This window comes from Neolamprologus multifasciatus, chromosome 18, assembly GCF_963576455.1.
Source record: "Neolamprologus multifasciatus chromosome 18, fNeoMul1.2, whole genome shotgun sequence".
Taxonomy (NCBI): Eukaryota; Metazoa; Chordata; class Actinopteri; order Cichliformes; family Cichlidae; genus Neolamprologus; species Neolamprologus multifasciatus.
The window spans coordinates 3,896,398-3,966,694 of NC_140456.1; the positions used below are offsets into that span (position 1 = coordinate 3,896,398).

The 70,297-nt window shown below is 39.7% G+C and overlaps 8 protein-coding genes across 11 annotated transcripts; 7 read left to right on the top strand and 1 right to left on the bottom strand.

The window, feature by feature from the left end:
* The first annotated feature begins 4,460 nt into the window (after nt 1–4,460).
* On the top strand, nt 4,461–6,562 carry LOC146497051 (tripartite motif-containing protein 16-like). 2 transcript variants are annotated; one of them, XM_085140717.1, is made up of 2 exons: nt 4,461–5,298; nt 6,006–6,146. In XM_085140717.1, exons 1-2 carry the CDS (start codon nt 4,495–4,497, stop codon nt 6,060–6,062), a joined length of 861 nt encoding a protein of 286 aa, XP_084996843.1. In that variant the 5' UTR covers nt 4,461–4,494; the 3' UTR covers nt 6,063–6,146. The 2 variants fall into 2 exon arrangements, with proteins under 2 accessions (XP_084996843.1, XP_084996842.1); XM_085140716.1 differs by having other exon boundaries at nt 4,461–6,562.
* Nucleotides 6,563–12,436: 5,874 nt separating this feature from the next.
* Nucleotides 12,437–15,493, bottom strand: LOC146497052 (E3 ubiquitin-protein ligase TRIM35-like). Its single transcript, XM_085140834.1, has one exon. The coding sequence runs from the start codon at nt 15,338–15,340 to the stop codon at nt 13,916–13,918; it is 1,425 nt and encodes a 474-aa protein (XP_084996960.1). The 5' UTR covers nt 15,341–15,493; the 3' UTR covers nt 12,437–13,915.
* Nucleotides 15,494–19,275: 3,782 nt separating this feature from the next.
* LOC146497053 (uncharacterized) lies at nt 19,276–36,805 on the top strand. Its single transcript, XM_085140354.1, has 5 exons — nt 19,276–19,605; nt 21,498–21,776; nt 22,257–23,083; nt 32,461–32,722; nt 33,409–36,805. The coding sequence occupies exons 2-5, from the start codon at nt 21,530–21,532 to the stop codon at nt 34,320–34,322; spliced, it is 2,250 nt and encodes a 749-aa protein (XP_084996480.1). The 5' UTR covers nt 19,276–19,605; nt 21,498–21,529; the 3' UTR covers nt 34,323–36,805.
* On the top strand, nt 27,429–30,318 carry LOC146497054 (tripartite motif-containing protein 16-like). 2 transcript variants are annotated; one of them, XM_085140894.1, is made up of 2 exons: nt 27,429–28,306; nt 29,017–30,318. In XM_085140894.1, exons 1-2 carry the CDS (start codon nt 27,503–27,505, stop codon nt 29,071–29,073), a joined length of 861 nt encoding a protein of 286 aa, XP_084997020.1. In that variant the 5' UTR covers nt 27,429–27,502; the 3' UTR covers nt 29,074–30,318. The 2 variants fall into 2 exon arrangements, with proteins under 2 accessions (XP_084997020.1, XP_084997019.1); XM_085140893.1 differs by having other exon boundaries at nt 27,447–30,318.
* Nucleotides 36,806–37,379: 574 nt separating the features above from the next.
* Nucleotides 37,380–42,968, top strand: LOC146497055 (E3 ubiquitin/ISG15 ligase TRIM25-like). Of its 2 annotated transcripts, XM_085140759.1 has the most exons (2): nt 37,380–40,683; nt 41,385–42,968. In XM_085140759.1, exons 1-2 carry the CDS (start codon nt 39,880–39,882, stop codon nt 41,439–41,441), a joined length of 861 nt encoding a protein of 286 aa, XP_084996885.1. In that variant the 5' UTR covers nt 37,380–39,879; the 3' UTR covers nt 41,442–42,968. The 2 variants fall into 2 exon arrangements, with proteins under 2 accessions (XP_084996885.1, XP_084996884.1); XM_085140758.1 differs by having other exon boundaries at nt 38,214–42,960.
* Nucleotides 42,969–43,585: 617 nt separating this feature from the next.
* On the top strand, nt 43,586–47,352 carry LOC146497056 (uncharacterized). The gene is made up of 3 exons (XM_085140889.1): nt 43,586–44,170; nt 45,165–45,426; nt 46,123–47,352. Exons 2-3 carry the CDS (start codon nt 45,177–45,179, stop codon nt 47,034–47,036), a joined length of 1,164 nt encoding a protein of 387 aa, XP_084997015.1. The 5' UTR covers nt 43,586–44,170; nt 45,165–45,176; the 3' UTR covers nt 47,037–47,352.
* A 5,136-nt stretch (nt 47,353–52,488) lies between these two features.
* LOC146497057 (tripartite motif-containing protein 16-like) lies at nt 52,489–54,529 on the top strand. The gene has a single exon (XM_085140751.1). The coding sequence runs from the start codon at nt 52,581–52,583 to the stop codon at nt 54,243–54,245; it is 1,665 nt and encodes a 554-aa protein (XP_084996877.1). The 5' UTR covers nt 52,489–52,580; the 3' UTR covers nt 54,246–54,529.
* A 2,727-nt stretch (nt 54,530–57,256) lies between these two features.
* LOC146497058 (uncharacterized) lies at nt 57,257–63,538 on the top strand. Its single transcript, XM_085140888.1, has 3 exons — nt 57,257–58,103; nt 59,099–59,360; nt 59,612–63,538. Exons 2-3 carry the CDS (start codon nt 59,111–59,113, stop codon nt 60,523–60,525), a joined length of 1,164 nt encoding a protein of 387 aa, XP_084997014.1. The 5' UTR covers nt 57,257–58,103; nt 59,099–59,110; the 3' UTR covers nt 60,526–63,538.
* The last annotated feature ends 6,759 nt before the right edge of the window (nt 63,539–70,297 follow it).

Below are 70,297 nucleotides of genomic sequence, written 5' to 3' on the forward strand. Positions count from 1 at the left end.
TTGGTAATAGGGGTGGCAAACACTATCGAAGTCCAAGACCCACAGACAAAACCAACCAACCAATGAGGTTACAACTCCATGAAAGCTGCAGAATCTAAACTCTTGGGACCAAACAGAGAAATGACAAACTGACTCTCTGCCAAAGGACAAACGGAAACTGACTCCATATATACACACACAGCTAACGAGAGGGGAAAGGAAACACTCGGGAAACGAGAACATCTGAAATTAATCAAGAACAACGAGACAAAGGAAGCTTGTCTTGTTGTGTCAAATGCAAGACACAAGAAACAACTGCGTATCAAATTAAAACAGGATGTAACAAATGGGAGAGAGACAAATTCTTAACAAGAAACAAAAGTAGACTGAGGAGGCTATACTAAACTGCACCCCACACATGTAAATACAAACCAGTGCTCAAAATGTAAAGAGAACCCAAGATACAAAAGTAACCAGAACTAAAGACTAAAAGTCCAAATGATAATCTAAAGTACAAAACTCAAAGTAGCATCAACTTTACAAAGCAAAATGTTGCCATGTTTGTATGTCTGAATAAGTTGAACAATTACAGGATATATTAAGATGCATCTAAAATGCATTCCTGCTGGCTGCAGGGTGACTCAGGTGTCAGTGTTTCAAACTTAAACCAAATAAAACTGTATTAAACAGCTTTCACCACTAGATGGTAGAATTAACCAACACGGCCTCAAAGCTGTGGCCACACAATGTGATGAGCTCCATAGTCAGAGGAGCACAAGGTTTGCTTTAGACAGCTTTTCATTACTAATGAGAAAAACTAAATAGTGGAGCAGTGTTGGTTACATGGGCAGCAAAAAGAAACAACATTGAGCGCCCCCAGACATTTGCTCAGTTTAAGCTGCTTTCACTTATAAGTTTTTGCTGAAACTGAAGAAAGCTTTTATCTTTTTAGGTTAGTTAGTTAGAGTCATCTCAAGGCATTTAATAAGTCTGATATCTCTATTAGAGGAACACTCCCCATGATTCAACAGTACCCTATGAGCAAGCACTTGGCAACAGTGGTGAGAAAACAGGAAGAAACCTGCAACATAACCAGGACTGGGAAAGGTGAGGATAAAGAGGGCAAACACCTGGCAGGTTGTTTGGATGTGTCAAGTGTGTCTGGAAAATGCAACTCTTGAATTAGAGACACATGGCAGCCTTCCCAAAAGAGCAGCAATATCAATATTTTAGATTTCACTGAAACCCATCAGGGTTTACAACAACACCTCAATCACCTCTGCCAGGCCCAGACAATTTGGGTGTGGGATTTTATTTTTCACTTATTTATTTTTTAAATATTTACAATCATTATTTAACTCTGCACCGGAAGTCTGTTGAGAGGAGTTACCAGTGGCGGTCCTAGCCTGTTTGGCGCCCTGGGCGAACATCCCCAACACACACACATAAAACTTTATGTGTGTGTGTGTGTGTGTGTAAATATGTGTATAAATATTAAGGATTGTACATAAAACATAACAAACATAAAACTGTTGTCGGAACCATACTGAATTCCGCCAGAGAAACATACACACACACACATGAAGAGAGAGAGTATGCAAACAGCTACCAGACAGCCATCATAATATGTCATACAATGAGAACAGGACAAATCAACAATTAACAATGACTAATTAATATTAAAATCTGTAACATAATGTAATTTTTGTAGTTTAGTCTGTTACTGTTACTATTTTTACCATTTCTTCTTGGAGCAACTGTAATCCACATTATTTCCTTAGGGATTAATAAAGTATTCTGATTCTGATAGTTTCAGGATGACCTGCCATTATCCAATCACACATCTGCTTACCTGTATCTTTTGCTCGTTTCTCCTCCTCTTCTTTTCTCTTTTTTCTAAACTGAGGACCTGATGGCTTTGAACCTTTCTTGTCCATCTTCCATTGGTTTTCATTTTGCACTCCAGTACGAACACCCGTTCCCCAACCTGAGAATCACCACAACATAACCTAACAGACCTACACCTTAGTTAACAGATTCACTTTGTCTAGGGTTTATTTCTGGGATTTCGCATCATGAGTACATAATGGGCTTGGACTGACAACATTATGAATGAAATGTGCTCTATCTGGAAGCAGCCGCCCCCCTGCCTTTTCGACGGGTTGTGTGTGAGACTTTAAATCATCAAACTATAAAATTTAAATTTTAAATTGTTATTGATCCCTTTACCCCTAGTCCTAAAGTGCATATTTATTTTCTTACTGTTCTTATATATATTGTTTGTTTACTTGCACTGCTGTAACTGGAGCCTCGTCGTCTCGTCTCTCTATATACTGGACTGTATGTAGTGGAGATGACAATAAAGTTTTACTTTGACTTCAGCAGCGAGCAGGTGCACTGAGGGCTCTCGCGCTCACAGAATTTCGAAAAAACATCGGTGCAAATTATAAGTCTGTATTATAATGTCTGGTGTTTTCATGTTTGTTGGTTTGTTTTTATTTTGTTTTATTTTGCGAGTTGGTTATTAGATGCTGCTCCAGCCAGAGACTCCCCCGCCGCCCCGTCCTCTCCTTCCTGTGACGCAAGCAGCGGGCGCACCTCGCAAACGGAGGGCGCTCTTACTCCCAGCAAATGGGCGATAGAAAACCGATCGGTGCCTACGACATTCCCAGTATGCGCCGGCATGACGTCGGGGCAGCATGAGTACGAGCTTCTTTTTACTTTTTTATTTTTGCCGATGCCCGTGATGCCACCCCGGGCAACAGCCCGTGTCGCCCGTATCAAAAACCGCTACTGGGAGTGACTATATTTCTTTAACATGCCCCATACATGTGTTTTTATAATATACAAACTCAGCAATGTACACCATTTAGTTAAAAGTGGAAATGCATTATCACTGCTTAAGAGGACGTTGTAGTGGCAAAGTTGAAAAGACAAAGACCAGTCAAAACAAATCAAGGACCTTATTTCTAAACGAGGGGCTAGCATGGACATGGTTTGGTTCAGGGGCGATTCTAGGATCAGAGCTTTGGGGGTGTTGAGCACCCAGAAAGCTGCCAAGATACACTTTACTCGTCACAAAAAGACTTCTTTCCTGTCTCTGTCAGTCCCTGCATCCTCCCTGTCTTCATCGTCTGTTGTCTTTGTCTCCGTTATCAGTCATCATCATTTTACCCTCTCTGTGCAAGTCTGCAAATTTCTTTATTAAATCATAAGATTCTTAAATTCATCAAGTCTCTCTGTGCCTGGGTCCTCGTCACAAAACATGACATCACTGTTTTGTACATTTGAACACAATTTAATCCCACATTTGTGAAAGAAAAGCAAAACACTTTTCTAAAGTATGTAACAAAACCATCAAATCTGATTAGGTTTAAGGTTATTTAAATGCTGCAAAAGAAGAATGGATTGGAATAAAAAAAAAAAAATACATATCCTAACCTTAATTACTGGGGGGAGAATAATGAGTGATGCTCATAGTGAGTAAAAAGTAAACTGAGTGCATTACTGTGAATCTGTGGCTGCGACTAATCATTTTACTGGTAGATTAATTACCTAATAACTTAATTAGTCATGACCAGTGATAGGAATAACGGCGATAAAAGTAACGACGTTACTTTTTTCAGTAACGAGTAATCTAACTGATTACTATTCCTATCGTTACAACACCATTGCCGTTACTAACAACAAAATGCGGTGTGGTCGTGTTACTATTTTTCAACAAACAGACAGTTGAAGCTGTCTTTAGCTTACCGCATCTTATATCAGTTGCACGGAATTAGCCTACATCTGCTGCGCGCGCTCCCGTGGACGGCAATCACTTTCTGGCAGACGATCACTTTTTGGCACAACACCTTGAGCTATGGGGGCAAAACAATCGTATGAGTCCTGCTGTTTGACTGAGGAAGAATAAAGTAGTCGTGGTAAACCAATCACATGGCCACTTCAAAATGACAAAGCAACAAGGTGATATATACCAGTTTTTAAATTGTGCTGATAGGTCACGTGAAACCAGAGTCATGATAAACCGGTACCGGTCCGTGAGTCGTTTGGTACCGGGCCGCGAGTTGAGGCTCAGGTGTGAAATGTATAGTTTTCAAGGTTTTTATCGGTTTTCAGCGTTATTTTGTTATCGTTTACTTGGTTTTTCTTGGTCTTTTCACGTGTGTTATGAATAAATTTTCCTTTTTTCGGTACCGGTACTAGTTTTATTTTGTTGTATTTATCCGCGACACCTTAAAGGCCGTCCATGAAAATATTGTCGGGCATAAACCGGTCCGTGGAGCAAAAAAGGTTGGAGACCGCTGCACTACATAACACCTCAGCTCTGTTCACGTTTCCGTGTTCCCTCCCCTTCAGAGCTGCAGTTTGAAGATGGGTGTAGCCAACATGTGGTGACGTGTAGGAGCTGACAGGTCCCATTCGCTACAGAAACATGTTATTTAGATCAGAGCTCAGAGTAGTTTCATTTATAAGGAAGTGAAAGTAACAAAGCTACTGACACTGAGAGGAGAAATGGCGCAGAAAGGAGTTCAGCTGGACCGAGAAACCTTCTCTTGTTCGATCTGTTTGGATCTACTGAAGGAACCGGTGACTCTTCCCTGTGGACACAGCTACTGCATGAACTGTATTAAAAGCTTCTGGGATGAAGAGGAAAAGAAGAAAATCTACAGCTGCCCTCAGTGCAGACAGACGTTCACACCGAGGCCTGTCCTGGTGAAAAACACCATGTTAGCAGTTTTACTGGAGCAGCTGAAGAAGACTGGACTCCAAGCTGCTCCTGCTGATCACTGCTATGCTGGACCTGAAGATGTGGCCTGTGATGTCTGCACTGGAAGAAAAATGAAAGCCTTCAAGTCCTGCCTTGTTTGTGTGATCTCTTACTGTGAACAACATGTTAGGCTTCATTATGAATGTCCTGCCTTTGAAAAACACAAGCTGGTGGAGCCCTCCAAGAAGCTCCAGGAGAACATCTGCTCTCGTCACGATGAGGTGATGAAGATGTTCTGCCGTACTGATCAGCAGAGTATCTGTTATCTCTGCTCTGTGGATGAACATAAAGGCCACGACACAGTCTCAGCTGCAGCAGAAAGGACTGAGAGGCAGAGAGAGCTGGAGGTGAGTCGACAAAACATCCAGCAGAGAATCCAGGACAGAGAGAAAGATGTGAAGCTGCTTCAACAGGAGGTGGAGGCCATCAATCAGTCTGCTGATCAAACAGTGGAGCACAGTGAGAAGATCTTCACTGAGCTGATCCATCTCATCCAGAAAAGAAGCTCTGATGTGAAGCAGCAGATCAGATCCCAGCAGGAAACTGAAGTGAGTCGAGTCAAAGAGCTTCAGGAGAAGCTGGAGCAGGAGATCACTGAGCTGAAGAGGAAAGATGCTGAGCTGAAGCAGCTCTCACACACAGAGGATCACATCCAGTTTCTACACAACTACCCCTCACTGTCAGCACTCAGTGAGTCTACAGACTCATCCAGCATCAATATCTGTCCTCTGAGCTACTTTGAGGATGTGACAGCAGCTGTGTCAGAGGTCAGAGATAAACTACAGGACATTCTGAGAGAGGAATGGACAAACATCTCACTGACAGTCACTGAAGTGGATGTTTTACTGTCAGATCCACCAGAGCCAAAGACCAGAGCTGAATTCTTAAAATATTCATGTGAAATCACACTGGATCCAAACACAGCGTACAAACACCTGTTATTATCAGAGGGGAACAGAAAAGTAACATATGTGATTCAACAACAGTCTTATTCTGATCATCCAGACAGATTCACTAACAGGTCTCAGGTCCTGAGTAGAGAGAGTCTGACTGGACGTTGTTACTGGGAGGTGGAGTGGAGAGGGGAAGGAGTTTATGTAGCAGTCGCTTACAAGAATATCAGCAGAAAAGGAGGGTATTATGAATGTAACTTTGGACGTAATGACAAATCTTGGTCATTATATTGTGACAACAACAGTTATACATTTTGGTACAACAACATCCAAACTCGTGTCTCAGGTCCTCGTTCCTCCAGAGTAGGAGTGTACCTGGATCACAGAGCAGGTATTTTGTCCTTCTACAGCGTCTCTGAAACCATGACTCTCCTCCACAGAGTCCAGACCACATTCACTCAGCCGCTCTATGCTGGACTTTATCTTAGTGGATGGTTTGTGTTTGGAACAAGTGTTGAATTCTGCAAACTGAAATAAATTTAGATAATTATCAGCTGCAAGAGTGAGGTTGGTATTAATTTTAAATTTTTGAGTCTTTTTGTTTGTCTTTATGTATAACATTATGGCAAAAAATAATCCAGTATAAATCTAGTGCAGCAAGTTTTTTTCACAAATAGCAGTTGGAATTTGTTTATATGTCTGTTGGGAGATTTTGTGTTAATGTCACCACTGTGGAAGATAGAGTCACAAAAATGTGCAGCTTTGTAGCCTGAAGATGAAGATAAACACCAGCTTGGGGGGGGATGGTCCCTTCCACCTTTACAGGAGTGGAACACTGTGTGTTGTGTTTGTAACACCTCTATAACACACCTTTCCTCCACAATGACAGCAGACTGATTAGTCATTAGAATTGGGACTGATGTGATTCAGTCACAATTCTCTGCAGTAACATTTTATTTCTGTTATTTTTAATGTTTGAAATTCTTTAACTAAAAACATTTGCTTTAAGATAAAAAGTGGAGATTTTCATTTGTTTGCTTTTTAATTTCACGATTTATTTTGTGCTCCTTGTCACTAAAAATAATTCATTGCACAGGATTAAAGGCTACTGGAAACCAATGATATGAAGTTTGTGTTCAAATAAATACATTTAAATATGTCAGTCTTCGGAACATTTTAGTGTTTTGACAGTTTTCAATAAAGATTAAACTTCAGAATGGGTTGGTACTTCTGTACTTTTGTACTTTAGCTTCACAGTGTTTTATAGACAGAATCCAGATGAGTAAACACTAACATCTTTGGTTGCAGTGTGTGTAGACTTTACTCTTTTGACTTTTGCCCATTTTATGACTAGATAGACACTGGGTGATATTTTTGTGCAAAGATCATCTATTTCACCATTTGGTTTCAACAGAAAGATGTCTTTTTCTAAATTCATGAATATGGGTTTAGCTTTGCTAAAGTACACAACTAAAGTACAGAGCACTAGTGGATAATTTTGTGGAGTGCTCTGGGAGAAATCATCTACTTCTGAATGTGGATAAGGTCAGAGAGACAGGAATCAACTTCAGAAGGACGAGGACAGCTAAAAGATCTCTGTCTATCCTGATACAGGATGTTGATGTTGATGTGGTGGAGGAGCACCTGCGTGTCTACATCAACCAACATTTAGTTTGTAGAAAAAAAGAGATGAGAAGGCCCCTTTTTCTGAAGAAAGCTGAGATCCTGAGAACTGGTGATCTTCCATCCATGTAGAACTTCTTTAAATTTGGCTACTTTCCTTTAAAAAATATAGTAAAATGCAAGCAAGGTTTATTTTTGAGTTTTATTTATAACAAGGAGGAAATTAAAGGAATAATATGAACCCTTGATCCCTTCTCTGAGGAGGAATCCAGTGATTCTGTTGCACTGTGGTACTTTTCTGCCTTTGTTTGGGTCCTTTTGTCAATGAGAAAAATCACTGCAAAACAATACAAAGCTGTTATGACTTTTATCCTGGGGTGAGACACTTCTAATAGGAGTGGTCTGAAGAGGGTCACTGAATAGCTGATAAGTATATGCTATGGGTTTAATGTACAGGGTGGGCCATTTATATGGATACACTGTAATAACATGGGAATGGTTGGTGATATTAAAGTCCTGTTTGTGGCACATTAGTATATGTGAGGGGGCAAACTCCTCAAGATGGGTGGTGACCATGGTGGCCATTTAGAAGTCGGCCATCTTGGATACAACTTTTGTTTTTCCAATAGGAAGAGGGCCATGTGACACATCAAACTTATTGGTAATGTCACAAGAAAAACAATGGTGTGCTTGGTTTCAATGTAACTTTATTCTTTCATGAGTTATTTACAAGTTTCTGACCACTTATAAAATGTGTTCAATGTGCTGCCCATTGTGTTGGCTTGTCCATGCAACCCTCTTCTCCCACTCTTCACACACTGATAGCAACACCACAGTAGAAATGCCAGCACAGGCATCCAGTATCCGTAGTTTCAGGTGCTGCACATCTCGTATCTTCACACCATAGACAATTGCCTTCAGATGACCCCAAAGATAAAAGTCTGATGAAGAATGGACCCACTATCGTTGTACCCCATATACCACACCAAACCATCACTTTTGTTGTTCCAACAGTCTTGGAGGAGTCTTTCTGAATTTTACTGACACTGGTCAGTTGTATCATTGTGAATGTCCTTAGGAATATTGGGAGGCAGATTGAATAAATTAGATTTTGTTTTTTGTCTTACTGTCTAACTGCAAATAATCTGACACTTGGTATATTCCTCTCTAGTCATTAAAAACATTTAGGGGTGCATATTTTCTACATTTGGTTATCACCTGTCCACCAGATTTTAGAGTTTGTAGTTACATTTGGGGTGACACTGGTCTCATATTGTGTACTGCATATTGTCTTTAAAATGCAGGAAAGTATTGCATGAATTTAAGCGTGACAATAGAATTTAAGGTGCTTCCTTTGATGTGGAAACTAGTTTTTGGGCACTTTAAATACTCATACATGACCCATTTATCTGTTTAGCAAGACAAATAGAGATTGTAATCAATGAGCAGATCATTTGTTAGGTTAAATGTTATTTTAGATGTTGGAACACATTTTTCTTATAAATCAAATGTTGAACATTTTTCTCACTCACTCTCACTCAAATCTGACAAAGAAAATGTTAAACTAACCTGCGAAAACCATGGGTTCAAAGTTCAATGTTAGAGCAGAAGATTCAGCTTTCTTCACTAAAACAGCTTTACATTACACAGAAATTAGTGTTGTTTTACTGTCTGATTGAAGACATTTATTGATGCATCACACCATCACAGGTAAAGTTGCTCCACAGTTTCCAACTCTGATATGTTTTAGGATATTTGTAAACTGAAAACTCTTCTCTCCCATCTTTCCATGGTCCTTGAATGCAGCATCAGTGTTACAGGTTGTGACTCCTGTGAACAAACTGACACAGTGTGATATTACACATATTTAAATCTGTCTTTACTGATGATGTTGAAGCTGCTGAAGGCTCAGTGAAGTTTTGTCTTCCTGCAGGTTAACAAGTGAAATCTGAAAGTGATGCACAACACAAGAGGGCGCCTTCATCCTGCTAACAGGGATGTAGAGGAGGTTAAAGCACCTCAGCTCAGTTTGTACACATGTTTTACATCCTGCCATGTTTTTAGGCTGAATAAAGCCTTTATCATAAAGTGCATTGTGTCATAGATCATGGTAAACTAAGCATCATTAGTTAGTAACTTATTTAGTTTGCAGTTGTATCATTCAACACTGTAGCAAGATTTCCTTCAGCTTCTGTTAAAAACAGAAGAGGACTATTGATGAGAACAAACAGCAGGGACACAGTATCAGCAATCACCGTGGTTTAACATGACCAGTAAACATCTCATAAAATGGTACGAAGGACTTCCTGCATATTGTGGTCTACAGTCTGTTTCCTTGAGTTCTGTAAGTTTCTCAGTTTTCAAGTTCTGTTTAAACATCTTTGAGTTGAGTTTTCATGTGTTATTCTAGAACTCTTGTTATGAATGCTGAGTTTGTATTTCCACTGTTTCCTAGTTTAGTTAATCATGTTTCTGTTTTCAGAATGAGTAAGAAAGAGACAGTTAATGCAAAATTCACAGCCTTAGTCAGATTTGTAGAGACACAAACTGTTCATAAATGTTTGGCAAAACATTTTATAGAGGTCAGAATCATAGTTTTTTGTTGTGTGTCAGAACAATGAGGCGACTGCTGTCTTCAGGTAAAAAACAGGACAGTGATTCACCTGCTGCTGTCAGACCTGCAGGTATCAGGCTATGATGTTCTCCTTTATAATGGACAGAAATAATTTTTTTTGGAGTGGCACAAATAATTTGTGTAGCATCTTATTGAATGCAGAACATCTAATTGTTATGTAAATAGTTTGAAATGTTTTTTTTAAAGGGTTAAAGGTAAATGGCTGCAAATAACTTTGTTGTTTGCAAAACTTTTGCATATGATTTTAAAATTGCCAATCTATATTTGCATTTAAATGTATGATATATGATTCAATAAACATGTTTGTGGTTGTTACAGTAAAAAATATAACTTTCTACTGGGATTTTATGTTTTTTGTCTGATTTTAGATCAATTGTGTTAATACAGTTTGTCAAAGTGAAAACATAACTGTAAATTCAGACACGTGAGGTTGTGCTGAAAAGAATGATACCAAACAAGGCAAAGCAAATAGTTTTTAAAGGTGAAATGTGGAGGGAAAATCAGAAGTAGTCAAAAATGGCCAATTATAACCTGGAGCCCAGAGGGTTACACATTTTTTAAAGTAAGGCAATGGTTACTTTTCAAGTAATTAATTACTTTTAGAAATTTGTAACTCAGTTGCTAACTCAGTTACTTTTTTGAAGAAGTAACTAGTAACAATAATTAATTACTTTTTCAAAGTAACTTGCCCAGCGCTGCTTACAAGCTTCTGCTCAAACAGAAGAAAGCTGTTATCTATTTAAGTAATTTTGTTTGAGTCATCTCAAGACATTTAATAAGTCTAATATCTCTATGAGAGCAAGACCCCCCATGATTCAACAGTCCCCTATGAGCAAGCACTTGGCAACGGTGGTGAGAAAACAGGGACAAACCTTCAACATAACCAGGACTGAGAAAGGTGAGGATAAAGGAAGTAAACACACACAGATTGTTTACATGTGACAAGTGTGTGTGTGTGTGTAAACATGCAGCTCTTGAATTAGAGACACATGGCAGCCTTTCAAAAACAGCACCAATATCAATATTTTAGATTTCACAGTCTCCCTCTACTTTGTTCTGTGATGATGAAAGTCTGCTGAAACCCACTGGGGGTTTACAACAACACCCCTAGTCACCTCTGCCAGGCACAGATAATTTAGGTGTGGGATTTTTTTTTTTTTTAATTTATTTATTTTTTAATATACAAACATTAGCAATCATTACTCTGCAACTGTAGGGAAGTCTGCTGAGAAGAGTGACTATATTCATTTAACATGCCCCATGCATGTGTTTTTATATTATACAAATGCAACAATACTGAATCCTCTTGAATGATTGAATAAATGGATGCATTGTATTAGCATAAAATCATGGTAAAAATACTTCCTAATAGAACCCTGTGGCTGAAGTTAATTTTTAACTAATGTGTTATCACAGTAATACAAAGAAATGTTCCAGCCTCTGAGTAACTTGGTGGTTTCATGCTAATCTACAGGATTTACAGGACAAGCTGTGGAACACTTTCTCCAACAGACTTGTTCAGATTTGCTGTTACCATGGCAGATACAGGAAATCTGTCACAATGTGCAGCAGCACACTGTATAAATTTGACGAAGAGGACCCAAAATGTAGACAGCAAGGCAAGCGGGACAAAACTTGAATTAACAAAAAACGAGCCGTTTAATATGGTGGATAGAGAAATACAAAGTAATACATGAGGCAAACAAAGATGAGAATAAACAATAACCTATACTGGCAATACTAAAACTAAACATGAAAAACATGAAACTTGGCATGGATACAAAGCTACCTGGAACATAGAGCATGGCACATGGAACCGTAGCACAACTGGCCAAGACTGAATGAGAAAACACAGACTAAATATACACAGGAGGATAATGAGGGAAGTGGAACACATGGGGAATACACATACATGAACATAACAACGTCACAAGGGGAGAGTAAAACTAAACACAGAATACAGGCACACAGGACCTCTTCAAAATAAAACAGGAAATATAATGAAACGCAGACATGACAACATGAACTTGACAACAAAAGACATGCAGATATGAAATGCATAAAGGACAAGGGAGACTTAATACAGGGGTTGAAAACACAAGGGGAAACTAAAAAAACAAATGAACTTAGAAAACCCAATGAAGTTAAACATAAACATCAAAAATAAACTAAAACCCAAAACGCTGGGTCAAAAGACCCAGGATCGTGACAAAATCTGCCCTTTCCATTGATGTCTCATATGTTCGGGTGATCTCTTTTAGTTCAAAAGAGGAAGGAAATCACAAAAAAATTCAATAGGAAAATTATTTTTCTTCAGTTCCCAGGAGGATATATCACATATTTCGTTTTTTCCATATTATGTCAACTTCTTGTACACAATCTTATAGCTAGTTCCACTTTTTAAACTCTATTTTAAATGAAAAATAACAAAAATTAAAAAAATCACTTGCAGATTTATCTTTTAAAATGATAAGTACATAAAAAATAAAGAAAATGAATAAATAAATAAACAAAACTGTTAGCTAAGGAGTCCCAGGTAGAGATGCACCGATACCCGATACTGGTATCGGGTATCGGGGCCGATACTGTAAAATGTGTGTGTACTCATACTCGTAAAAGTTAACCGATACCATGAACCGATACCAACTTATTTCATTAATCACAGGGTGTCTTGTCATTTCTGTTGTAGTTTTTAGATTGGTCACTAGGGGGACATCCCGCGCTAAACAGGCACAGGGTTAGGCGAGTGAGACTGACGGCTCCAGATAAAAAAGAGAAACTGGAGGCTGCTGTAGCTAGGCTAAACAAAATGTCAGCAGTGTGGAACAGCCAACTTTAACTCAGGTTTTGGAAAAGCGATGAAAAATGTCAAGAGAAAATCCACGGGCAGTTAAAATAACAGAGGCTCTGACTCATTTTATCGCTCTGGATGACCAGCCAATGCCGGTTGTGGAAAACATAGGATTGCATTGTCCTCTCAGCATACTCGAGCTGCGATATGAAATTCCCAACCGCCCACACATCAGGGAGATAATGGTGCCAAAACTTTCTGAAGAGGTAAAGACAAGCAATGTGTGCGATGTCAGTCCTCGGTTTAACGGCCCAGTGGACTGATGATCCACGGGCAGATGAGGAGTTTATTCGTCAATGCCAAATACTTTTGTTATTTTGTTTGTTTGTTTACAATATGGACACTCTGCAATAATTTAAAAGTTAATTTTATTCCAAACAGAAGTGTTTATTTATTATTCTGAAAGCTCGAGACAGTGCCAATAGTTCAGTGATATTTTGTTAAATTACAATGTGGAGACTCTGCAATAATTTAACAGAAGTGCTTATTTTTCACTTGAAATTTTTTTGTAGTCATTTTTATTAAGATTTTATTTTTTATCGGCAGATAAAACCTGTCTTCCAATTCATTGTATTTGTGTGTGTGTGGTAGAAGTATCGGTTTTTGTACTTTGTATCGGCAAGTACTCAGATCCAAGTATCGGTATCGTATCGGTTTGAAAAAATTGGTATCGTTGCATCCCTAGTCCCAGGCTATTTATTTTCAATGGAAACTGAATTTTTCTAGTTCAGAAAATTTACTTAGACACTTTCTAAAAATAAAATCATACTATGCGTTTGTTGGTCATTTATGGTCTACTAACAATATTTTAGATTGCTATTTACACTGACATCTACACATTTACTAATTTATTCATGAATGAACAAGTATATTTAATAATATACTGTTAAACTCAAAATCTCAGCAGCAAATATTCATTATCTGAACAATAATGTAATTCTATTGTTGCCATCTTGCTTAAAACTGGAACTTAAAAAGCAAAATACCAGCCCAGAATTTCTCAGCAGGTATTAACTACCATTGCAGCTAAACCAAAATCTGCAGTTTTGCAATAAAATGAAACAATTCTGCAACTACATAAAAGCTTCTTTTTTTAAATTATAACTCATAAGAGAGTAAATTTAGTAGCCTGGAAAGATTAACCTTGAGCATGTTTAGCTAGTTTAGAAACCAGACCAAAAACCTGTGTACAAAGGGGTCATGTTCTTTTCCACTGTTACAGTTGATGGTAATATCTTCATTTGTATGTTATTTGTTTCAAAGTAAGGAAACAGCTTCTCAGTGAAAGTCTGTCTGAAGGTGTGTATGTGTGCATTAGTGTCAAGATCAAAGAATGAGAGCTTCCCTCTGTCACAGTCCAGCTGAACTCTGACTCTCTGGAGGTTCTTCACTGAAAGAGTTTTGCGAAGATGTGGTGGAGAGGCTGCAATGTATCTTCCATCCTCGAGATATATTTCCCAGAATCCAGTTGGTACAGGCCCCTTTTTCCAAACAGAAGCCTTTACCACACCTAAGCACCAGTATCCATCTGGTCTGACCTCAACATCCCAGCTGTGAATCCCTGTGTTAAAGCACTCAGAGCCCAGAACAACTGGATGATATTCAAACCTCTCTGGATTGTTAGGAAGGCTCTGTTTGATTCCACGTGTCAAACTGGTCAGATCCTCAGATAATATGAGTTCTGGATGAGCAGAGTTTGGATCCAGAATCACAGGAGTGTAAGAAATGATCTCCTTCATCTTATTCCAGATGTTGTAGGTCAGGTTGCCCACATATTTTGGCACATCTACCAGAGCCCCAGAGCCCAGCTCTGGCTCCTCCAGCTGAAGGCATTGCTTGACTCTTTCTGCTGTAGCCTTGTAGCTGTCTAAGAATGAGACATCTTCAGCATGCAGCCCCTCTTCTGTGTTTCTGATTGTTTCTGAAAGAGCTGCTATTTCTCTGCTCAGAGACTCAGTCTTCTCTTTCATCTTCTTAAACTTCATCTCTTCTTCTTTTCTGAGAGCAGTGATTCTTGCCTCCTCTTCCACTTGTAAAAACTGGTGAAATTTCTTAAACTGCTCCTTTATCTGCTTCTCTGTCTGCTGGGCCTGGACCGTAATGTGTTCTGCTGTTTGATCATATTTTACTTTAACTTGTTCAAAGATCTTTAGTTTGTCTTGTAAGGGCTTTAGGTGTTTCTTAAGCTCCTCTCTATAATCATGTGCAGCTTCTTCAATTGGGTTGAATCTGTGATTTTTGTGTGCTTTTGAATCTCTACAGACAACACACACTGGCTGCTGATGGTCCTGACAGAAAAGTTTGAGTTTCTCAGAGTGAAGAGTACAGAGAACCTCAAATGCCGCAGATGCGTTTTGATCTCTCTCTAGTAGGAAGGCCTCACACAGGTTCTTTAACACCAAGTTACAGGGTGGATCATTCAGCAAAGATATTTTCTTGCAAAGTGGACAGGTATGCGCCGTATTTTCCCTCCACCATGTCTGCAGACAGTCTCGACAGAAGCTGTGGCTACACGATAGGATGACCGGCTCTCTATAGATGTCATGGCAGACAGGACAGGAGAGATCCTTTTCACACGGAGAAGACATTTTTTCTAGGAGAGGCAGGAATAAAAATGGTGAGCCTTCCAGAGAGGAAGTATCTTGAAACTTACTTTCACTTTCAGCTGTGGCTTCTTTAAAACTGTTTAAATATAGAATCAGCAGCTTAAAGTTGAAACGACAGTTCACCAGTATTTTCTGTGATTTAGGGTTCCCAGTATTCTTCTTGTTGTAGTTGTAATTCCTCCCTGTTTTGACGCTGTCCAGAAAGTGAAACTGTCATGTTGCGTGTAATATGACACCAGTGAATGTAAGAAACGTCACAGTTGATATTTGACACCCACAAGACTATAAATGAGGAACATGTGTGGTCCCTCCGCGCTAAACTGTACAATTAGTCCACTAGCGAGTAATTTCTTGAACTGCTGCTCATCAAAATAATTTTATCATACTCATGAAGGTATGGTATTGGGCAGTGTTAGGTAAGTTCTTTAGTAATTAATAACTAATTACTTAGTCAATATTGTATTTAAAATACTATCTAATATCTAATTACTGTGTCTGAAAAGTAACTTAATTACTAAATAAGTAATTTAACTAAATACTTCTTAAAATCCCTATAAACCTTGAGTGGACAAACAATAGAAATTAAACTGTTTAAATAATAAATATTTTTTTTAAAGACGGAGACTCTATAGCAGCGGTAGCATGTCTTCCACAATGTAGCCTGCAACAAGGGCGTAGATTTGGCATGGACGGAAGGGACATGTCCCCACCAATATCCAGCGATTATTGAATTGTCCCCACCAATAATTTGATCTCTTCGAGTAAAGAAAAACAAACCCGATAGAAAGAAAAAAACGATCTGTCAGCGTCTCATTCACCCAGCGGTGCAGAAAGAGTTAAATTACGTTCTCTACTGGAGTCCTACGTCACGTGACAAATATGGCCAATGTGATTGGAGCTCTGTTTAGTTTCAGCAGCGGCAAGCCTGCGCTGCGAGGAGGAGAGGAGGACGGCAGCAACTAGGAAGAACCTGGATATAAGAAAGTATTTTTCAAAGAAACCTGTAAGTCACTTAAAGTCAAGTTTACTCATATGATGTGTCCGTCACAATAACGTTACAGGCTATGCTAGGCCATGAAAACACTCCTGATTTTTCCGGGGAATCCGGAATTTCAGTGCCCCTCCCGAAAATCTCCCGGGGCGACCATTCTCCCCAATTTCTCCCGATTTTCCACCCGGACAACAAAACTGAAAACCATATCCCTGACTGGCCCAGCCAATTCCAGTTTCCAACAATGGCTACTATTACTGCAGCTACTTAGTTTTAATATTACTCTTATTACTCTTTCTGGGTCGCAAAATAAACTTTTAACACATTTTCAGGCGAGAATGTAGCTGTGTAAACGTCAAATAACTTAAACATGTTATTGTTTGGCCTTTTCCAGTGCTTTAGTTGTGTTTTATTTGTTGGTGAGTAAATCGTTTTGGCTGAGATTAAAGTTATTAGATTAAATTAGATTAAATAAAACTTTATTAATCCCTCGGGAGGATTCCTCCGGGTTCTCACACGGCTGAATAAACTGCTGTGTGAAAACAGCAGTTTATTCGACCATTAATATATTTTAGACAGCAAGGAGCAGAAGGCAGGTGACGTAATTCTGAAGGCCAGACCGTCCAATTTCACAGTCGCTCATTTCCGGTCTACCCGGCTTTCGGAGGACCCGGCCCACTTAGACCACAGAGGCCGGGTACTCAGGTGGACGCAGCCACTGAATTTGGACACCCCCGGCCTGTTTCCGGTCGGACAATAATAACGGTGACATTTAACTTATTTTATCCGATAAATAAACACTGTAAAATCACGTTTTTTGTATATATATATGTACATGTATATCCCCCCAGCCCCTTTGAATGTCTCCCTAATTCTGAGGTCTCAAGGTTGGCAAGTAGGTGCTAGGCTTGGTCCACATCAGTCTAAAATTGTATGTAACCATGAATAATGTGATTCCATGTCCACCAGGAGAGACTGGACAGTATAGATGTAAAACAAATATGCCAGCAGTTCATTTCAGCTAAGGAGAGGAGCAGGCATGTGTTTGTTGTGTGGGGCATGTAGTCCATGTCTGTTGCTGTAACAGTAGTTTATGTTTAGAATAAAACATTCCAGCTCACTGATCGATAGAGGGCAGTAGTGCCTAAAATGTTGCATAATGTTGCTGAGAGATCTTTTACTTTGGGGTAATCTTAGATGAGTAGTTTTATGGACTACTCATGGTCATTCAGTGTTCCCTTAGTGCTAATGTGTCAGAGATGTTGGTGTACTATAACTGAAGTAATGTTGTTAAGTCCTTAAAGTCATATTCTTTTATTGTCATGACTGTATTTGAAGCTAATTTTATTTTTGTATGATACCTGATTTATATGGAATATGACTGAAGTAAACTAAGTAAAGTAAAGTATGCCACAACCAAATCTACACCCTTGCATTCTGCCATGTTTTTAGGCTGAATAAAGCCTTTATCATAAAATGCATTGTGTCATAGATCATGGTAAAGTGGATCAAAGCATCATTAGTTAGTCACTTATTTAGTTTGGAGCTGTATCATTCAACACTGTAGCAATAATTCCTTCAGCTTCTGTTAAAAACAGAAGAGGATTGATGAGAACAAACAGCAGGGACACAGTATCAGCAATCACCATGGTTTAACATGACCAGTAAACATCTCATAAAATGGTACGAAGGACTTCCTGCATATCGTGGTCTACAGTCTGTTTCCTTGAGTTCTGTAAGTTTCTCAGTTTTCAAGTTGTGTTTATACATGTTTGAGTTAAGTTTTCATGTGTTATTCTAGAACTCCTGTTATTAATGCTGAGTTTGTATTTCCACTGTTTCATAGTTTAGTTAATCATGTTTCTGTTTTCAGAATGAGTTTTTTTGTTTGTTTGTTTTTAAATAAAGTGTGTAAGAAAGAGACAGTAAATGCAAAAGAATAATTCATAGCCTTATTTAGTCAGATTTGTAGAGACACAAACTGTTCATAAATGTTTGGCAAAACATTTTATAGAGGTCAGAATCATAGTTTTTATTCATTTTATTAATTGGTGTTAAAATAGTGATGATGAGTGGTGTTTCATGCAGAAGGAAAAAATGAGGGTCATGTGGCAAATTAGTTAAAACTATTTTTGTCATCAAAGTGTAATTGTGGCTGTTTTATGCTGTCGATAAAATATGTAGATCTTTTAAGGTAAACATTAAAAAATAATGCCCTTTACAGTGAAAATACTTCAGTAGAAAGAGACGCTAAATGTTGTTTTAAGTGTGTATCAGCAATAGAATGCCCTTAAGATAAATCAAAACAAAAAAAATGTTAAGTAAAACAACCCTTGTCTGTGTTTTTTCTTTTTCTTTTTCAGTTACGTGAGACATATAATGTTTTTGGATAAATTTTACTGCTATGTTTATGTGTCTGTTGTATATTATTGCTGTTGATGTTTTCATTAGTTCATATATTTTGGAGTTTAGAAATATTTTGAATTTTGGAACAGTTATGGAAATGTACGATTTTGTTAACCCATAAAGAATACTTTGATGCATCACTTTATCCTTAATTTTATCAGAAACATTTAAAATTATCTCTAGACATGAGGACAATTATCTGATATTACAATTAAATGTAAGCATAAAGGTTTCAGAGGATTGTAGTTGGTGCAGTATATTTAAAGACAAATATTTGTCTCAGAGAAGTAATAGAGTTAAAGGGATAAATGAAATGCAAATGAATAAAGAAATATTTTAATTCCACTTTTGATACATTTTCCCAAGTGTAACATACAATTTACATGTCGTTGGTGTTAACATTGCTGTTGGCTCCTGAACCCAGCTTAACGACCTTGTACCTGTCCGTGAACGTCTCTCGGCCTCGGATACCGACGAATCGTTTCTGTGGCGGTTGCTAGGCAACAGGAGCAGCGCGACGTAAGCGAGACCGTCCCATTTAAAGCCGCTCGGTTCGGCCTTCGTGGCCTATGGATGCAGCTGCTGAAGTGGGGCGCTGCTTCGTGCTGCTCACAGGCTCTGATGGATGCTAGCTTCATGTGTGATGGACTGTTAGCTGGAAGAGTTTAGTTTGGTGCTACGACTGAGAAACGTTTCAGGGTCTGAAGCAATAGTGGAGAGACTGGCTGACTGCTGCAGAAGAAATCTGCTCTGAGGTTAACAGAACGTCTGATCGTCCAGTATGAGATCAACCTTCAGCAGAGACTGCTGGATATCAGCCGGAAACCCGAGATAAAGTTACGCATAACAGGTAAAACTGCGATGGTCTCAGTGGACTAACACAAGGATACAACTCATGTAGAACCTGATCAGAGCTCAGCTTGTAGGCTAACATACTGAAATCAAGGAGCGGCTAATCACACAAGTGCGTCTCTTTTTTACGGTAAACTTTTAGCATTAAACAAACATTGAGACTGAGAGAAAGTGCCTTTACAGAAGATTTATTTAGAAGATTAAGATAAAGGAGGCAGGGAGGGAAAGCTTCTGTTTTCTGCACTGTGCCACAGTTCGCTGTCTGCTTCGGCTCTCTGTCCCTCACTCCGGGGCTACAGACAGTCCTCTGCCGCCTGTGGTGCTCCTCACGTCCGTCTGCACCCACAGGCTTCCCGAGGTGGAGGCAGGCCGGTGTTGTGCCAAAAACTGATTTCCAGTGTTTCTTTGTATTTTTTCTGTGTAATATCTTTACATATGTTCGTAAATAGACTTCGGTGAACAGGGTTTACAAAGGGGTTACATAAAGAATTAAAAAATTATCTGTTTTTTAAGTATCTTTACAACTTGTACTTACATTATAACCAATCCGGTCCTTTATCCCCACTTAAAATATTTTTACAGAACTATTGTAATATTTGCTGCCATTTCTGCTGTCCTGTTGGGCAACTTACTCTTACAAAATACATTTCTAATATTAATGAGATTTATTTTACTGCATAAATAAAGGTTATATAAAAGTCACTGCCAAAAACTGCTTGCAGCTTCTATCTTGTTACACGAATGTTGTTTGTGGCTCAAAATGACTTTATGTCATCCATAAGGGGTGCATTTGACATATGTTTAACATATTATAGCCCAACAACTTACTTATAGCACTTTAAATATAAGCAATCACTTTTTGGCAAATACCGGCAGGGACTTTGAGAGATGGGCTTTACTTTCAAAAATACCCCTTAATCAGGGTCTAACTCCCTACAAGACCATCGTGACTCCCCCACCATCCTCACCTCATTTTAAAATGTATATTTTTCAACTGAATTATATTTGGGTTCAAGAAAATTATGAAGTTTTTAAAATAACTTTGTAATGTTCTAATAAAAAGTCTTAACTCGAACTAAAACCAGCTCAAATCTCACAGATGTCAGAGGTATTTACAAAGCATGGAAACATAGTTGTTAGTTTTAACAAACTATGGCTGCATGCTCCAAAGAACAGGAGCACAGTAACTGAACACACTCTTAGCACACTTACATCTGATTTTGGGAACAGTTAAAAGATCTGAACCTGATGACCTGATGAGGTTTAACTGGGTCAAAGGTCGAGAGCCAATTGAGAAATGTCCGGTTAAACCAACTAAATCATGAAACCTTTGATTTAAAATGTCATGATCAACAGTGTCAAAGGCAGCAATGAGATCAAGTAGAACTAAGATTGAAACTCAAATCACTGATGACTTTAGTTGGGTTGTTTCTGTGCAATGACTGGCTGTGAAACCTGACTGGTACTTATCCGCTATGGCACTGTGAGATGAAAGGTGTTCAGTCGTTCATAAAAACCTAGCTCTATATATATATATGACTGTTACTTTTCTTGTGATTACAGTACATGTCAGAGAAACGGGGAAAACGCCAGCCTGTAAAGAAGTGTTGATAAGATTCCTAAATGATTTATAAAACAATAAATTACAGTTGAACAGTGACCAAAGATTTTCAGTTTAATCTACAACTATGACAAACATTTACTTGCAGCGTGAAGCTGGCAGCAGCTACCTGAATGATTTGTACTCTGAACTTTCAGAGTATCAGAGCTCGAGAGTAACTTACACTTTCATTGTTCACATTTGTACAGTTTAAATTTCACTCACATATGAGGACATGCTCAGAGTGGACTATATTTGCTCAGATGTGTTTTATTAACCTTTTTCCTCAGTGACCCTTTGTTCCTCAAGATCTCCCCCTAACATGAAGTGTGAGGAAGAGGAGGGCCTGTATGACCAGCCGGTCTCCAACCAGGAGAGGAACTCCAGTCTGGACCAGGAGGGCCCAGATCCTCCACAGATCAAAGAGGAAGAGGAGGAACTCTGCATCAGTGATGACGTAGAAAAGATTGTACTCAAACAGGAGGACGAAGGCCTCATCTGGACTGAAGAAGAGCAGCTCAGACAGATGGATAACATCTGGAAACCTGAAATGAACTTACACAGCAGGGGTATGTAAAACCGTAATGGTCTTACCTAAAAATTAATATATCTTTAATTCATTTATTCATTAAAGATATTTTGTAAACACATCAGAGTTCTTCAAGGCCAGCGTTAAATAAACTCAGCTGATTGTTAGTCGAGGTTTTCTGAGAGCTTCGCTGCTTTTTATCCCCGTATTTTAATCCCACTTTTAAATTTCCGTTCTGTCTGATGTTTGTCTTTCATTTACATAAACATGTTTCCAACAGTAATTGGTGGACAAACTGTGAAAATTGGTGCATAGACGTGTTAGAAGTGAGTGCATGAAATCTTATTTTAACAGTTTCCAGGTCTGGGTAAATGATATGATGATATTTCTGATGATGTTTTGATTAAACTCTGTTGTAAAGTTGGAAATGGACAGCTGTAGACGCCACTGCTGAGTAGTCATTCTTGTTATACTTCTATATTTATCTAAGACAAGTAATTTTGTCCATTTGTCACCTCAGCTTTCCCACAACAGCATGAATGTGAGGAGGAACTGGTTTTTGGGGACCAGGAGAGAAACTTCAGCCTCGACCAGGAGGATCCGGAGCTTCCACAGATAAAAGAGGAACAGGAGGAACCTTGCACCAGTCAGGACGTAGATCAGCTTGTAGTGAAGCAGGAGACTGAAGGCATTATTATCTTCATGGTGGCTCCTACTTATGAGGAAAGTGAGCCAGAGCTGGACAGTGAACGTCTCCTTTCTTACAGCTCTCCTGAACCAGAGAGCAGAGATCAGCAAGACAACTTTCCTGTGTCAGAGAGTCAGCGTAAAACTGACACAAGCAAGAAGTTTGTGAAATGTGAGATTTGTGGAAAAACCTTTGAGTATAGATCCAAACTAACGAGACATATGAGAGTTCACACAGGTGAGAAGCCACATTCCTGCAGCACCTGCGGAAAAAGATTCAGCCTGATGATAAACTTGAAAACTCACATGAGAATCCACACGGGTGAGAAGCCGTATTCTTGTGGCATCTGCGGAAAAGAATTTCGAGACCAATCGACGTTCAAAAAGCACATGACGGTTCACACGGGTGAGAAGCCTTATTCTTGTAGCACCTGCGGGAAAAGCTTCAGTCAGAAACCAACGCTGGAGAGACACCAGAGAAGCCACACAGGCGAGAAGCTGCACTCCTGCGGCACCTGTGGGAGGGAATTCAGTCAGATGATAAACTTGAAAACTCACATGAGAATTCACACAGGTGAGAAGCCTCATTCATGTAGCACCTGTGGGAAAAGCTTCATTCAGAGGATACAGTTACAAAGACACATGAGGATTCACACTAGTTAAAAGTGAGAGAACTGTCAGAGGAAGCAGTCCACTGAGAAGCCAGATCAGATGACCTGCTTCATTAAAAAACTCTGTATTGTTTATTGTATGAAGGGGTGGGAGATATAGGCTCAAAATAATATTTCAAGAAACTTACATTTAAAAAAATAATGTACATTTGATCAGCTCAGCAGGCAGCAGCATTTATGTGTAAGTAAATGAAGGATTTTCCATCTTTCTCTTCCAGTGAGCTGCTGTCACTGATGACAGCTTAGCTAATTCAAAGTGTGAAAATGTGGCCACCTCAAGGTGCTTGATATTGTAAGGTAAAGACCCAACAATGATACAGTGAAAACAGAGAAAACCCAAACAGTCATATGACCCCCTATTAGCAAGCGTTTTGGCGACAGTGGGAAGAAAAAACTCCTTTTTAACAGGAAGAAACCTCCAACAGAACCAGGCTCAGGGAGGGGCCCCCATCTGCAACAAGGAAAGTTTTAAGTCTAATCTTAAAAGCTGAAGGCTCCGCCTCCCATTCTACCTTTAAATACTCTATGAACAACATCATAGTGCAATGTTAGTGACACGGCGTACATGAAATATGAGCACATAAGTATAAGTGGTGTTTTTTCCTGGAAGTTTTCAGAAAAGTGTATTACAAGTGCTTACACTCTATCTTAATATCTAAAACAACCTTGTAAAGCAGCGGTCCCCAACCCCCGGGCCTCGGACCGGTACTGGGCCGCGAGAGTTGAGGCTCAGGTGTGAAATGTATGGTTTTCAGGATTTTTATCGGTTTTTAGCGTTATTTTGTTATCGTTTTATCGTTGTATTTATCCGCGACACCTTAAAGGCCGGTCCGTGAAAATATTGTCGGGCATAAACCGGTCCGTGGCGCAAAAAAGGTTGGAGACCGCTGTTGTAATGCTTAAGGAGCCTGCACAATTCTGTCATATAAGGACAAAAAATTCGACCTGGTTTGTTTCATCTTGGGTCGAGCTTTTTAACCTCCTGCTTTTCCACCGTGTAGCACATCAGTAATTTCCATCCACTGACTGCTCTTGCTGTTATATTAAATGTAACTCACGAGTGCTCCAGTGATGCATGGTTGAATCATTTGTTTACCTTTGGGTCACACATCACTGCTGCTAGTGTCTCCTGCTCACGTGCCTTCACAGCTCAGTTGTACTCAAGTGTGTTTTTGCTTAAAGTGTTGTAACAGGTTTGCTTTTTTCACTTTCAGTGGGAAAAGTTTTCTTGCATATTTTGCGAACATTCAGCTACCAAACTGTGACTGGAGCCCGACATATGGCTCTGGCTGTGAGACGTGACTGGGGTTGACTCATTGTGGTGAATGCAAACACATGATGTTCCTCTAAACACACTTTTTTGTAAACATTTATACCAGTATTATTGCAGATCATATGATATGTCACAGCCCTAATTCTGTTTGTTGCATATTCCATTAAAACCTGTAATGAAGATGAAACACGTATTTACATTCATTTGATGTGATATTTGTATCGTGTTGAGCTGTGGAGGTGACAAAAAAGATGTTTTATTTTTTTGTTTAGTGGAGAGGTTTTACTACACGGAGTCAAAGCTGGAAAGAAACACACATGAGACCAAACATTTTGTGATTTAATCTTGATTTTCATGAAGACTGAATGTCAGCATGTGCTCATCCTGTTGAGTCGTATGTTGGTGTTGGTTATGTGTCTTAAAAGTGAAATAAAGATTTCTTTAAAACTTCTTGTGGCTAATTTTTTTAAGGCACAATCTCTACAACATGAACGTCTGTGAAGCACATTTTGCACAGTGGGCAGGGAGACTCGCCCATCACTGTGGTGGTGGGGTGGATGAGATTTGCCTGCGGTCACTTAAGGCTGGTTGTCCTGCTCAAACATTGTATGGAAGTTGAGGTCAGTGCCTTCAGACCGGCCAACTGTGGTGGTAATCATGGTCCCCTGTTTTATGAAGGGAGTGTAGAGGGTATGTTTGCACTTCAGGCCTCCCTATGAAGGTCTATATCTGTAGTCACTTTCACTGTTTTCTTATTGCTGTTTCAAATTGTTGTTTCTGTTTGCAGACTTTTTATTGAATGATTGTGGTTTATATTAGATATTTTATAGGTAATTTAAACTGTTTCCTCTCTGTTTTATATTTGTAGCACTTTGGTCAACATTGTTGGATGTAAAGTGCGTTATAAATAAAGATGCTATGCTATATGTGCATTTGTTGTTATTAATAATATTTGCTTCACTCTCCATTTGATGTGTTTTTGGTATGTTTTACTTTTTATTGTTCTATGATTATGTTTATGTTTGGTTTATAATTATATTTAAGTTCTGGGTTTTTTATGAATAAAAGTGACTTAACTTGTCAGAGATGTGGGACTTTGGGCATTTCCCCTTCTGTCTTATTCTCAGTGTCTTGTCTCCATGTTTATTTACCTCTGTGTTGCTATCTTTGTGTCTCTGTCTCTTCAGTGGGATTTAAGACTTCCAACAAATAATTTCAAAGGGTCAATTAAATTTTAATTAAACCATTTTACTCAACACTGCACTCTAATTATAGCATTTTCTTTACTCAATCATAAAAAGATTAATCTTAAAAGATGTTTTAGATACATTTTCTATTACTTTTTTCTTTCTTTCTTTCTTTCCTATCCCATCCCTATCAACAAAGGTTGATCAAATGGCCCAATATGGCAAGGCCGTGATGGTCCATTTGGTAAATTAAGTCAGTTGGGCATCTTTTTTGGCCTTCAGACAATAATTCTAATGGCTAAAAAACAGAACGGGACAACAACAAGGAAAGAAAGAAAAGGGGAAGAGGCACAGTGAGAAAGGGCACTTAAAAAAATCTCCCAGGTCACCTGTTGAGAGAAGAAAATAAGAGAAAACAAGCAAAAAACAGAGCAACATAATAACACAACACCATCGCAATAATCTAGCTAAGTGTAAATAACAGTAAATACTAAATACTGAATGTGATTGTGCAGCACGCAAGATTGACATCGCACAATGTGGTTTGAGGTAGCAGCCAAGAAAGGTGTAGCTTGTGTGTGTGAACACCTGTGTGGATGAGTGCTCTTCTATTCAAAAGGTTTCTCCATGTAATGGTCTGCTAGAAGGTGTGGGGAGCCATAGCCCCGTCCCCCAGGGCATGAAGCAGGCATGGAGGAGATCCAGGCCCCAGACATCCAGAGGCCCCCAGAGTGCGAGCGCCAAAAGAGGACCACCGGAGGGGCAACCGTGCCACCTTCCCAGGAAGAGCTGAGGAGAGCCCCAGATGAGGGGTCACCCAACAGCCACAGAGCAGAAGCCAGCGGGCTCTGCCGGCAGCCAGAGTGAATTGAGCCCCCGCAAGTGGCCCGACCGAGCCACAGGCACCAGGCCCCACCAAGCAACCACCTGAGCGCCCAGCCCTGGACACCAAGAACGCACCGATGTCTGAGGGCATCAGCCACCAGCAGGGAGTGTTGTGAGGGGAAATAAGCCTCCATACCTTGGAGGGCCTGAGATGTTCCAAGGGGGTGGAGTCTAAGACCCCGACCTGACATATAGACACAGACGAATAGGCACACACAGACCCAAACATGCATTCCCACCCTCATGCGCACATATACAAATACTCGGCGCTCATCCAATCTGGATACAGACACAAATGGACACTGTACATGTACTGTACAGCACGGCCCCTCCCGAGAACCCTCAATGTCTACATGCATTTAAAACTGAGAGGTGGGCACCGGCACCAGAGGTGAGGTTGAATACAAAGACCGTCCTCTGGACACCGTATAACATGCCCGATCCCAAGGCCCTATATGTATGTGTTATGAGAGTGTGAGTAATGTGGATGTCTAGGTTGTGGAATAAAACCAGTCTGCTGATAAAACAGTGAGAAGATCTTCACTGAGCTGATCCATCTCATCTCATAAAATTGAGGCACAGGTGACCAGGAGGGGACAGAGGGGGGACGACCTTTTATTGCTTTTTTCTACAACAATTTCTTAGTTCAGCTGCAGTATTTGATATCCTGTAATGACTAAAATGATAATTTTAAAAAATTTACATAAAATATTGTCTTTTAAATGTTAAGTTTATTTAACAACTTTAAAGGCTGAGGAGTGCTATTTTTAAATGAAAAACAAGCTCTGTTTCAAAAGGGTTAAACATACAGGGGCTCACATGTTCCAGGATTGAATTAGTGTCTGAAAACCCTCCTTCTTCCTGCTCTCTAACTCAGCACCTCCTCTCTGTCCACGTGTTCCCTTGTTCCCTCCCCTTCTGATCTGCAGTTTGAAGATGGGTGCAACCAACATGTGGTGACGTATAAGAGCTGACAGATCCCCATGTTGTTTAGATCAGAGACCAGAGCAGTTTCAGTTCTGAGGAAGTGAAACTCACACAGTCACTGACACTGAGAGGTGAAATGGCGCAGAAAAGTGTTCAGCTGGACCGAGAAACTTTCTCTTGTTCGATCTGTTTGGATCTACTGAAGGATCCGGTGGCTATTCCCTGTGGACACAGCTACTGTATGAACTGTATTAATGGATTTTGGGATGAAGAGGAAAAGAAGAAAATCTACAGCTGCCCTCAGTGCAGACAGACTTTCACAGCGAGGCCTGTCCTGGTGAAAAACACCATGTTAGCAGTTTTAGTGGAGCAGCTGAAGAAGACTGGACTCCAAGCTGCTCCTGCTGATCACTGCTATGCTGGACCTGAAGATGTGGCCTGTGATGTCTGCACTGGAAGAAAAATCAAAGCAATGAAGTCCTGTTTGATGTGTTTGGTTTCTTACTGTGAGAAACACCTTCAGCCTCATTATGATGTGGCTGCATTAATGAAACACAAGCTGGTGGAGCCCTCCAAGAAGCTCCAGGAGAACATCTGCTCTCGTCATGATGAGGTGATGAAGATGTTCTGTCGTACTGATCAGCAGAGTATCTGTTATCTCTGCTCTGTGGATGAACATAAAGGCCACGACACAGTTTCAGCTGCAGCAGAAAGGACTGAGAGGCAGAGAGAGCTGGAGGTGAGTCGACAAAACATCCAGCAGAGAATCCAGGACAGAGAGAAAGATGTGAAGCTGCTTCAACAGGAGGTGGAGGCCATCAATCAGTCTGCTGATCAAACAGTGGAGCACAGTGAGAAGATCTTCACTGAGCTGATCCATCTCATCCAGAAAAGAAGCTCTGATGTGAAGCAGCAGATCAGATCCCAGCAGGAAACTGAAGTGAGTCGAGTCAAAGAGCTTCAGGAGAAGCTGGAGCAGGAGATCACTGAGCTGAAGAGGAAAGATGCTGAGCTGAAGCAGCTCTCACACACAGAGGATCACATCCAGTTTCTACACAACTACCCCTCACTGTCAGCACTCAGTGAGTCTACAGACTCATCCAGCATCAATATCCGTCCTCTGAGCTACTTTGAGGATGTGACAGCAGCTGTGTCAGAGCTCAGAGATAAACTACAGGACATTCTGAGAGAGGAATGGACAAACATCTCACTGACAGTCACTGAAGTGGATGTTTTACGGTCAGATCCACCAGAGCCAAAGACCAGAGCTGGATTCTTAAAATATTCATGTGAAATCACACTGGATCCAAACACAGCCTACACATATCTGTTATTATCAGAGGGGAACAGAAAAGCAACAAACATGTATCAACAACAGTCTTATTCTAGTCTTATTCATCCAGACAGATTCACTGGATGGCAGCAGGTCCTGAGTAGAGAGAGTCTGACTGGACGTTGTTACTGGGAGGTGGAGTGGAGAGGGGGAGTTTTTGTAGCAGTCGCATACAAGAATATCAGCAGAAAAGGACGGGGTAATAAATGTGTGTTTGGACATAATGACAAATCTTGGTCATTATATTGTAACAACAACAGTTATACATTTTGGTACAACAACATCCAAACTCGTGTCTCAGGTCCTCGTTCCTCCAGAGTAGGAGTGTACCTGGATCACAGAGCAGGTATTTTGTCCTTCTACAGCGTCTCTGAAACCATGACTCTCCTCCACAGAGTCCAGACCACATTCACTCAGCCGCTCTATGCTGGACTGGGGGTTTATGTTTATGGAGCCACTGCTGAGTTGATTAAAGTGAAATAGACTGAAGTCTTTCATATTGTTGTAAGTTTAAATCTGTATTTTAGTTCCCTTTTAGTTTCTCTCCATCATTATTGTGGTATTTATGTGCTGCACATAAATCAGATGTCAGACAAACATTATGGGCAGAACCTCGACATCTTCAAGATGTTGTCTTGATGTTTTTACATTTTATAGGTGGAGCTCTTTCCTGTGTCTGTTCAGCCATGGAGACTATCAATGCTTATGAATATTTTTATTTTAAAAAATTTCTCCACATGAAAACATAAACTTCTCTATCTTCTAAATGTTTACTGAATATTTTTTTAGGTATTTGTATGTTGTTGTTTCTCTTCACTGATCTTAACAGAGAAGTCTACAGACCTTCCTTTATCACACAGATTTTATTCTCATTACTTTGTACATTTATAAAAAAAACAATTAATTACAGAGCAATAAGAAATTTTAAGAAAGTGCACTATATCATAATTTATAATAAAGTGTATTAAAGCATCGTTAGTTAGTCACTTATTTAGTTTGGAGCTGTATCATCTGACACTGTGGAAACATTTCCTCCAGCTTCAGCACAGAATGTTAAAAACAGAACAGAACTATTAATGAGAACAAACAGTAGGAACACAGTATCAGCAAACATCATGGCTTAAAATGGAGAGTAAAAATAAAAAATAAATAAAATAAATTAGTAAAAAGGATTTCCTGTTGACGTGTTATTGGTCCTTACTTGTCTGCAGCACCTCCAGGATGTTTCTTATATGTTTCTGGTTATTTTTGCACCAATTTTAGTTTCTGTCAGTAGGAAGTTCAAGTTCAACTCAGTGTGTTTGTTTGTTTTTTTCAAACTGATACCTGACCTTGAACACCTTTAAAAAAAAAAACATCTGTCAATAAAGCGATGATATAAAATGCTTATATTAGTACTGAAAAACCCTGCATACCCACTTTACAAATATAAATAATTATATAAATCCACAGCTGAACTGGAGGAGCAGCTGATCTAGTTCACTCATGTGTTTCTGGACTAAGAGTTGGAGCAAATACCTTATGATTCAGTGATGTTTGTTTTTGTTAAATATTTTGTAGATCCAAGAGTGAGTTTGACTCATGATGATGATGTTCAATTAAACAAAGTTGGTCACAAATTCTTCAAAGCTGTTTATTAAGAATATATTCACTTGGACTCATCAGAGAGGCTTGTGATCCAAGGGAGCCATCAACTGGACAATTACTGACATGACAACAAAAAAGCTAAGTACAGAGGGGGGAACAGAGGTGAAAATACTTGCTTTAAAGGATTGTAATGTTTCCTTTTAAAATAAGTCTCTAAGGTCAGACAAAGGGACAGAAACTCATAGCATTCGACCAGCCCAATGACAAAACTATAAGTTGTTTTTTAACATCTACTTTTTCATCTATTTCGTACGGAGCCCCGCAGGGGACATGGAAGAAAAAAAATTAAGACGGACTTCTGCGAGATCTCGCAAAACTAACTCGGGATCTCGCAAAACAAACTCGGGAAAAGTTGAATTCTCGCAAAAGTTTAATTCCAACAATGGCGGCAGATACTTAGTTGTAATATTACTCTTTCTGGGTCACAAAATACACTTTTAAGATATTTTGAGGCGTGAATGTAGTTGTGTAAACGCCTGCTCGGTTTACAAGACATCAAAAGTGCTCCGACGTTTTCGGAGATCTGACACCCACCATCTCGAAGCTAACGGGAGGTCGAGACCTACTACAGCCGGGAGGAACACCGCTGTCCCGGCACATCGTGCCTCAACCTCCCGGTCGGCTTCGAGCTGGCGGCCTCCGAAGAATGCGGCTAAAACTTTTGCGAGATCCCGATTTTGTTTTGCGAGATCTCGCAAAAGTCCGTCTTAATTTTTTTTCTCCCATGTCCCCTGCGGGGCTCCGTAATTTCGCAGTCACAGTCAAAGTATAAACATTGGCACGCTTTGTCTTGTGATTCTGCTGCTAAAAAATTACCATGTGCAAAGTACCGGACTTTAAGGCTTTGACTTGATGCCAATGGCCTGAGGAGGACAGTATTACCCTTGGACATGTGTAGTCTGCCGTCTATTCAATAGAAGAACAAGAAGCGCGGAAATGGCACAACTCGTATCGCACAACTGTCTTCAGTTTCTGGGAGAGTTTAACAACGAGAGACTGGTGATGCAGAAGAAATCTCCGTGGTTAAAAACATTAAAAACAGTCGTCCAGGATGATGAGATCAGCCATTGGCTCAGACTGCTGTATATCAGCCGGAGACCCGAGATTAAGTCACGCAGCAGGTATGTAAAACTGTGATGTTCTCAATGAACTAACACAGGAATGATCTGAGCTCAGTCTGTAAGCTAACAGGCTAAAATCAGAGAGCAGCTAATCAAACAAGTGCGTCCTTTTTTTTAAAAGGTCAACTTTTAACAATAGACATTCATGAGACACATCAAAATCAAACAGGGAGGGAAAGCTTCGGTTTTCTGCACTGTGCCACAGTTCGCTGTCTGCTTCGGTTCACGATGCCTCACTCCGGGGCTACAGACAGTTCTCTGCCGCCTGTGGTGCTCCTCACCTCCGTCTGCACCCACAGACTTCCCGAGGTGGAGGCAGGCCGGCAGGGACTTTGAGAGATGGGCTTTACTTTCAAAAATACCCCTTAATCAGGGTCTAACTCACTAAAAGATGGCCATATGTCTCTCTCCAACTTAATCTCTTTCTTTTAAGTAATTATTTTTCATTGAAATGAAATTAATTGTTCAATAAAATTATTACATTTATAATTTAATTAAAGTTAAATTAATCAAAGTGATTTTGACTTTGCTAGTTAACAGGAAGAGAAACAAACAGGATAAAATGAAATTTGGACCCAGCAGAAAAAGTCAATCACAGACAAACAGAAACATTCCTCTTTGGCTAAAATAAAATGCAGATTATTGCTCATCTGCAGTTTTAATCATGGTGAATAATTTATGATTCAGCCAAGGAAGATTCTTCTGTGTGGAGGTTTTTCCCCTGTCAAAAGGCATTGACCTTTACCTTCATCTAAACATGGAATTTAAGTCATGTAGTTGCCGTTGTTTGTTTTTAAAGAGGTCATAATATCTTTGTGATAGTAGAAATTTATCTTCAAAGTAAAAGTTATAAAGTGAATTAATAAGACTTTCCAAAAAAGAGGGAGTCACATGGTGCTTCTGAAACATTTGTACAAACCTCTCTCACAGCCCTGCTGATTGAGGCTGCACCTTTACCTGTCTAATCTTTTTCTTTTTACTTTGTTCCTCAAGTCCCACATCAACATGAAGTGTAAGGAGGAGGAAGATCTGGCTGGCCAGCAGGTCTGCAACCAGGAGAGGAACTTCAATCTGGACCAGGAGGACACAGAGCCTCCACAGATCAAAGAGGAACAGGAGGAACTCTGCATCAGTCAAGAGGGAGAACAGCTTGTAGTGAAACACGAGGATGAAGGCATCGTCGTCTGGACCGGGGAAGAGCGGCTCAGACAGCTGCATAACATCTGGAAACCTGAGAAAGATTTACAGAGCACCGGTAAAACTGTAATCGCTTTTCTGAAGTGTTAACATTAATATTAAACCTACAGTTTGTATCAGTCAGATCTATTTAATGTGTATTTGTGAAAACATGACAGGGAGTTTTAAATGGACTGGTTCTTATAAAGCGCTTTTCTACTCAATCTTGAGCACTCAAAGCGCTTTACAAAACTTGTGCATTCACCCATTTGCACAAGCACATTTTTCTTAGCCAACATTCAGACACATTCCACAAATCAAAGAGCAACTTGAGACAACTTGGAGTTAGTATCTTGCCCAAGGATATTTGAAATGCAGACTAGGTGAAGCCGGGAATCAAACCGATCAGTAGATGATCTGCTCTACCGCCTGAGCCACAGCCACCCCTAATAGTGAAGATTATTTTGAAAAATATCAAGATGTTGATCAGTTTCTAGATCAACTCCAAAATAGATCATCAGTCAGTCAGAAATAAGTGAGTTCTTTTTTGTTTTAAAGGGTTTTTTTTACTCTTAATGTTGCTGAAAAATGTCAGAACTCAAGTTCTCATTTGCATCAGAGTGCACAAATATCTTCATTTTTACACACTTTTAATTTCACCTGCAAATGTGAGCAACATGCCCTCATTACAGACTTTAACTAAAACTTTATTTTGTCTTCTCAGAAGTGTTTTTCTATAATTAGCTTTTTTTATTGTTCGTTTAGACCTCCACCAGCAAACTACCTGTAAGGAGGAGGAGTTTGTCGCCAATCAGCAGGAGAGGAACTCAAGTCTGGACCAGGAGGACCCAGATCCTCCACAGATTAAAGAGGAACAGGAGGAACTGCTGGAGGAGATTGTACTGAAGCAGGAGATCAATAGTTTTATGGTGACTTCTAGTTTTGAGGAAAGTGACCTCAGTGAATCAGAACCAAACGATGACCAGCTCCTTGCTCTTCACTTTCCTGAACCAGAGCTTGAGGAACAGGAAGAAAACCAGCATGTGGACTCGGGATCAACTAGAAATGCGGAGCTGAAGAAAAGGAGACGTCACAAAAGCAGAACAGATAAGTCTCGGAGTGAAACTGATACAAGTAAAAAATCTGTAAGCTGTGACACTTGTGGAAAAACTTTTCAGTGTAAATCCAACCTGACGAGACACATGAGAGTTCACACAAGTGAGAAGCCACATTCTTGTAGCACCTGTGGGAAAAGATTCATTTGGAAATCAGGATTGGAAACTCACGTAAGGATCCACACAGGCGAGAAGCCGTATTTTTGCATCACCTGTGGGAAAAGATTTAATAAGAAATCCGGATTTGAAAGTCACGTGAGAATCCACACAGGTGAGAAACCGTATTTCTGTAGCACCTGTGGGAAAAGATTTGGTAAGAAATCAGGACTAGAAACTCATTTGAGAATCCACACCGGTGAGAAACCGTATTCTTGCAACGTCTATAGGAAAGAGTTTAGAGACTTGTCGACTATGAAAAGTCACAGAAGGATCCACACAGGGGAGAAACCATATATTTGTAGCTCCTGTGGGGAAAGATTCAGTTGGAAATCAGGACTGAATTTTCATCTAAGGATCCACCCGAGTGACAAACCAAATCACTGCAGCACCCGAGGTAGAAAATGACCTCATGCTCCAAGTCATGGTACATTTTCTGTCCACAGCAGTGAAGAGCACTCTATGTTGTTTATTCCAGCCCTGACTTTATGTTTCTCTAAGTTTGATATTTTTTTATTGGTCTTTAAAGGTGACACAAATATTTATTGAACAAAGATGCTCTTTTAATATTTACCACAGAAACTTGTATTTCTTCTTCAGTGTTGAAGAAAACAAACATGAAAATGAGTTTTTCATCACTTGTTTCTTATAACAACCATGATGTGATTCCTTTTTATCAGCCAATAAATAAGTTTTAATACACAGGAATAAAGATTTTAAAAAAGTTCAAGACAAGTATACAATTCTTATTTAAATATTTTTTCTTTGTGGGGATAGGTTAATTGGATAATTCAAATTGCCACTAGGTGTGAATGTGCGAGTGAATGTGAGTGCTTATGGTTGTCTGCCCCTGTGTGTTGGCCCTGCGACAGACTGGTGACCTGTCCAGAGTGTACCCCGCCTCTCGCCCTCTGACAGCTGGGATAAGCTCCAGCACCCCCCGCGACCCTGAAAAGGATAAGGTGGGAAGCGAATGGATGGATTTTTTCGTTGTGATTTATGTTAATGAAGGTTATACTTCAGTATGGCTTTGACCTGGTTGTCCTGGTTCTTCTTAGCAACATGTTGCAAGATTTGATCAAAAAAAAATTTGTGACTAATTTTGTCTATTGTGTAATCCCTGCTAAATAAAAGCAGTTAAATGTGCTACATTGGCTCATGATAAGTGTTTATATCATTTTGCCTAAATGCAAGTAAACTCATTGTTTTCCAACTCTGTGTGTGCAGTTTGCTTCATAAGTACAGTAACAGAACTGAAACTACATGGAGCCTATTTTGATTACATCATTACAGATGTAGATATTATTCATAGTTCATATTTCACAGTGTGCTGCAATCTTCTCCACAGACCTGCATTGCTCTCTGTTCAGACCCGTCATCTTCAAGATGTCCACTAGATGTCGTCAGAGTTCCCCCACTTTCCTCATCTATTGTGTTGCCATTACCTGAGCCTGCTTAAAACCTACAGTCCTTTACATATGGGTTCATTCAGGGTCTTGTTCCAGAAGGCAGGTTTAACTTTACCTCTGAGTAAGTAACTGGAGTAACAGACTCACTGATTCCTCCCCTCCTGCTGGACATGAACCAGCTGACTGACACTTGTTTTCATTTTCTCATTCATAAAGTTGCTCTCAGTTCAATTCATTTATATTTATATAGTGCCAAAAAAACAACAGTTGCCTCAAGGTGCTTTATATTGTAAGGTTAAGAATGTAAAAACCTCCATAATTGAACAAGCTGAAAAGAGCAAATGCTTGGCACCAGTGGCAGAAACAGGCTTTCTGTCGTAATCACTGGTCAGTCATTTGTTGTGTTGCAATCGGTTACACTGAGGGAAAAAATTTCACAACTGGATCTCGGAGATAATGTGAATATTTGTGAAAATATGTGAAGATGAGGCTGAAATAACTCTGAGACTCTAAAACATGATGAAATGCTTACATATTGAAATGTGTGTAGTAGCATGACCTACAGCTTGTTTAAGAACATAAGGTGTAACGCTGCATAAAGGAGGTGACCTTTGCTTCCTGACTCAGACTTGATAAACATGGCCCAAATCATTCACGTTGGTGCCAAATAATGTTTTGTTAAAGTTTAACAAGCTTTCCCAGCCTGAAACTGCCAGACAAACAAATCACCAACTGATTCAAAGGAGATGCTGGTTTAGCTCCCTGGGTAAAGTGGGTGACCCAGATGCTAAAGCCCAGCTACGACTCCTGCCTGAGGACTTTTAGTCTTGGTTTGCATCCAACTTTTCTGCCACAATAGTTCAATTCAATTTTCTTCATAAAACACCAAATTACAACAAGTTACCTCAAGGCAGTTTATATTGGAGGCACTTTATTGGAAGGTAAAGATCCAACAATAATACAGAGAAACAACAGCTAGAAGCAATGGAAGATTGAAAATAATGGTTGTCATTACTTTTCATTCAGTCTTATATTAAGATACAGAAACACCATTCTCTATTGTTCCCTGATTGCACCGTATTTGAATTACTGTGCAGAGGTGTGGGGCAATACTTACAAATGTTCGCTATCATCAATCTTTATATTACAAAAAAGGGCCATAAGGATAATCCATAAAACTGGTTACAGAGATCATACAAATCCACTATTCTTAAAATCAAAAATTCTCAAATTCACAGATCTGGTTCATTTTCTCACTGCACAAATTATATATAAAGCAATAAATAACCTGCTTCCTGACAATATTCTAAAAATGTTTTCTAAAAGGGAACGGGGATACAATTTGAGGGGGGAATTAAATTTAAAACATCCTCGTATCCGTACAACATTAAAAAGTTTTTGCATCTCTGTGTGTGGAGTGAAGCTGTGGAACAGACTAAGTAAAGATATAAAGCAATGTCCGAGCATGGCACAGTTTAAAAAGCGGTTTAAGGAGATGGTTTTTACAGGGTACAGGGAAGAGGTAGAGATTTGATAGGATGTTCTTGTCTAATATTTTCATGTGTGTGCGGGTGCACGGGTATGTTGGTATGGGTATACATATATATTTGTAGGTTGTGTATCCTTTGAGGTGTTAATGGGGTTATTGAAAATGTGTATATGTGCGTATGTATGGATTGATAGAAACATATATCTTCATATATATTAAAAATAAAAAATAAAATAAAATAAATAAATAATAAAAAAAAGAATAATAATTTTTAAAAAAATACACATGACATATAATGTGATTGCAAGGAGGTATTTCGGTAGTCTATAAATTACTAGATAGTGGAAAAGGGGTGGGATTAAATAAGCTCATGCTTCTTCCTGCTCCTTTTTGAACATAAAAGATATTTGTAGTTGTGGTTGCTCGTTTTCTTTTTGTTTTGCTTTGTTTATTTGTCTCTTTTAATTCTATGTTGTTGTACTTTTTTAACATGTTCAAAATAAAGATTCAATCAATCAATCAATCAACCATCTGTTGTGTGTAAAAATGAACAGTAGGGGTAGGTTGATTTTCACCAGATTAAAGTCATGGATTCAAAATTATGGTTTGGTGCTGTTGAGTACCTGGATAGAAAATGCACATGTGGAATGGTAGAAAGTGTTCAGCATGCTTTGATGATCTGCTTCAACTATGCTGGGGTGAGCATCACAGACTGCTCCTTAAATTTAATACCCAAATTGCATCAATGGGGAACTATAAAGTCTACATTTGGATTTCTGATTATTATTTCTGGCTGATTTTCATTAGATCGACCTGAGTAGGGCAGCGACAGATGTGTGCGGTCCAGAAGAAGAAGAAGAAGAAGGAGGAGGAAAGCAGAAATGATGACATTCTAGATCTCGCTTTTCACCTTTGATGTACTCTTAGCTGGAAGACTTTGGTTTGGTGATGTGTTAGAGATAATTTAGTGGTTGAAGCTACTGTGGACTGACCAGATCTGCCATCAGCTCAGAGTGCTGGATATCACCGGTGTGTGAAACTGTGATGGTCTCAGTGAAATAACACTGACTCATGCAGGACTCTGATCAAAACTCAGCTTGTGGGCTAACAGACTAAAATCAAAAAATGCTTCTCTTTTTCTCTTTTGTTAAAAACTTTGAACATCCAGTGAGACACAGAGTAAAGTGACTTTCCGAGATTGTTTCTTCTTCTACAGATTCAGATAAATGATGTCATTTTGAGCCAGAAAGAACATTTCCATCATAAAGTAGAAGACTTTTATATTCTTTATTTATTTATCTGGTAAAAAGTCTCATTGACTTTAAAATGTCTTTTTCAAAAGAGATCTGGCCAAGACCAGAAGCTCCAGTTTTTTCTGCTTCTGTTTGCAGCAGAGCAAAAAGGACAGAGGGACGAGAGAAGACATGACACAAAGACATGAACGGGACCAAATACTAACCAAGACAACCTAAACAACAAATACTGAATAAATTCAAGAGCGTAAGCCCTTGAATTCTGATTTAATAAAGTAAATCAGAATACTTTATTAATCCTTCGGGATTAATAAAGTATTCTGATTCTGATAACTAGGAAACATAAGATGCAAAACAAGAGATTGGTAGATCACCACCATCCTGACCCCCACATACCGAGTCGGTCAACAGGTATGGCTCTCTGCAAAACACATTCCACTAAAGACTGAGTCAAGTAGTTAGCCCCACGTTTTATCTGTCCCTTTTCCATCCAAGCAGTATTGAACCCTGTAACTTTACAAGTAGCGCTTCCCCGTTCCATGAGAGTTCACTGTTTTTCTTGTATCCCAGGTGAGGCCAGTCTGGACCAGCCCTTTGGGACTCTGTTCAGACAAACCAAGCCTTGTCATGTGGGAGTCTGGAGAGAGGAGCGTTGTGAGTGCTACCCGGTCACAGCCCAACAGAACAAAACATTGCTGCACTCATTATCAGTGGATGGGAGCAGTTCTCATGATGTTTAAAGCTGCCATCTATGAAGACAGACAGCAGGCTGAAAGCTCAAGTTACTGTAGAAAGCAGGAAAAGATCAGGTTTAGTGCTGCAGAACTGCTGCAGTCTGAGCACAGATGTTAGGAGTATAGCAGGGTGCGCTAGAGCCTCTCAGGTGACTCCATCCATGAGCCCTGATGACACAGTTTAGGTATGTGGAGTTCTGTTTATGTTCCCCTAATGCCCATAAACTTTGGTCTAGCCAGAGTGTTTATACTGGGGATGAAATTGGTTTTATATTGTGACCTCTATACTTTCTAAATAAGGCAAAGTGCTGTGACAGTAAACTTTCTTGACTCTAAATTTCAATGTGCACCCTCATTCTAAGCTGAATACAGTTGAGCTGAGACAACTTTTAATTTATTAAGGTTTAAATGTCAAAAGCAACTTGGACAGCAAAACAGAAGAGGGCAAAAAGGACCAGGGTAGCATCCAGTCTGCCTAACATAAAAGGAAAAGGTTATGAATGTCAGTAAGTGTTGGCTAATTTTCTAGTTTACCCAAAATAAATTTGGAAATTTCCTCCATTCCTTATTCTGTCTTTTACTCTTCTTGACCAAAAGTTTAAAATGTAGAGAAAAAGATTCCCATCTTGTTGGTCTATCAGTCTCTGATAAGCTGTCAGTAATTTGTGTTCATCTGGACTATTTGAATGAGAAAGAAAAGCAATTAGTGCAGCAAATTTACGTGAGAAAGTCAGGTGATTTTTTTTTAAAACACAACTCTGACAAGTATTTTAACTCAGAAATGATCTCTGCTGTAAAAAGGGTTGAACACATACTCTTCCTAGAATAAATTACAGCCTGATAACCCTCCCTCTTCTTCCTGCTCTCTCACTTAGCACCTCCTCTCTCTCCACCTATTTCCTTGTTTCCTCCCGATTCCTCGACAATCTACACGTGTGTTTGAATGTAACCAATGAGGTGACGTGGAAAAGCTGACACTCCCCATTCACTGCAGAAATTCATGTTGTTGTTGTCAGAGCTCAGACCAGTTTCAGTTATAAGGAAGTGAAACTCACACAGTCACTGATACTGAGAGGAGAAATGGCGCAGAAAGGAGTTCAGCTGGACCGAGAAACTTTCTCTTGTTCGATCTGTTTGGATCTACTGAAGGATCCGGTGACTCTTCCCTGTGGACACAGCTACTGCATGAACTGTATTAAAAGCTTCTGGGATGAAGAGGAAGAGAAGAAAATCTACAGCTGCCCTCAGTGCCGGAGGACTTTCACAGCGAGGCCTGTCCTGGAGAAAAACACCATGTTAGCAGTTTTAGTGGAGCAGCTGAAGAAGACTGGACTCCAAGCTGCTCCTGCTGATCACTGCTATGCTGGACCTGAAGATGTGGCCTGTGATGTCTGCACTGGAAGAAAAATGAAAGCCTTCAAGTCCTGTCTGTCGTGTTTGGTCTCTTACTGTGAGAAACACCTTCAGCCTCATTTTATATCCTCCGCATTTGAAACCCACAAGCTGGTGGAGCCCTCCAAGAAGCTCCAGGAGAACATCTGCTCTCGTCATGATGAGGTGATGAAGATGTTCTGCCGTACTGATCAGCAGAGTATCTGTTATCTCTGCTCTGTGGATGAACATAAAGGCCACAACACAGTCTCAGCTGCAGCAGAAAGGACTGAGAGGCAGAGAGAGCTGGAGGTGAGTCGACAAAACATCCAGCAGAGAATCCAGGACAGAGAGAAAGATGTGAAGCTGCTTCAACAGGAGGTGGAGGCCATCAATCAGTCTGCTGATCAAACAGTGGAGCACAGTGAGAAGATCTTCACTGAGCTGATCCATCTCATCCAGAAAAGAAGCTCTGATGTGAAGCAGCAGATCAGATCCCAGCAGGAAACTGAAGTGAGTCGAGTCAAAGAGCTTCAGGAGAAGCTGGAGCAGGAGATCACTGAGCTGAAGAGGAAAGATGCTGAGCTGAAGCAGCTCTCACACACAGAGGATCACATCCAGTTTCTACACAACTACCCCTCACTGTCAGCACTCAGTGAGTCTACAGACTCATCCAGCATCAATATCCGTCCTCTGAGCTACTTTGAGGATGTGACAGCAGCTGTGTCAGAGGTCAGAGATAAACTACAGGACATTCTGAGAGAGGAACGGACAAACATCTCACTGACAGTCACTGAAGTGGATGTTTTACTGTCACAACCAGAGCCAAAGACCAGAGCTGGATTCTTAAAATATTCATGTGAAATCACACTGGATCCAAACACAGCAAACAAAGAGCTGTTATTATCAGAGGGGAACAGAAAAGCAATAGAAGTGGAACAACAACAGTCTTATTCTGATCATCCAGACAGATTCACTTATTGGTCTCAGGTCCTGAGCAGAGAGAGTCTGACTAGGCGTTGTTACTGGGAGGTGGAGTGGAGAGGGGAAGTTCGAGTAGCAGTCGCTTACAAGAATATCATCAGAGCGGGGAGTGGAAATGAATGTGTGTTTGGATATAATGACAAATCTTGGTCATTATATTGTGACAACTACAGTTGTACATTTTCGTACAACAACATCCAAACTCGTGTCTCAGGTCCTCGTTCCTCCAGAGTAGGAGTGTACCTGGATCACAGAGCAGGTATTTTGTCCTTCTACAGCGTCTCTGAAACCATGACTCTCCTCCACAGAGTCCAGACCACATTCACTCAGCCGCTCTATGCTGGACTTTGGGTTGGAGAGACTGCTGAGTTGATTAAAGTGAAATAGACTGAAGTCTTTCATATTGTTGTAAGTTTAAATCTGTATTTTAGTTCCCTTTTAGTTTCTCTCCATCATTATTGTGGTATTTATGTGCTGCACATAAATCAGATGTCAGTCAAACATTATGGGCAGAACCTCGACATCTTCAAGATGTTGTCTTGATGTTTTTACGTTTTATAGGTGGAGCTCTTTCCTGTGTCTGTTCAGCCATGGAGACTATCAATGCTTATGAATATTTTTATTTAAAAAAATTTCTCCACATGAAAACATAAACTTCTCTATCTTCTAAATGTTTACTGAATATTTTTTTAGGTATTTGTATGTTGTTGTTTCTCTTCACTGATCTTAACAGAGAAGTCTACAGACCTTCCTTTATCACACAGATTTTATTCTCATTACTTTGTACATTTATAAAGAAAACAATTAATTACAGAGCAATAAGAAATTTTAAGAAAGTGCACTATATCATAATTTATAGTAAAGTGTATTAAAGCATCGTTAGTTAGTCACTTATTTAGTTTGGAGCTGTATCATCTGACACTGTGGAAACATTTCCTCCAGCTTCAGCACAGAATGTTAAAAACAGAACAGAACTATTAATGAGAACAAACAGTAGGAACACAGTATCAGCAAACATCATGGCTTAAAATGGAGAGTAAAAATCAAAAAATAAATAAAATAAATTAGTAAAAAGGATTTCCTGTTGGCGTGTTATTGGTCCTTACTTGTCTGCAGCACCTCCAGGATGTTTCTTATATGTTTCTGGTTATTTTTGCACCAATTTTAGTTTCTGTCAGTAGGAAGTTCAAGTTCAACTCAGTGTGTTTGTTTGTTTTTTTCAAACTGATACCTGACCTTGAACACCTTTAAAAAAAAATACATCTGTCAATAAAGTGATGATATAAAATGCTTATATTAGTACTGAAAAACCCTGCATACCCACTTTACAAATATAAATAATTATATAAATCCACAGCTGAACTGGAGGAGCAGCTGATCTAGTTCACTCATGTGTTTCTGGACTAAGAGTTGGAGCAAATACCTTATGATTCAGTGATGTTTGTTTTTGTTAAATATTTTGTAGATCCAAGAGTGAGTTTGACTCATGATGATGATGTTCAATTAAACAAAGTTGGTCACAAATTCTTCAAAGCTGTTTATTAAGAATATATTCACTTGGACTCATCAGAGAGGCTTGTGATCCAAGGGAGCCATCAACTGGACAATTACTGACATGACAACAAAAAAGCTAAGTACAGAGGGGGGAACAGAGGTGAAAATTACGGAGCCCCGCAGGGGACATGGGAGAAAAAAAATTAAGACGGACTTTTGCGAGATCTCGCAAAACAAACTCGGGATCTCGCAAAAGTTTTAGCCGCATTCTTCGGAGGCCACCAGCTTGAAGCCGACCGGGAGGCAGTGTTGCCAACTTAGCGACTTTGTCGCTATATTTAGCGAGTTTTCAGATCCCCTAGAAAAAAAGTTTTTTTAGAAAAAAAGTCGCTAAAAAAAGAAGTGAAAGCGCATATCACTTTTACTCTCAACAAGCAGCGGGTGCTTTAAAACTACTTATAAACACACACACACAAAGTAACTCCACCAGAGTGCCTATTTCGGGTCACTTTTGCGGGTCCAAGCCCGGGTAAAGGAGCAGGGTTGGAATTGTGACATTAAAAAAACAATAATTGCTAAAATAAATTTAATTTGTAGTTCTAAATAAATTCTAAATGCATTTGGGACGTTTTTTACTCACTTTATGTCTCTTCCACGACATTATTTCTCTCTCCAACAACATAGATTGCAATTACATTAACATGACCAATTATGCAAATTAGGTGATGACGTCATTAGGGACTTCTAGCGACTTTTAGGACAACCAATAGCGATTTTCCTTACTGAGGAGTTGGCAACACTGCCGGGAGGTCGAGGCACGATGTGCCGGTGTTGTGCCACCGGGAAAGCGGTGTTCCTCCTGGCTGTAGTAGGTCTCGACCTCCCGTTAGCTTCGAGCTAGTGTGTCAGATCTCCGAAAACGTCGGAGATCTTTTGCAAATATGTGACGTCTTGTAAACCGAGCAGGTATCTGACGTTTACACAACTACATTCACGCCTCAAAATATTTTAAAAGTGTATTTTGTGACCCAGAAAGAGTAATATTACAACCAAGTAGCTGCCGCCATTGTTGGAATTCAACTTTTGCGAGATCTCGCAAAAGTCCGTCTTAATTTTTTTTTCTCCATGTCCCCTGCGGGGCTCCGTAATTTCGCAGTCACAGTCAAAGTATAAACATCGGCACGCTTTGTCTTGTGATTCTGCTGCTAAAAAATTACCATGTGCAAAGTACCGGACTTTACGGCTTTGACTTGATGCCAATGGCCTGAGGAGGACAGTATTACCCTTGGACATGTGTAGTCTGCCGTCTATTCAATAGAAGAACAAGAAGCGCGGAAATGGCACAACTCGTATCGCACAACTGTCTTCAGTTTCTGGGAGAGTTTAACAATGAGAGACTGATGATGCAGAAGAAATCTCCGTGGTTAAAAACATTAAAAACAGTCGTCCAGGATGATGAGATCAGCCATTGGCTCAGACTGCTGTATATCAGCCGGAGACCCGAGATTAAGTCACGCAGCAGGTATGTAAAACTGTGATGTTCTCAGTGAACTAACACAGGAATGATCTGAGCTCAGTCTGTAAGCTAACAGGCTAAAATCAGAGAGCAGCTAATCAAACAAGTGCGTCCCTTTTTTTAAAGGTCAACTTTTAACAATAGACATTCATGAGACACATCAAAATCAAACAGGGAGGGAAAGCTTCGGTTTTCTGCACTGTGCCACAGTTCGCTGTCTGCTTCGGTTCACGATGCCTCACTCCGGGGCTACAGACAGTTCTCTGCCGCCTGTGGTGCTCCTCACCTCCGTCTGCACCCACAGACTTCCCGAGGTGGAGGCAGGCCGGCAGGGACTTTGAGAGATGGGCTTTACTTTCAAAAATACCCCTTAATCAGGGTCTAACTCACTAAAAGATGGCCATATGTCTCTCTCCAACTTAATCTCTTTCTTTTAAGTAATTGTTTTTAATTGAATTGAAATTAATCGTTCAATAAAATTATTACATTTATAATTTAATTAAAGTTAAATTAATCACAGTGATTTTGACTTTGCTAGTTAACAGGAAGAGAAACAAACAGGATAAAATGAAATTTGGACCCAACAGAAAAAGTCAATCACAGACAAACAGAAACATTCCTCTTTGGCTAAAATAAAATGCAGATTATTGCTCATCTGTAGTTTTAATCATGGTGAATAATTTATGATTCAGCCAAGTAAGATTCTTCTGTGTGGAGGTTTTTCCCCTGTCAAAAGGCATTGACCTTTACCTTCATCTAAACATGGAATTTAAGTCATGTAGTTGCCGTTGTTTGTTTTTAAAGAGGTCATAATATCTTTGTGATAGTAGAAATTTATCTTCAAAGTAAAAGTTATAAAGTGAATTAATAAGACTTTCCAAAAAAGAGAGTGAGTCACATGGTGCTTCTGAAACATTTGTACAAACCTCTCTCACAGCCCTGCTGATTGAGGCTGCACCTTTACCTGTCTAATCTTCTTCTTTTTACTTTGTTCCTCAAGTCCCACATCAACATGAAGTGTAAGGAGGAGGAAGATCTGGCTGGCCAGCAGGTCTGCAACCAGGAGAGGAACTTCAATCTGGACCAGGAGGACACAGAGCCTCCACAGATCAAAGAGGAACAGGAGGAACTCTGCATCAGTCAAGAGGGAGAACAGCTTGTAGTGAAACACGAGGATGAAGGCATCGTCGTCTGGACCGGGGAAGAGCGGCTCAGACAGCTGCATAACATCTGGAAACCTGAGAAAGATTTACAGAGCACCGGTAAAACTGTAATCGCTTTTCTGAAGTGTTAACATTAATATTAAACCTACAGTTTGTATCAGTCAGATCTATTTAATTTGTATTTGTGAAAACATGACAGGGAGTTTTAAATGGACTGGTTCTTATAAAGCGCTTTTCTACTCAATCTTGAGCACTCAAAGCGCTTTACAAAACTTGTGCATTCACCCATTCGCACAAGAACATTTTTCTTAGTGCTTTTCTACCAACATTCAGACACATTCCACAAATCAAAGAGCAACTTGAGGCAACTTGGAGTTGGTATCTTGCCCAAGGATATTTGAAATGCAGACTAGGTGAAGCCGGGAATCAAACCGATCAGTAGATGATCTGCTCTACCGCCTGAGCCACAGCCACCCCTAATAGTGAAGATTATTTTGAAAAATATCAAGATGTAGATCAGTTTCTAGATCAACTCCAAAATAGATCATCAGTCAGTCAGAAATAAGTGAGTTCTTTTTTGTTTTAAAGGTTTTTTTTTACTCTTAATGTTGCTGAAAAATGTCAGAACTCAAGTTCTCATTTGCATCAGAGTGCACAAATATCTTCATTTTTACACACTTTTAATTTCACCTGCAAATGTGAGCAACATGCCCTCATTACAGACTTTAACTAAAACGTTATTTTATCTTCTCAGAAGTGTTTTTCTATAATTAGCTTTTTTTATTGTTCGTTTAGACCTCCACCAGCAAACTACCTGTAAGGAGGAGGAGTTTGTCGCCAATCAGCAGGAGAGGAACTCAAGTCTGGACCAGGAGGACCCAGATCCTCCACAGATTAAAGAGGAACATGAGAAACTGCTGGAGGAGATTGTACTGAAGCAGGAGATCAATAGTTTTATGGTGACTTCTAGTTTTGAGGAAAGTGACCTCAGTGAATCAGAACCAAACGATGACCAGCTCCTTGCTCTTCACTTTCCTGAACCAGAGCTTGAGGAACAGGAAGAAAACCAGCATGTGGACTCGGGATCAACTAGAAATGCGGAGCTGAAGAAAAGGAGACGTCACAAAAGCAGAACAGATAAGTCTCGGAGTGAAACTGATACAAGTAAAAAATCTGTAAGCTGTGACACTTGTGGAAAAACTTTTCAGTGTAAATCCAACCTGACGAGACACATGAGAGTTCACACAAGTGAGAAACCACATTCTTGTAGCACCTGTGGGAAAAGATTCATTTGGAAATCAGGATTGGAAACTCACGTAAGGATCCACACAGGCGAGAAGCCATATTTTTGCATCACCTGTGGGAAAAGATTTAATAAGAAATCCGGATTTGAAAGTCACGTGAGAATCCACACCGGTGAGAAACCGTATTTCTGTAGCACCTGCGGGAAAAGATTTGGTAAGAAATCAGGACTAGAAACTCATTTGAGAATCCACACCGGTGAGAAACCGTATTCTTGCAACGTCTGTAGGAAAGATTTTAGAGACTTGTCGACTATGAAAAGTCACAGAAGGATCCACACAGGTGAGAAACCATATATTTGTAGCTCCTGTGGGGAAAGAGTCAGTTGGAAATCAGGACTGAATTTTCATCTAAGGATCCACCTGAGTGACAAACCAAATCACTGCAGCACCCGAGGTAGAAAATGACCTCATGCTCCAAGTCATGGTACATTTTCTGTCCACAGCAGTGAAGAGCACTCTATGTTGTTTATTCCAGCCCTGACTTTATGTTTCTCTAAGTTTGATATTTTTTTATTGGTCTTTAAAGGTGACACAAATATTTATTGAACAAAGATGCTCTTTTAATATTTACCACAGAAACTTGTATTTCTTCTTCAGTGTAGAAGAAAACAAACATGAAAATGAGTTTTTCATCACTTGTTCCTTGATGTGATTCCTCTTTATCAGCCAATAAATAAGTTTTAATACACAGAAATAAAGTTTTTTATATAAAAAAAAAAGTATAGCATTTTTATTTAAATATGTTTTCTTTGTTATTTTTAAGGAAGGTACTTCAGTATGGCTTTGTCCTGGTTTAGATTCTTGTCCTGTTTCTTCACAGCCTGGGTAATGTGTTACGAGATTTGATTAAAATTTCTTTTGACTAATTTTGTCTATATCCCTGCAATATAAAAGCAGTCATGATTGCCATATTGGCTCATGATAAGTATTTATGTCATAAATGCAAGTAAACTCATTGTTTGCTAACTGTGTGTGTGCAGTTTGCTTCATAAGTACAGAACTTAAACTTAAACTTATCCATCACAGATGTAGATACGAAAATTGGATCAACAGGGAACCATAAATTCTACATTTGGATTTCTGATTATTATTTCTGCCTGATTTTCATTATATTGACCTGAGTAGGGCAGCAACGGATGTGAAGAAGAAGAAGAAAAAAAGAAGAGAGCAGAAATGAAATTCTAGGTCAGGGGTCGGCAACCTGCGGCTCTTTAGTCCTTATACTGTGGCTCCACGTGGTTTGGGAAAATAAATTAGAAGTATTTCGCTGAAGTGTATTTTATTTATGTTAGTTATTTTTTTTTAACTTGTAGTTCTAAATTGGAAGATTATTGTGAAATTGAAGTATTAAAATAAAATTATATTTTATTATTTTTTCATCGCTCAAAATAAGCGTCACACTCGTAGAAGCCGGTGTACCCGCCGAAACGCCGTGCATTTATCGAGACTTTCAACCCCAGGTAGGCCAATTATGGATCTTCGGATCCACATTATGTCAGCAGCTCCACCGTGAACTATGTTAAAAACAAACACCGCTCACGCCTCGCAGATGACAGCTTACAGTCCTGCGTAAAGATGAAAGCCCCGATTTGCAGACGCTGTGCGCAGAGGTTCAGGAGCAGAAGTCTTATTGTAAACATATCACGGCAGACCCGACGATGTTTGCATGAACACGCTTTTCAGCATCTCTTTATTGACCACTTTTCACACACGGTTGCTGTACGCATACAGCCGGCTGTAGCTTTTCAGCTCACAGCCCGACAACACAACAGCAGAGAGAGCACAGACGTTAAGGCGGCGAGGCGTGATTGCGGGTGCCGCTCAGGTGCGTCCGCCTCCCCTGCAGCGGTGCTGCAGACCACGCCCCGCCACACACATTAACCTGGTAAAATATATATTTAGGCAGAATTTTTCATCTTTTAGCAGCATAGTGCTTTTTTTCCAATTAATTTTTTTAAAAGTCAAGTCAAGGCTCCAAAAGCCCAACGGAGATATAAGGGTGGCGGCTCACAACAGTTTTTGTTTGCTGGATCATTTTAGTTCAGCTTTCCTTTTGTTATATTTCTTTAAGAGTTCAAAATGTGTTAATTACATAAATAAAATGTAATTTTCTCTGTAGCACTTCATGGATTTCATAAGCAACACACCTTAGTTGTTCACACAAAGCATAAAGGTAAAAAACAATATATACAGTGTTATCTTCATTGTAGATGTCAAAAAGTATTTGCGGCTCCCAGAGTTTTCTTTTGCGTGGAAACCGGCTCCAAATGTCTCTTTGGGTCTTAAAGGTTGCAGACCCCTGTTCTAGGGTCACTTTTAAACTGTAATGAACTCTTAGCTGGAAGACTTTGGTTTGGTGATGTGTTAGAGAGATAATTCAGTGGTTGAAGCAACAGTGGACTGACTGCTGTGGAAGAAATCCTCCCAGAGAAGATGTGATCGACCTCTTTGAGGAGATCAGCCATCAGCTCAGAGTGCTGGATATCAATGCAAACCCAAGATAAAGTCATACAGAACAGGTGTGTAAACCAGTGTTGGTCTCAGTGAAATAACACAGGAATACGACTCATGATCACATCAGATCAGAGCTCAGCTAGTGGGCTAACAGAATAAAATCAAGGAGTGCTTCTCATTTTCTTTCTGTTTAATTCTGATTATTCTTAGTTTTTGTTCAGTTAGTTCAAACTAAACTCCCATTGGATACCAGGTGTTCATTTAAAAAAGCTGCAGGTTCAAATGTAATAGCAACATTTTTAAAAATGTGTCTCTAAGCATCATCATTGCTTTTATTCAAATCAGCCATAACTCATATTTAATTTGATGTCGATTTTCCCTCATTTGCATATTGTCTGACCTGCTGTCTGCTATTGCATTTTTTTTATCCTTGCACTCACAAAAGATGCAGTGAAGCAGCCGAATGTCAAGATTTTAATGTCATTTAATTCAAATTTATTGTAGTACTTTGATTAAACCGAATCAAAAATCTTGTGATTATTTCCAACTCCACATTTTTATTCCTGGACTCTAACTCCAAAATAAAAATAGCTTTGCATGATTAACATAAAAAAATCACATTAAAATAATTTCCTTATTTATTTTGATCTGCAACCCATTACTACATCTTCTGTATCGAACAAACCATTTCAGCTCCTCTTGCTTTCAGTCCACTTTTAAGCTAACTATCTTCTGATTGACTGCTCCTTAAAAACAGAAGGTTTAATTAGCACCTGGGGAGGGTTTCTATTTTTCATAATTACTGCTTATTCCACAGGTTCTTCCCCCTGTCCTTCTGTATTCTCTGTGACAATTTTGTGTCCCTGTGTCCTGTGGTTAATTACTTTATTTTGACAGTCCTTCGTCAGTATCAGGTGGACACTATTCAGCTGTTCCCCAGGTGTGTCCTCCCTCTTGCGTTTATATTGTCTGTTTCACCCATTATTTCTTGTCATGTCATCGTCTTATTACTGATTTGACAAATTAATTTCTGCTATATATCACATCACAACTGTGCAACCAACATGAGAGTGGAGGGTTACAAATTTGCTGGTTGGCTAGTAAGTAAAGTTGAATTATATAGCACTTTTTAAGACTATAACCTGTCACAATGTGCTTTACAAAGAATAATCAAGTTGCAGAACTTAGCTGGATTTTTTTGTAGTCATGGCCAAATGAAGCTTTCTGAAGTTAGTATTGAAAACTGTTCATAACTCGAAGCTTTTCAACACAGTCCTCTTTAACGGCATCTGGTGGCCAAAAACTTGAATCTACAACGTAGGATTAACTGCTTCATTATGTTTGATGTCATGTGACAGTTCTGTCTGATATCGGGCTGATATGCCATGGTGTTTTTCCTTTTGCTTGTGACTTCTTGATGTTTTATATTAATTAAAATAAAAAAAATACTTCATATGTAACAATGTGCAACACAATCTTATAATAGGTTGGGAGTAATGCTTGTGCTGTGAGCTCCCTGCTGCCACCTGATTATATAATTAACCAGTGGACAGGTACGTTTATATAATATACTATAACCTCTATAAATATAAGTTTATGTATATCATGTTTCTTTTGTACATTTTAAGCCTGGGAGCAGAAATGCTGATGATCTGGTTTTTATTTAATAATATGGAGAGCGTCCTTTCTTCCTGGCTCCATGTCTCTAATTATGTCACACAGTGATTCGCTCTCTATTGCACAAAATCACCAAAACACAGCACAAATCCCACCAATGATTCAATGCCTTATAAACCAACGAGTCAGGAATTCAAGCAACATGCTGAATGAAGCTCCGAATGTCATTGATCACACGACTCTGTTCAGGGAAACCAAGCCTCGGCTCAGTGTTTCTGAAGCAGTGTGTTGATTTTTTGACACATATGCTGGAGCTTCAGCCATCACTACTTTTTTTTTTACGTTCTTTCTTAAATAAATAAAAAGGTTAAACAAAGATTTAGATCACTTATTAAATTAGGTTACTCGTGTTCAAACGATAGACAATCCCTCTACTGTCTGATTACACTTTATTTACAACAAAGAAAAGTAGAAAATAAAACATTAAGCTGTTGTCAGGAAGTTGAAAGTCAAACATTGGAAAACTTTGATTAGAAATCACCTGCATGGTAAGTATGTATGGAGGCTCAGAGACATACTGAGCCTCCATACATACTAACCACTAAGTGCAATAATTACTGACTGTAGAGAGGAAGCTGGGAGCAGCAGTGAGTGCACCTGTAGGAAGTTTCAAAGGAGGTGACCAATCAGTAATGTGGGAGTCTGGAGAGAGGAGCGTTGTGAGGGGTAGTGGGTCACAGCCCAACAGAACAAAACATTGCTGCACTCATTATCGGTGGATGGGAGCAGTTCTCATGATGTTTAAAGCTGCCATCTATGAAGACAGACAGCAGGCTGAAAGCTCAAGTTACTGTAGAAAGCAGGAAAAGATCAGGTTTAGTGCTGCAGAACTGCTGCAGTCTGAGCACAGATGTTAGGAGTATAGCAGGGTGCGCTAGAGCCTCTCAGGTGACTCCATCCATGAGCCCTGATGACACAGTTTAGGTATGTGGAGTTCTGTTTATGTTCCCCTAATGCCCATAAACTTTGGTCTAGCCAGAGTGTTTATACTGGGGATGATATTGGTTTTATATTGTGTTGTCTATACTTTCTAAATAAGTCAAAGTGCTGTGACAGTAAACTTTCTTGACTCTAAATCTCAATGTGCACCCTCATTCTAAGCTGAATACAGTTGAGCTGAGACAACTTTTAATTTATTAAGGTTTAAATGTCAAAAGCAACTTGGACAGCAAAACAGAAGAGGGCAAAAAGGACCAGGGTAGCATCCAGTCTTCCTAACATAAAAGGAAAAGGTTATGAATGTCAGTAAGTGTTGGCTAATTTTCTAGTTTACCCAAAATAAATTTGGAAATTTCCTCCATTCCTTATTCTGTCTTTTACTCTTCTTGACCAAAAGTTTAAAATGTAGAGAAAAAGATTTCCATCTTGTTGGTCTATCAGTCTCTGATAAGCTGTCAGTAATTTGTGTTCATCTGGACTATTTGAATGAGAAAGAAAAGCAATTAGTGCAGCAAATTTACGTGAGAAAGTCAGGTGATTTTTTTTTAAACACAACTCTGACAAGTATTTTAACTCAGAAATTATCTCTGCTGTAAAAAGGGTTGAACACATACTCTTCCTAGAATAAATTACAGCCTGATAACCCTCCCTCTTCTTCCTGCTCTCTCACTTAGCACCTCCTCTCTCTCCACCTATTTCCTTGTTTCCTCCCGATTCCTCGACAATCTACACGTGTGTTTGAATGTAACCAATGAGGTGACATGGAAAAGCTGACACTCCCCATTCACTGCAGAAATTCATGTTGTTATTGTCAGAGCTCAGACCAGTTTCAGTTATAAGGAAGTGAAACTCACACAGTCACTGACACTGAGAGGAGAAATGGCGCAGAAAGGAGTTCAGCTGGACCGAGAAACCTTCTCTTGTTCAATCTGTTTGGATCTACTGAAGGATCCGGTGACTATTCCCTGTGGACACAGCTACTGTATGAACTGTATTAATGGCTTTTGGGATGAAGAGGACGAGAAGAAAATCTACAGCTGCCCTCAGTGCCGGAGGACTTTCACAGCGAGGCTTGTCTTGGAGAAAAACACCATGTTGGTAGATTTAGTGGAGCAGCTGAAGAAGACTGGACTCCAAGCTGCTCCTGCTGATCACTGCTATGCTGGACCTGAAGATGTGGCCTGTGATTTCTGCACTGGAGGAAAAATGAAAGCCTTCAAGTCCTGTTTAGTCTGTCTGGCATCTTACTGTGAGAAACACCTTCAGACTCATTATGATTCACCTACATTCAAGAAACACAAGCTGGTGGAGCCCTCCAAGAAGCTCCAGGAGAACATCTGCTCTCGTCATGATGAGGTGATGAAGATGTTCTGCCGTACTGATCAGCAGAGTATCTGTTATCTCTGCTCTGTGGATGAACATAAAGGCCACGACACAGTCTCAGCTGCAGCAGAAAGGACTGAGAGGCAGAGAGAGCTGGAGGTGAGTCGACAAAACATCCAGCAGAGAATCCAGGACAGAGAGAAAGATGTGAAGCTGCTTCAACAGGAGGTGGAGGCCATCAATCAGTCTGCTGATCAAACAGTGGAGCACAGTGAGAAGATCTTCACTGAGCTGATCCATCTCATCCAGAAAAGAAGCTCTGATGTGAAGCAGCAGATCAGATCCCAGCAGGAAACTGAAGTGAGTCGAGTCAAAGAGCTTCAGGAGAAGCTGGAGCAGGAGATCACTGAGCTGAAGAGGAAAGATGCTGAGCTGAAGCAGCTCTCACACACAGAGGATCACATCCAGTTTCTACACAACTACCCCTCACTGTCAGCACTCAGTGAGTCTACAGACTCATCCAGCATCAATATCCGTCCTCTGAGCTACTTTGAGGATGTGACAGCAGCTGTGTCAGAGGTCAGAGATAAACTACAGGACATTCTGAGAGAGGAATGGACAAACATCTCACTGACAGTCACTGAAGTGGATGTTTTACTGTCAGATCCACCAGAGCCAAAGACCAGAGCTGGATTCTTAAAATATTCATGTGAAATCACACTGGATCCAAACACAGCAAACAAAAAGCTGTTATTATCAGAGAGGAACAGAAAAGCAACATATGTGGATCAACAACAGTCTTATTCTGATCATCCAGACAGATTCACTGGATGGTGTCAGGTCCTGAGTAGAGAGAGTCTGACTGGACGTTGTTACTGGGAGGTGGAGTGGAGAGGGAGAGTTTATGTCGCAGTCGCATACAAGAATATCAGCAGAGCAGGGAGTGTGAATGAATGTGTATTTGGATATAATGACAAATCTTGGTCAGTATATTGTGACAACAACAGTTACACATTTTGGTACAACAACATCCAAACTCGTGTCTCAGGTCCTCGTTCCTCCAGAGTAGGAGTGTACCTGGATCACAGAGCAGGTATTTTGTCCTTCTACAGCGTCTCTGAAACCATGACTCTCCTCCACAGAGTCCAGACCACATTCACTCAGCCGCTCTATGCTGGAGTTTTGGTTTTACACATGGCTGAGTTGATTAAAGTGAAATAGACTGAAGTCTTTCATATTGTTGTAAGTTTAAATCTGTATTTTAGTTCCCTTTTAGTTTCTCTCCATCATTATTGTGGTATTTATGTGCTGCACATAAATCAGATGTCAGTCAAACATTATGGGCAGAACCTCGACATCTTCAAGATGTTGTCTTGATGTTTTTACGTTTTATAGGTGGAGCTCTTTCCTGTGTCTGTTCAGCCATGGAGACTATCAATGCTTATGAATATTTTTATTTTAAAAAATTTCTCCACATGAAAACATAAACTTCTCTATCTTCTAAATGTTTACCGAATATTTTTTTTAGGTATTTGTATGTTGTTGTTTCTCTTCACTGATCTTAACAGAGAAGTCTACAGACCTTCCTTTATCACACAGATTTTATTCTCATTACTTTGTACATTTATAAAGAAAACAATTAATTACAGAGCAATAAGAAATTGTAAGAAAGTGCACTATATCATAATTTATAGTAAAGTGTATTAAAGCATCGTTAGTTAGTCACTTATTTAGTTTGGAGCTGTATCATCTGACACTGTGGAAACATTTCCTCCAGCTTCAGCACAGAATGTTAAAAACAGAACAGAACTATTAATGAGAACAAACAGTAGGAACACAGTATCAGCAAACATCATGGCTTAAAATGGAGAGTAAAAATAAAAAAATAAATAAAATAAATTAGTAAAAAGGATTTCCTGTTGACGTGTTATTGGTCCTTACTTGTCTGCAGCACCTCCAGGATGTTTCTTATACAAACCGGATTCCAAAAAAGTTGGGACACCAAACAAATTGTGAATAAAAACTGAATGCAATGATGTGGAGATGGCAAATGTTAATATTTTATTCAGAATAGAAGGTAGATGACAGATCAAAAGTTCAATCCGAGAAAATGTATCCTTTGAAAGGAAAAATATGTTGATTCAAAATTTCACGGTGTCAACAAATCCCAAAAAAGTTGGGACAAGTAGCAATAAGAGGCTGGAAAAAGTAAATTTGAGCATAACGAAGAGCTGGAAGACCAATTAACACTAATTAGGTTAATTGGCAACATGATTGGGTATAAAAAGAGCTTCTCAGAGTGGCAGTGTCTCTCAAAAGCCAAGATGGGTAGAGGATCACCAATTCCCACAATGTTGCGCAGAAAGATAGTGGAGCAATATCAGAAAGGTGTTACCCAGCGAAAGATTGCAAAGACTTTGCAGTTATCATCATCAACTGTGCATAACATCATCCGAAGATTCAGAGAATCTGGAACAATCTCTTTGCGTAAGGGTCAAGGGCGTAAACCCATACTGGATGCCCGTGATCTCCGGGCCCTTAAACGACACTGCACCACAAACAGGAAGGCTACTGTAAAGGAAATCACAGAATGGGCTCAGGAATACTTCCAGAAACCATTGTCAGTGAACACAATCCACCGTGCCATCCGCCGTTGCCAGCTGAAACTCTACAGTGCAAAGAAGAAGCCATTTCTAAGCAAGATCCACAAGCTCAGGCGTTTTCACTGGGCCAGGGATCATTTAAAATGGAGTGTGGCAAAATGAAAGACTGTTCTGTGGTCAGACGAGTCACGATTTGAAGTTCTTTTTGGAAATGTGGGACGCCATGTCATCCGGACCAAAGAGGACAAGGACAACCCAAGTTGTTATCAACGCTCAGTTCAGAAGCCTGCATCTCTGATGGTATGGGGTTGCATGAGTGCGTGTGGCATGGGCAGCTTGCATGTCTGGAAAGGCACCATCAATGCAGAAAAATACATTCAGGTTCTAGAACAACATATGCTCCCATCCAGACGTCATCTCTTCCAGGGAAGCCTGCATTTTTCAACAAGATAATGCCAGACCACATTCTGCATCAATCACAACATCTTGGCTGCGTAGGAGAAGGATCCGGGTACTGAAATGGCCAGTCTGCAGTCCAGATCTTTCACCTATAGAGAACATTTGGCGCATCATAAAGAGGAAGGTGCGACAAAGGAGGCCCAAGACGATTGAACAGTTAGAGGCCTGTATTAGACAAGAATGGGAGAGCATTCCTATTTCTAAACTTGAGAAACTGGTCTCCTCCGTCCCCAGACGTCTGTTGAGTGTTGTAAGAAGAAGGGGAGATGCCACACAGTGGTGAAAATGGCCTCGTCCCAACTTTTTTGGGATTTGTTGACACCATGACATTTTGAATCACCATATTTTTCCCTTAAAATGATAACTTTTCTCAGTTTAAACTTTTGTTCCATGATTTATATTCTATTCTGAATAAAATATTGACATTTGCCATCTCCACATCATTGCATTCAGTTTTTATTCACAATTTGTTTAGTGTCCCAGCTTTTTTGGAATCCGGTTTGTATGTTTCTGGTTATTTTTGCACCAATTTTAGTTTCTGTCAGTAGGAAGTTCAAGTTCAACTCAGTGTGTTTGTTTGTTTTTTTCAAACTGATACCTGACCTTGAACACCTTTAAAAAAAAAAATCTGTCAATAAAGCGATGATATAAAATGCTTATATTAGTACTGAAAAACCCTGCATACCCACTTCACAAATATAAATAATTATATAAATCCACAGCTGAACTGGAGGAGCAGCTGATCTAGTTCACTCATGTGTTTCTGGACTAAGAGTTGGAGCAAATACCTTATGATTCAGTGATGTTTGTTTTTGTTAAATATTTTGTAGATCCAAGAGTGAGTTTGACTCATGATGATGATGTTCAATTAAACAAAGTTGGTCACAAATTCTTCAAAGCTGTTTATTAAGAATATTTTCACTTGGACTCATCAGAGAGGCTTGTGATCCAAGGGAGCCATCAACTGGACAATTACTGACATGACAACAAAAAAGCTAAGTACAGAGGGGGGAACAGAGGTGAAAATACTTGCTTTAAAGGATTGTAATGTTTCCTTTTAAAATAAGTCTCTAAGGTCAGACAAAGGGACAGAAACTCAAAGCATTCGACCAGCCCAATGACAAAACTATAAGTTGTTTTTTAACATCTACTTTTTCATCTATTTCGTACGGAGCCTCGCAGGGGACATGGGAGAAAAAAAATTAAGACGGACTTTTGCGAGATCTCGCAAAACTAACTCGGGAAAAGTTGAATTCTCGCAAAAGTTGAATTCCAACAATGGCGGCAGCTACTTAGTTGTAATATTACTCTTTCTGGGTCACAAAATACACTTTTAAGATATTTTGAGGCGTGAATGTAGTTGTGTAAACGCCTGCTCGGTTTACAAGACATCAAAAGTGCTCCGACGTTTTCGGAGATCTGACACCCACCATCTCGAAGCTAACGGGAGGTCGAGACCTACTACAGCCGGGAGGAACACCGCTGTCCCGGCACATCGTGCCTCAACCTCCCGGTCGGCTTCGAGCTGGCGGCCTCCGAAGAATGCGGCTAAAACTTTTGCGAGATCCCGAGTTTGTTTTGCGAGATCTCGCAAAAGTCCGTCTTAATTTTTTTTCTCCCATGTCCCCTGCGGGGCTCCGTAATTTCGCAGTCACAGTCAAAGTATAAACATTGGCACGCTTTGTCTTGTGATTCTGCTGCTAAAAAATTACCATGTGCAAAGTACCGGACTTTAAGGCTTTGACTTGATGCCAATGGCCTGAGGAGGACAGTATTACCCTTGGACATGTGTAGTCTGCCGTCTATTCAATAGAAGAACAAGAAGCGCGGAAATGGCACAACTCGTATCGCACAACTGTCTTCAGTTTCTGGGAGAGTTTAACAATGAGAGACTGATGATGCAGAAGAAATCTCCGTGGTTAAAAACATTAAAAACAGTCGTCCAGGATGATGAGATCAGCCATTGGCTCAGACTGCTGTATATCAGCCGGAGACCCGAGATTAAGTCACGCAGCAGGTATGTAAAACTGTGATGTTCTCGATGAACTAACACAGGAATGATCTGAGCTCAGTCTGTAAGCTAACAGGCTAAAATCAGAGAGCAGCTAATCAAACAAGTGCGTCCCTTTTTTTAAAGGTAAACTTTCAACAATAGACATTCATGAGACACATCAAAATCAAACAGGGAGAGAAAGCTTCGGTTTTCTGCACTGTGCCACAGTTCGCTGTCTGCTTCGGTTCACGATGCCTCACTCCGGGGCTACAGACAGTTCTCTGCCGCCTGTGGTGCTCCTCACCTCCGTCTGCACCCACAGACTTCCCGAGGTGGAGGCAGGCCGGCAGGGACTTTGAGAGATGGGCTTTACTTTCAAAAATACCCCTTAATCAGGGTCTAACTCACTAAAAGATGGCCATATGTCTCACTCCAACTTAATCTCTTTTAAGTAATTGTTTTTAATTGAAATTAAATTAATTGTTCAATAAAAGTATTACATTTATAATTTAATTAAAGTTAAATTAATCAAGGTGATTTTGACTTTGCTAGTTAACAGGAAGAGAAACAAACTTACACAGAATAAAATGAAATTTGGACCCAGCAGAAAAAGTCAATCACAGACAAACAGAAACATTCCTCTTTGCCTAAAATAAAATGCAGATTATTGCTCATCTGCAGTTTTAATCATGGTGAATAATTTATGATTCAGCCAAGTAAGATTCTTCTGTGTGGAGGTTTTCCCCTGTCAAAAGGCATTGACCTTTACCTTCATCTAAACATGGAATTTAAGTCATGTAGTTGCCGTTGTTTGTTTTTAAAGAGGTCATAATATCTTTGTGATAGTAGAAATTTATCTTCAAAGTAAAAGTTATAAAGTGAATTAATAAGACTTTCCAAAAAAGAGAGTGAGTCACATGGTGCTTCTGAAACATTTGTACAAACCTCTCTCACAGCCCTGCTGATTGAGGCTGCACCTTTACCTGTCTAATCTTTTTCTTTTTACTTTGTTCCTCAAGTCCCACATCAACATGAAGTGTAAGGAGGAGGAAGATCTGGCTGGCCAGCAGGTCTGCAACCAGGAGAGGAACTTCAATCTGGACCAGGAGGACACAGAGCCTCCACAGATCAAAGAGGAACAGGAGGAACTCTGCATCAGTCAAGAGGGAGAACAGCTTGTAGTGAAACACGAGGATGAAGGCATCGTCGTCTGGACCGGGGAAGAGCGGCTCAGACAGCTGCATAACATCTGGAAACCTGAGAAAGATTTACAGAGCACCGGTAAAACTGTAATCGCTTTTCTGAAGTGTTAACATTAATATTAAGGGTTTTTTTACTCTTAATGTTGCTGAAAAATGTCAGAACTCAAGTTCTCATTTGCATCAGAGTGCACAAATAACTTCATTTTTACACACTTTTAATTTCACCTGCAAATGTGAGCAACATGCCCTCATTACAGACTTTAACTAAAACTTTATTTTATCTTCTCAGAAGTGTTTTTCTATAATTAGCTTTTTTTATTGTTCGTTTAGACCTCCACCAGCAAACTACCTGTAAGGAGGAGGAGTTTGTCGCCAATCAGCAGGAGAGGAACTCAAGTCTGGACCAGGAGGACCCAGATCCTCCACAGATTAAAGAGGAACAGGAGGAACTGCTGGAGGAGATTGTACTGAAGCAGGAGATCAATAGTTTTATGGTGACTTCTAGTTTTGAGGAAAGTGACCTCAGTGAATCAGAACCAAACGATGACCAGCTCCTTGCTCTTCACTTTCCTGAACCAGAGCTTGAGGAACAGGAAGAAAACCAGCATGTGGACTCGGGATCAACTATAAATGCGGAGCTGAAGAAAAGGAGACGTCACAAAAACAGAACAGATAAGTCTCGGAGTGAAACTGATACAAGTAAAAAATCTGTAAGCTGTGACACTTGTGGAAAAACTTTTCAGTGTAAATCCAACCTGACGAGACACATGAGAGTTCACACAAGTGAGAAGCCACATTCTTGTAGCACCTGTGGGAAAAGATTCATTTGGAAATCAGGATTGGAAACTCACGTAAGGATCCACACAGGCGAGAAGCCATATTTTTGCATCACCTGTGGGAAAAGATTCAATAAGAAATCCGGATTTGAAAGTCACGTGAGAATCCACACAGGTGAGAAACCGTATTTCTGTAGCACTTGCGGGAAAAGATTTGGTAAGAAATCAGGACTAGAAACTCATTTGAGAATCCACACCGGTGAGAAACCGTATTCTTGCAACGTCTGTAGGAAAGAGTTTAGAGACTTGTCGACTATGAAAAGTCACAGAAGGATCCACACAGGGGAGAAACCATATATTTGTAGCTCCTGTGGGGAAAGATTCAGTTGGAAATCAGGACTGAATTTTCATCTAAGGATCCACCCGAGTGACAAACCAAATCACTGCAGCACCCGAGGTAGAAAATGACCTCATGCTCCAAGTCATGGTACATTTTCTGTCCACAGCAGTGAAGAGCACTCTATGTTGTTTATTCCAGCCCTGACTTTATGTTTCTCTAAGTTTGATATTTTTTTATTGGTCTTTAAAGGTGACACAAATATTTATTGAACAAAGATGCTCTTTTAATATTTACCACAGAAACTTGTATTTCTTCTTCAGTGTAGAAGAAAACAAACATGAAAATGAGTTTTTCATCACTTGTTTCTTGTAACAACCATGATGTGATTCCTTTTTATCAGCCAATAAATAAGTTTTAATACACAGGAATAAAGATTTTAAAAAAGTTCAAGACAAGTATACAATTTTTATTTAAATATTTTTTCTTTGTCGCGATAGGTTAATTGGGTAATTCAAATTGCCACTAGGTGTGAATGTGCGAGTGAATGTGAGTGCTTATGGTTGTCTGTCCCTGTGTGTTGGCCCTGCGACAGACTGGTGACCTGTCCAGAGTGTACCCCGCCTCTCGCCCTCTGACAGCTGGGATAAGCTCCAGCACCCCCTGCGACCCTGAAAAGGATAAGCAGAAGCGAATGGATGGATGGATATTTTCTTTGTGATTTATGTTAATGAAGGTTATACTTCAGTATGGCTTTGACCTGGTTGTCCTGGTTCTTCTTAGCAACATGTTGCAAGATTTGATTAAAAAATGTTGTGACTAATTTTGTCTATTGTGTAATCCCTGCTAAATAAAAGCAGTTAAATGTGCTACATTGGCTCGTGATAAGTGTTTATATCATTTTGCCTAAATGCAAGTAAACTCATTGTTTGCCAACTCTGTGTGTGCAGTTTGCTTCATAAGTACAGTAACAGAACTTAAACTACATGGAGCCTATTTTGATTACATCATTACAGATGTAGATATTATTCATAGTTCATATTTCACAGTGTGCTGCAATCTTCTCCACAGACCTGCATTGCTCTCTGTTCAGACCCGTCATCTTCAAGATGTCCACTAGATGTCGTCAGAGTTCCCCCACTTTCCTCATCTGTTGTGTTGCCATTACCTGAGCCTGCTTAAAACCTACAGTCCTTTACATATGGGTTCATTCAGGGTCTTGTTCCAGAAGGCAGGTTTAACTTTACCTCTGAGTAAGTAACTGGAGTAACAGACTCACTGATTCCTCCCCACCTGCTGGACATGAACCAGCTGACTGACACTTGTTTTCATTTTTCTCATTCATAAAGTTGCTCTCAGTTCAATTCATTTATATTTATATAGTGCCAAAAAAACAACAGTTGCCTCAAGGTGCTTTATATTGTAAGGTAAAACCTCCACAATTGAACAAGCTGGAAAGAGCAAATGCTTGGCACCAGTGGCAGAAACAGGCTTTCTGTCGTAATCACTGGTCAGTCATTTGTTGTGTTGCAATCGGTTACACTGAGGGAAAAAAATTCACAACTGGATCTCGGAGATAATGTGAATATTTGTGAAAATATGTGAAGATGAGGCTGAAATAACTCTGAGACTCTAAAACATGATGAAATGCTTACATATTGAAATGTGTGTAGTAGCATGACCTACAGCTTGTTTAAGAACATAAGGTGTAACGCTGCATAAAGGAGGTGACCTTTGCTTCCTGACTCAGACTTGATAAACATGGCCCAAATCATTCACGTTGGTGCCAAATAATGTTTTGTTAAAGTTTAACAAGCTTTCCCAGCCTGAAACTGCCAGACAAACAAATCACCAACTGATTCAAAGCTGGTTTAGCTCCCTGGGTAAAGTGGGTGACCCAGATGCTAAAGCCCAGCTATGACTCCTGCCTGAGGACTTTTAGTCTTGGTTTGCATCCAACTTTTCTGCCACAATAGTTCAATTCAATTTTCTTCATAAAACACCAAATTACAACAAGTTACCTCAAGGCAGTTTATATTGGAGCCACTTTATTGGAAGGTAAAGATCCAACAATAATACAGAGAAACAACAGCTAGAAGCAATGGAAGATTGAAAATAATGGTTGTCATTACTTTTCATTCAGTCTTATATTAAGATACAGAAACACCATCTGTTGTGTGTAAAAATGAACAGTAGGGGTAGGGTGATTTTCACCAGATTAAAGTCATGGATTCAAAATTATGGTTTGGTGCTGTTGAGTACCTGGATAGAAAATGCACATGTGGAATGGTAGAAAGTGTTCAGCATGCTTTGATGATCTGCTTCAACTATGCTGGGGTGAGCATTACAGACTGCTCCTTAAATTTAATACCCAAATTGGATCAATGGGGAACTATAAAGTCTACATTTGGATTTCTGATTATTATTTCTGGCTGATTTTCATTAGATCAACCTGAGTAGGGCAGCGACAGATGTGTGCGGTCCAGAAGAAGAAGAAGAAGAAGAAGGAGGAAAGCAGAAATGATGACATTCTAGATCTCGCTTTTCACCTTTGATGTACTCTTAGCTGGAAGACTTTGGTTTGGTGATGTGTTAGAGATAATTTAGTGGTTGAAGCTACTGTGGACTGACCAGATCTGCCATCAGCTCAGAGTGCTGGATATCACCGGTGTGTGAAACTGTGATGGTCTCAGTGAAATAACACTGACTCATGCAGGACTCTGATCAAAACTCAGCTTGTGGGCTAACAGACTAAAATCAAAGAATGCTTCTCTTTTTCTCTTTTGTTAAAAACTTTGAACATCCAGTGAGACACAGAGTAAAGTGACTTTCCGAGATTGTTTCTTCTTCTACAGATTCAGATAAATGATGTCATTTTGAGCCAGAAAGAACATTTCCATCATAAAGTAGAAGACTTTTATATTCTTTATTTATTTATCTGGTAAAAAGCCTCATTGACTTTAAAATGTCTTTTTCAAAAGAGATCTGGCCAAGACCAGAAGCTCCAGTTTTTTCTGCTTCTGTTTGCAGCAGAGCAAAAAGGACAGAGAGCAAGGGACGAGAGAAGACATGAGACAAAGACGTGAACGGGACCAAATACTAACCAAGACAACCTAAACAACAAATACTGAATAAATTCAAGAGCGTAAGCCCTTGAATTCTGATTTTATAAAGTAAATCAGAAAACTTTATTAATCCTTCGGGATTAATAAAGTATTCTGATTCTGATAACTAGGAAACATAAGATGCAAAACAAGAGATTGGTAGATCACCACCATCCTGACCCCCACATACCGAGTCGGTCAACAGGTATGGCTCTCTGCAAAACACATTCCACTAAAGACTGAGTCAAGTAGTTAGCCCCACATCTTATCTGTCCCTTTTCCATCCAAGCAGTATTGAACCCTGTAACTTTACAACTAGCGCTTCCCCGTTCCATGAGAGTTCACTGTTTTTCTTGTATCCCAGGTGAGGCCAGTCTGGACCAGCCCTTTGGGACTCTGTTCAGACAAACCAAGCCTTGTCATGTGGGAGTCTGTTGAGAGGAGCTTTGTGAGTGCTACCCGGTCACAACCCAACAGAACAAAACATTGCTGCACTCATTATCGGTGGATGGGAGCAGTTCTCATGATGTTTAAAGCTGCCATCTATGAAGACAGACAGCAGGCTGAAAGCTCAAGTTACTGTAGAAAGCAGGAAAAGATCAGGTTTAGTGCTGCAGAACTGCTGCAGTCTGAGCACAGATGTTAGGAGTATAGCAGGGTGCGCTAGAGCCTCTCAGGTGACTCCATCCATGAGCCCTGATGACACAGTTTAGGTATGTGGAGTTCTGTTTATGTTCCCCTAATGCCCATAAACTTTGGTCTAGTCAGAGTGTTTATACTGGGGATGAAATTGGTTTTATATTGTGACCTCTATACTTTCTAAACAAGGCTGCATGAATTTAACTGTGACAATAAAGTTTTTTGTATATAAATCTCAATGTGCATCCTCACTCTAAGCTGAATACAGTTGAGCTGAGACAAGTTTTACTTCAGTAAGGTTTAAATGTCAAAAGCAAATTGGACAGCAAAACAGCAGAGGGTAAAAGGACCAGGGTAGCATCCAGTCTGCCTAACATAAAAGGAAGATTTTTACAAATGTCAATAAGTGTTGGTTAATTTTCTAGTATACCCAAAATAAATTTGGAAATTTCTTCCATTCCTTGTTCTGTCTTTTACTTTTCTGGACCAAAAGTTTAAAATGTAGAGAAAAAGATTTCCAGCTATTTGATCTATTGATCTCTGACAAGCTGTCTGCCATTTCTGTTCATCTGAACAATTTGAATGAGAAAGAAAAGAAACATCAGGAGGTCAGACTCAATAATATTTTAAAAAGAACTCTGACAAGTGTGTAAAAAGGGTTAAACACATACTCTTTCTGGTATTAAGTACAACCTGATAACCCTTCCTCTTTGTCCTCTTATCTAACTTAGCACCTCCTCTCTTTCCACCTGTTTCCAGATCTACAGGTGTAACCAGATTTGAGTTATAAGGAAGTGAAACTTATACAGTCACTGACATCGAGAGGTGAAATGGCGCAGAAAAGTGTTCAGCTGGACCGAGAAACTTTCTCTTGTTCGATCTGTTTGGATCTACTGAAGGATCCGGTGGCTATTCCCTGTGGTTAGCCTTGTCTTGTAGAATTAACTGGAGTCACCAGCAACAGCAGAGTGCAGTCATATCTCAAGTCTAATAACAGAAGACAGGAAAAGATCAGTAAAGAAACAACTTCCCCAAACCAAAGCACGAATAAAACGATAAGTAAAACAGGCTGATCCAAAGTATGATTAAAGTTCAGCCTGATTAATATAAATGTCACTGACAGTTGCTAATATATTGGAAAACCGAAATACTTACCACTGAGTTGATGTCTTTCTGTCCAACAACAGGAGTGCTGATCCCGATCCTCAAAGACAGTAAGAAGCAAGCAGAGGGAGAAAAAGCAGAACAGTTTTCAGAAACTGATTTTATCCTTAATGGCTGTGCAATTATTGTAACATAGAGATTGCTTATGTTGTTAAATAAAGGCTAGATTTGACATTAATAGATGCCACAGATGTTCAAAAGCTGCCACAAAGCATGAAAAAAAAAATGGACGTCTCCGAAAACGTCAGAGCATTTTTGCAAATATGTGATGTCTTGATAAATCGAGCAGATATTTGAACTTTACACAGCTACATTCTCGCCTGAAAATATCTTAAAAGTTTATTTTGTGACCCAGAAAAAGTAATACGTTTTTTAGGCCGCGCTCCTCTGCCATTGCTTGCGTTTACAAGTATGCACAGGCTCTAATGACCACCCTCCTCCTTTTCCCCAGACTACCCTTTCTGGGTCACAAAATAACCTTTTAAGATATTTTCAGGCGAGAATGTAGCTGTGTAATGCTCAAATATCTACTTAATTTATAAAAATATCACATATTTGCAAAAGTGCTTCCACGTTTTCGGAGAGCTCTGTTATCCACCAGCGCAATAGCTGACCGGGAGGTCAAGGCTTGATAGAGTCCAGGAGCACAGCTAACTCCTGGCTTATTGTTTTCAACCCCCCTGCACTCTTTTGCTACTCAGGTTAAACATTATATATATAATTAGTTAGTTAGTTATGGCTATGGATTGAAAATACCCCCCACACCCCACCCTACCCCTAACGGCTACACCTCCCGAAGAATTTTGTCTGGGCTCTTATCTCACTTTTTTATTTCAAACAATCAACAGAAAATTTCACAGACATAGTTTTATGTAAGGTTTTTAAGGCTGTGGTGTTAATTTTTAAGTAACATGAGCCCAGCGGCAGCAGCAACGCTAGGCTAACACTAACTAGCTAGCAAGATTATAATCCTGGTGCTAAACTAAGAGAAGCCACAAAATCAGTTTGAATAAGAGTAAACATTTACTCACCAAGTCAGTGTATCAGCTAAAGATCCACAGCAATGACAATAATATGTTGAGCTGATGCTTCTCCAGGTTTGCTCAACATATTCCATAACAAATGCTGGCACCGTGAACATGCGGACTGATCCGAGACGGAGGAGGACGGTAGTGAGGTGGCATTTTCAAAACACATCTTTCATCCTTCCGCCCTGTGAAGCAAAACTTCCAGCTTAGTTAGTTTTTCTAAGTTAAGACAAGTGAAATAAATTGAGTTTGTCAGCATTTTTGCATAAAAAGTACTGGTAAGTTATTTAAATGTAGTTCTAAAAAGAAATAGTTAAAAATTGAGTTGAGCCTATTTAATATTTTAAATGAAACACAATATTCCATTGTACAGTGTAGGTTTCCATGTGTAATTAGTGTGTAAGAATATTGCAGAAGAAGCTTAATGTGTACTTTGTAAAAACGATGAGAAATGAAGCTGGCTGAAGAATAAAAGATAAATGGCCTTTTTTTCAATCAATCGCTCGGCCGGCCGCTTGGCGTATGACATGTGGCGGAAGTCTCTGGTACAGAGGGCCGCCAGTTCGAATCCCTCACGAACTCATTTGCCACGGCCCCTCGCTTGGGGGACGGGGAGGCGCATACGCGCGTTTCCTTTAGCTTTCACCTAGTAATCATACAGCTCGCCTTCATTTCTTTAACTACTGTGTAGCTTAACCTATACCAACTCATCATAATCACACATTTATATTCATCTCAATCTGCAGTGTAACTGTGTTGCTCTTCAATCCCTACCTCAACAATGTTGTACACTTAAAAGTATAGGAAAAGACAACACTTAACCTAAAATATTGAAGTGGAGCACTTAAGGAAATATTCATCTTGGCATTCCACCACTCGTTTATTTTTAACATTTATTGTGGTTCATTTGTTTTTCATTATTCTACCTTTTGTCAAGGCAAAACTCAAGGGCTACAGACAGGACAGACTTAAAAGAAGACTTTCAACTGAAACACATTTGCGTAATGTTGCAGAGGTGGACATACAGATGAAGAAAAGAATTCTGCATATGATGGAGTCATCTGAGAGGCCAGCTTCTGAACATCACAGTAAATTATAAGTCACTCTTGAGAGACAAGTTCAGTTGCAGATGGATTTTTACTGCTAAGACAAGTCATGCATCCACCACCACAACCTTTCAACCTGCCACCACACCATGGTCTATGCATGTGCACCACCACCACACGCTGTACCTGGCTCATTTGAGTACACTGTACAGCCTTGTTAGTTCCCAGAACTCGAAAAAAATTGAGGAAACTCGTTGCCTCAAAAAAACTAAGTAAAGCTTACTTAAGATGACTGTTAGGACAACTTACACATTGCAAGTCTGCAGTATTAAGAATAACTTGATATTTCTGACTGTACAATTTTAATTCTTTACCTACTGACAAACATTTCAAGTTCAACTAAATGAAAAAACTATTTGTGGTAACCTGAATATGATTAAAAATAATTAACAACACTTTTTGTAATGATGTTAAAATCAGCCCAACTTTTATTTTCAAACACAACAAAGTATAACAGCCAACATACTGGACACTGTTCTGCTGAACAACAAACAATTATATTGCCATCACTGTTATAATCTTACAATGAAACAAAGTCTCAGATGTAATTATTCTGAAAATAAGTTTAGGCCTACCACAAGTTTGTTTTGTACTTACATTACTTATATAATCAAAATAAAATATTTATTGTTCTGTCACAAGTGCAGTGTCTGATTTAAACAACACATTGTTTTTCATTCCAACACAGGAGCTGGAATGTTGTAATGTTTTAAGGATGGCTTGTTTCCAGTCCAGGCATTACTGCCCGAATGACTGTCATGGATCGAGGTGATCCAAATGTAAGTGCAGAAGAAGGTCTTTAACTTCCCTTAAGTACAGTGGCAGTGGATGTGGGTTGGAGATGCAATGAGCTTGAACCTGCAGGCGACCATCTTCACTGACCACACCATCTGTGACGGAGGACTCATCTCTCCTGGTGTCCTGCGAGCAAACAATCATATTTTTTGGAACATGAACTTAATTGCTTTCTTAAAACATTTTTTTCTGCATTTGGTATAAAACAGACTCCAATTTACACAATCTCAGGCTCCCTCCCCACCAGAGAGGTGACATTCAATGTCCCAATTGTCAGTCTGGATAGCCCTGACCCCCACCCGACACACAATAATGCCATGAAAGCATCATTTTAAAAAGGGCTATGCAAACATGGCCAATAACTTTCATTCTAATGATGTGCAAAATGATTTGGGAACAAAACAAATTTTGCTGTTAGAAAACTTGCAGACTTCACTATATACAGTGTAGACCCTCTAAACTAAGTTTGGGGGATGTGATCTTTCTTTTCTTAATTTTTTTTCTCCCATGTCCCCTGCGGGGCTCCGTAATTTTGCAGTCACAGTCAAAGTATAAACATTGGCACGCTTTGTCTTGTGATTCTGCTGCTAAAAAATTACCATGTGCAAAGTACCGGACTTTAAGGCTTTGACTTGATGCCAATGGCCTGAGGAGGACAGTATTACCTTTGGACATGTGTAGTCTGCCGTCTATTCAATAGAAGAACAAGAAGCGCGGAAATGGCACTGTCACTGCCCGATCCGTACCGGAAACCCGATCGGTACCCCGCATGCGCGAAAGGTGTCTACTTCCGGTCGTAGCGTTTTACGATAGTTATGGGTCAGAGTATCTGTTAAGAATAATGAGTAAATCTTAAAATGTTTGCAATAATGAAGCATTTCAGTACAATGTAGACAAAAACGAAAAATAAAAAGATAGTTACGGATCGGGACTCCCCGATCCTTACTGCGCATGTGCAAAGTCGGACCGTACAAATCGGGTCTACCCGATCCGTACCGCGCATGTGCAGATGTTTTCTTCTTCTTCTGTTCGTTTAATGGCAGTTTACTCCCCATTGTACGAGGATACTGCCACCTGCTGACCGAGCGAATGAACCCTATTATGAACTGAATTGGCGTCATTACAAACGTGTGTTAAATTTGATTTAGTGATAGTCGAGTGTGTTTATGCTTGTCTGTGTGGAGAGGATTGACTGGAATAGTGATGATGATGTCGGCTATCACTGTCAATTGTCAGTAAACACTTAATCTGGCTGCTGAATCTTCACGCGACACATTGCTAAGTCAATATTATTAAGTCTGTAATTAGGCGCTATTCTTCTTATTTTACGACGCTGTTGTTCAATCGGGGAACGCTCTCTGTTGAGGAGAAAAGCATGAATTTGTTTGTATAGGGCTTTGGAGTTGACGTCACACCGCAATGCATTATGGGAGCGCAGTGCCATTTTCGGGGTCTACGAATCCAAAGCCCTATTCACTTTGCTGGAACGACGACGACAAGAATCATGCTTAAAAGCAGCTCAAAGAAAACGGACGGTATAGAGACCGATTGCGTCCAGAGGTGAAGCAGCGTTACTTGAAAAAAATAGAGTGCATCGCAAATCTGGACCCGTACGAAATACGGCAGTGGAGTAAAGACCCAGACGACCTACTGCCACTGTCCTACCCCGATGTCTTCGCCTATCTTGTTTGTGGAGTAAGCGCCTACACAGCGAACCAGTTCCGAAATTACAAGTCACTGGAGGCGCACATCCAATTTACCAACGGCTGGGTGCAAGATTTGGGTATTTTCAAGCCGCCAAACTCTGAGTACGTCGTCATTCATACCAAGGTAAGTCAGCTGAAGCGCATCAAGTGTAATAGCCATTTTCCACCCCCCACCATAATTAATGTTATACATTTATCATCGAACTGCTAAAATATCGTTATCATATTATGTGCCCATAATTGTAAAGTAGATGCAAATTAACACTGATAATCGGGCAAATTATTAACGCCAATTCGTGTCCTCCCTGTCTCATTTCATTTATTGTCAACCTTGTCCTTGTATGTTACAGGTACTGCACTC

Excerpts from the sequence above, each read along its gene's own strand:
- LOC146497054 (XM_085140893.1), top strand. The coding sequence starts at position 27,503 with ATGGCGCAGAAAAGTGTTCAGCTGGACCGAGAAACTTTCTCTTGTTCG.
- LOC146497053 (XM_085140354.1), top strand. The coding sequence starts at position 21,530 with ATGAAGTGTGAGGAAGAGGAGGGCCTGTATGACCAGCCGGTCTCCAAC. Across the intron at positions 21,777-22,256 it reads AATGAACTTACACAGCAGGG|CTTTCCCACAACAGCATGAA; the intron begins GTATGTAAAACC and ends TTGTCACCTCAG. Across the intron at positions 32,723-33,408 it reads GAAAGATTTACAGAGCACCG|ACCTCCACCAGCAAACTACC; the intron begins GTAAAACTGTAA and ends TTGTTCGTTTAG.
- LOC146497058 (XM_085140888.1), top strand. The coding sequence starts at position 59,111 with ATGAAGTGTAAGGAGGAGGAAGATCTGGCTGGCCAGCAGGTCTGCAAC. Across the intron at positions 59,361-59,611 it reads GAAAGATTTACAGAGCACCG|ACCTCCACCAGCAAACTACC; the intron begins GTAAAACTGTAA and ends TTGTTCGTTTAG.
- LOC146497057 (XM_085140751.1), top strand. The coding sequence starts at position 52,581 with ATGGCGCAGAAAGGAGTTCAGCTGGACCGAGAAACCTTCTCTTGTTCA.
- LOC146497052 (XM_085140834.1), bottom strand. The coding sequence starts at position 15,340 with ATGTCTTCTCCGTGTGAAAAGGATCTCTCCTGTCCTGTCTGCCATGAC.
- LOC146497051 (XM_085140716.1), top strand. The coding sequence starts at position 4,495 with ATGGCGCAGAAAGGAGTTCAGCTGGACCGAGAAACCTTCTCTTGTTCG.
- LOC146497055 (XM_085140758.1), top strand. The coding sequence starts at position 39,880 with ATGGCGCAGAAAGGAGTTCAGCTGGACCGAGAAACTTTCTCTTGTTCG.
- LOC146497056 (XM_085140889.1), top strand. The coding sequence starts at position 45,177 with ATGAAGTGTAAGGAGGAGGAAGATCTGGCTGGCCAGCAGGTCTGCAAC. Across the intron at positions 45,427-46,122 it reads GAAAGATTTACAGAGCACCG|ACCTCCACCAGCAAACTACC; the intron begins GTAAAACTGTAA and ends TTGTTCGTTTAG.